The following is a 72,089-nucleotide window of genomic DNA, read 5'->3' as shown; positions in this document are numbered from 1 at the left end:
TATTTACAGGTTCACACCAATCTCTGAGAAAATAGACAAAAAAGGTAATTTTTCCTAAATTGAGCATTGCTGAGAAAAGACATTTTGTTGAAGCTTTTCATCTTGCATTCATCAGAACAGCTGCAGGAATACCTGATGAGTGCAAGACCAGAAGCTTTGACAAAATATCTTTTTTCAGCAGTACTCAAGTTCTGCCCCACCAAATGACATTTTATTCTAAATTCTTTATGCATTTTCATACCCCGGACATACTCTCTTCTACCTTCTTCCATTGTAAAAAAGGTACAAAATTCTAAAAACATGTATCAACAGATTCAGGAACAGCTTCTTCCGTGCTGTCATCAGACTTTTGAACGGTCTTGTCATATATTAAGCTGATCTCTCTCTCCCCCTACCTGTTCCTGCAACACTATATTCTGCACCCTCTCCTTTCCTTCTCCCCTATGTACTCTATGAATGGTTCGCAACAAACAATACTTTTCATTGTATCCCAATACATGTGCTTATAATAAATCAAATCAAATCAGTGTCCACAGTATTTTGTCTTTACCAAATTGTGTCTTGGCTTATACTTATGTTACTTTCTTAAAGGCAGAACTGATCAAACCTGTACATCTTCATGGAATAGAATTTAGAAAACTTTTATTTGCTGCCATTTACAGACAGACAGCACAATTATTTAAATGTTCTCAAAACCCAGCATTTGTATCCAACATTGTAATGAAAACCACAGAGCATTTTACTTCTACTCACTCCTCAGGCAATAAAAGGATTGGAAACCCTACTGCTAGAATACTTTTTTTTTAATATCTCAGTCTTAATAATGATAAAAAAGCACAGCTGTTACAACTCCTTCTAATACACATTTATTTGCAGAGAATGTTTATATCAACAGATTGTAAATTGAAGTACAGATATTCAGTTCTTTAAAAAATTTGCCACTTTCCATGCATGGTATAACTTGCATTAATATAAAATCAAACAGTTAAAGCAGGGGTTCCCAAACTGTGGGTCATGGTGGGTCACGGGACAAGGTTTTTGGGGTCATGAGGTGAGACTATAATGGTAGTCATGCAGCGGGTATTCTGCCCTGGGATAGGCCCCAAGAACCCATGATATTCACATCTGATTAACTGTTAAAATATTTCTGTCCTCTGTACTGCTGCAAAGGAGAACAAATTTCAGCAAGTGTTTGGTAAATTCCCACAACAATGATAAAACGTATTATCTAGTGTTTTCTGCATGTTATTTTCTTGATGCTCTACAATTTTAAAATAGAAGCAGACTCGTCAAACATTTCTTCAATGCTTTTTTAAATGACTTGCGCTTTGATTTATTATTGGCCCATATTTTGGGATATAGTGAAGCGTGTTGTTTCTTGCACGCTGTAGAAACAGAAGATACCATTCATAGAGCACATAGGGGAGATGGTAGGCAGAAGGTGCAGAATGTAGTGTTATAGTCATAGCTAGGGTGTAGTGAAATATCAGCTTAATATAAGATAGGTCCCTTCAAAAGTCTGATGGCAGCAGGGGAGAAGCTGCTTTTGAGTCGATTGGCGTGTGTTCTCAGATTTTTGTACCTTTTTCCTGACAGAAGAAGGTGGAAGGGAGTATGTCCAGGGAGTATGTTTTTGAGCTCCTTGATTATGCTGGCTTTTTTTCCAAGGCAGCAGGAAGTGTAGATGGAGTCAATGGGTGGGAGGTTGATTTGCATGATGGACTGAGCTTTGTTCACAACCCTTTCTTGTGGTCTTGGTCGGAGCAGGCGCCATACCAAACTGTGATACAACCAGAAAGAATGCTTCCTATCGTGCATCTGTAAAAATTGGTCAGAGTGATGGTGGACATGCTAAATTTCCATAGCCTCCTGAGAAAGTAGAGGCATTGGTGGACTTTCTTACGTTAAGCGTCAGTGTTTGTTAGCTTACTCTCAGTTATCCATTTTGTGCAGGTTCCTCAGCTTCAAGCTACATTTTTAAAAAAAGGAAACATGAAGATTTGGAAATCGGAGAAATGAACTGTGAATATTACAGCACATAGATTAGTTGATACCTGTCAATCAAATTAATTGGCTGCATTGCAAACCTGACAGTTCCTTTTGAAGATTGAAGTGGTAGAGAATAAAAAAAGAGTTAAAAAAATCTGAAGCCAGTGAACTGTTTAAATGGTAAAAAAAATTCCATTATAATTCAGTCTGTTTGTATTCAGCTGCATTTCTCTGTGCAACAGATCAGCACACTAATTCAATTCCCCCAAATCCCGGTTCGCAGCCTTGTTTGACAGAGGTGGCATCTGAATCGGTGCAGTAAACAATGCAATCCACCAGGGGTTTCAGCAGCGGCACTTGTGGGGAAGCATGTGAGGATCGTTCCCACTCCTGTATTGATTTGCCCTTCATCTGTTTGAACAATGTAAAGCCGTGTTGCCCTGTTACTCCTGATCTTCCCAATGCCTCTTGTGTGTGCACTGTCGATCCAGCTGTAGTGACTTCAGCCTCACCCCGGTTACTATGGTGATAACAACATAACTGAGGAAGCCACATTGTGTTTGGCCTCTGCATGGCAAATGTATTGTAATGACTCTGATTGGTCAAGACCAAATCCTGGCACTTAAGAAAACAAAATAAAGTCATGACTTGCTGCTTAGTAAACTAGTGCAGGTCCCTCGAGAATGGTAGACACTAAGGAGTTTAAGAGTTTATTTATTAGTGTCACAAGTACACTAACACTGCAATGAAGTTACTGTGAAAATCCTCCTAGTCGCCACACTCCAGCGACAGTGACCCAAGCCAGGAATTGAACCTGGTCCTTGGCACTGTGAGGCTGCACTGTGCCACCGTGCCACCCCATGGAATAGGGACCAAAGGAGTTTGTTGTAAAAACAATTAAGTTCACTGTAAGTCCAATTTTGATGGTTTATTTTGCTATTTTTCTGCAGCTCAGTTTAATTTATAATATTAATTTCAGATACCAGGTATTAAATTAGTTTGGAGGTAAGTTTGACTATGATTTATAGTGTAGAAGAGTGATATGGTATGATATAAATATGATCTATGGTGTAGATTGGCTTAGTTGTAGGAGAAAGAAGGTGATGACACAAGGCTGCTTTAGTGCCTGGAATGATGTAGAGATGCCAGCGTTGGACTGGGGTAAACGCAGTAAGAAGTTTCACAACACCAGGTTAAAGTACAACCAGTTTATTTGATCGTAATCCCACAAGCTTTCAGAAACGCTGTTCCTTCATCAGGTGTGTGGAAAGTCAGAAGGGTGCAGGGGAGGGTGCTGGAGTGCTCAGCCAGATTTGTCCAGGCGTCCGAATCAAATCATTAAGATGCCTATAGTCCGCTCCACCAACGATGGGATTGTACCATGAGCTTCGATGTACTTTCTGCAGGATTCTGTGACCACTACATGGGTTTCATCAGCTACTTCCTCTGCAGGTACAATTTGTCATTGAGAAGCCAGTCCTGTACCCTGTATAGTCCCTCAAAGATGTTTGGAATCTGCGGTCTACTCAAGATGTGTGAGTTGTAGTTATTTCCTGAGTATCTGACACCAATCTGCAGGATAGGTTCTCATGGTCACAGGCAAGCTGTATGCTGAGTGAGTATCCTTTCCTGTTAATGTGTTGGAATGCCTGTTGCCAGAGTGCTTGTATAACCATCTGAGTGCAGTCAATAGAACCCTGCACCTGTAGGAATACGGGAGTCTCAACAAAAGCCAATGTTCCAGCATGGATGCCTGAGAGATCTCACAGAGTTCCCCGTGGATCCTTGGAAGGAACCACTGGCACAGAGGTCCAGAGCAGTTTTTACTTTCTCAGCCACTGGTAAAGACTGCTCCCCTAGTCCCGATGGCAACAATTCCTGGGGAATGTGGCCAAATGTGAATCACCAGATCCCTGGATTTGTGAAGACATCAGTGACACTGTTTTTCGCTCCTCTGCAGATAAGACATGTGAAGTTTTTCCACCCTTGATCTAATGAGCCTCCTACTCACAATGTCACTGTGAGCCTCATCCTCCGTGTCTGGAGGGGGCCCTACTGCCTCTTGGTTTTGATCCTCTCTTTGGCGAGTCAGATGCCTTCATCGCAAACTTTCTCCTTCTTCTCTGTTGCCTTTATATGATTACACAGACAGTGATAAATCCTGCCTCCATCTTCCTAATGGTCTCCTGCCTGCAGTATCAGTGAGAACAGACAAGAATCAGCAAATGCCCCCTTTCTGTCAATGACTCATCAGTAATTGTGGCAACAGCTTTTGTCCCAGTGTTGGCAACAGCTTTTGTTCCAGTGTTGGCAACAGCTTTTGTTCCAGTGTTGTTTGCTCCTGAAAAACTGTCTAATATGGAGTGCATATCAGGGTGTTCTTCACAGTGCATGCACCTGCCCTCCACTCGACCATCAGAGCCCAAACCAGCAGAGCTTATCCTCATTTGAATATTGTACTACAATGGATGATGGAGGTGCTGAACTCTCACCGCCAGCCCAGCTTGGACCCTCCTGGTCTGAGTATGGAAGCCCCTCTCATTAATGTTCAGGTTTTCCTCCCTCACAGAACTGTATTCCTTGATTCTCATCGTGACTGGGACATAGCTGTTTTTAGCCCCTGAACATTTTTAGGTGGATGCCCCCATGGACCACACCCCTCCTCATCTAGAGACTATTTGCATAGTTCAATATATACCCTGTCCACACACACATGCACACGCACACGTAGACACACACAGAGACACAAATACGAGCACACACACATAGACAAACAAGCACATTGTACACACACACAGACACACATGCACACACAGACGCACACACATGTACTCACAGAGACCCACACACACACACACACACAGACATGCATATACATTATAAATGCAAGTTTTTTTTATCCTAATGGTCTTTCTGACACCTAGTTTGAACAATTACTTTTGCATTTGCCTACATTCCTGATGACATGTTAAAAATTGTTCATGGCTGTGATGAGATTTGAGATATCCTGAGGTAGCACGGGTGACACAGAGGTTAGCACTGCTGCCTCAGAGCGGTGGGACCAAAGTTAGACCTTCGGTCACTGCCTATGTGGAGTTTGCACATTCTCCTCGTGCCTGTGTGGATTTCATCCAGGTGCTTCAGTTTCCCCCACCCTCCAGATATGGGCAGGTTAGGTGGATTGGCCATGCTAAATTGCCCCTTACTGTCCCAAAAATGTGTTGGTTAATATATGGGGTTACAGGGATAGAGCAGAGGGGTGGGCCTGGCTGAGATGCTGTGTCAGAAAGTTGGTGCAGGCTCAATAGACTGCACAGTAAAGATTCTATGATTTGACGAATTATGTAAATGACATTCCTTTTTTTACTCCACATGGCAGTAAATGTTTTTCTCTGCCTCTACTCCATGAGCTAGAATTTGCTGATGCCCTCTGGAATGTTCTTTTACATGGCGACTGCTTTCCACCCCCTCTGTAATAAAAATCTGTTCAGTAGAACCTACTTGTGGCTTCGTCCTTTGTGGGTTATGAATCGAGATTGCTTACAAAATAAAATCTCTCATCACAACTGCCGACCATCTTTTATACTCTTCATACAGGGAGCAATAATTTCCTCAGTAATTTACGACTATGATTGTCTGTGGACCTTCTTCTTGGTTTCACAACCTCTGGGTGCAAAGGAAGGTTAACAGTTGTACTTCTTGACATTCCCCCCCTCTGAAATATCAGTTCAATCATCTGTAAACCAATTAGAAGATTCCTCAATGAGTGACCAATTGAAATGGTGTGGCATGGTGGTACAGTCGCACTGCTGCCTTACTGTGCCAGCGACCAGGTTTCGATTCCTGGCTCGGGTCACTGTCTGTATGGAGCTTGCACATTCTCCCCGTGGCTGCATGGGTTTCCTCTAGGTGCTCCAGTTGCCTCCCCACACTCCAAAAGATGTGTGGGATTAGGTGGATTGGCCATGCTAAATTGTCCCATAGTGTCAGGGGGACTAGCCAGGATAAATGCATGGGGTTATGGGGATACAGCCTGGGTGGAATTGTGGTCAGTGTAAACTTGATGGGCTGAATGGCCTCATGGATGTACCTGGATGAGTACTTGGCATGCCATAACATTAAAGGCTATGGGTCAAGTACTGACAAGTGGGATTAGGTGGGCGTGTTAGGATATTTCATGCATCGGTGCAGACTCAATGGGCCGAAGGGCCTCTTCTGCACTGTAGTATTCTGTGATTCTGCACTGTGAGATTCTATGACTCTATGAGGATTCTATGAAAACAAATGATTTTTGTGACGTTGTACCATGTGTAAGGTTAAGATTAATATTTGTTGAAACCTTGCACCAACTTTGCATGCAGCACACATTCTACAAATGTGGGGATGTTCCAGTTCAGTTAACAATATATAATTTCAGTGCATCTATGCCAGTGGTAAAGGATCTGATAAAATTTCCCCTTAAAGGAGTTGTCAGTAGTATGTCAGTACTGTCCCTTCGAGGGCACATCAGGCATTTATATTAAACTGACATTTAAAAAAACCCAACTGTACAATTGTAGATTTTATTCACCAGGTTACAGCTGGGGAAATCATTCTGAGCTTTAAGATGGATATTATCCTAATGGTGAGAGGGGAACTAAGTTGGATTTTACTCAGATAATTTGTCACCTTACTCTGATGTTACAATGGCACTTAAAACTCAACTTGTTAACAGAGAAAGACTGAAGTACCACCTTCAGCCAGCTCTCAGTGCATGGTGCGCAGTTCAGCATTAATATCCCCAGGAGCCAGCAAGCTAAATCCCTTCAAGGTCTCTCCTGCATCTCTCCGAAGACACCTTTATCCTGCGGACAGGGGCGTCGGGTCATCTCCTTCCTTTGAACTCCTTCCATTAACTGCAGCCTGACAGGTTGCAGCACTCTAATGATTTTGAGGAGCCTGTGTTCTTTTGAAGTGGGCCTTCTGCTGCCTGTTTTGGTGTTTCGTTCCCTGGGAGAATATCTTGGGCCTCAGCCTTCCATTATCATCGCCTTCTGTTCTCGCTAACCTGTACGTGTTGCAAGTGCAGTTCCAATTAAAAACAAAACGAACCAGAATAAAGCTCAAACCTCCTCACGTTGTTCAGCTTTACACAGGATGCAACATGATTGAAAGTAAATGTGTGATTTTGATTTAATCAGTTAACTAATGTTCATTCCGAAGAAAAACAAAAAAGTGTATGAAAGGGTTAATGCAGGTTAATCTCTGATAAGAAGCCACTCACCAATTGTACACTGTCTGTCTCTGTCTGCTGCTCATTAACCTGTTTTGTTTTACCTTAAGATCAAAGAATCCCAACAGTGCAGAAGGGGGCCATTCAGCCTGCTGAGTCTGCACTGACTCTCTGACAGAGCATCCCACTCAGGCCCTATTCTCGTAATCTCACATATTTACAGGCTAATTTCCCTCACCTACACATCTTGGGACACTAAGGGGCAATTTAGCATGGCCAGGCCACCTAATCTGCACATCTTTGGACAGTGGGAGAAAACCGGAGAACCTGAAGAAAATCCACGCAGACATGGGTAGAACGTGCAAACTCCACGCAGAGAGTATCCAAGGCTGGAATTGAACCCAGATTCCTGTGAGACAGCTGTATAACCACTATGCCGCCCTTGTATAATTTTGTTGCTTTACTTTTTGATATCACATTATCGTTCCACAATTACAATGGTTTATCCTTTTTAGATGGGATTATTCTGATTTAATTTGACATTAATACAGTGAAATGGTTTAGTGCATAATTAGCATTCTGATATAACCGAATGGCTTGCTAGGGCATTTAAGAGTCAACCACATTGCTGAGTGTCTGGAGTCACATGTAGGCCAGACCAGGTAAGCATGGCAGATTTCTTTCCCTAAAGGACCTTGGGGAACCAGATGGGTTTTTACACAAATCGATTCTGAGACTAGCTTTGAATTCCAGATTTATTAATTAACTTAAATTTGACCATTTGAACCTCAAAGCATTAATCTGGGCCTTTGGATTATTAGTCCAGTGATATTACCAATATGACACTGTCTTCCCTGCAAAAGGAAAGGGCAGAGTTACTTGTATGAACGATGGATGATGTCCTCCAAACATTGAAAACCTGAACACCATTCAATGGTTAAAAGAATTGTGCAATGAACAAATTTATCTGGAAATTGAATTTATTTGATAAATTTCCTTTAAGTGGAGACAAACATGTTCACTAAAAGCCAATAAGTGATTGAACTTTATCAGAAATGGTCCGTACAGCAGTTTGCTGTATTGGGCTGTTTTAAAGAGGCACTGCATGCCACATAGCAAGAAGCAAGCTACACACTATCAACCTTTCCTGTCATCATGCCAACGCGGAAATTACTGGGAAGGATTTTGACTGCGAGGGGAATTTGGGAGGTGGCTGGTCAAGCGTTCCCTTCATCCACCCAAAATCCCTGGCCAGCTGCCAGAGCCATTTTGAAGACCAGGATCTCATTCCCACAATCCCAGTAAGTATGGTGATATGGCAGCTTGCCCATTGGAAGGGACCAAGCTGGAAATATTCTCATCAACAGAGAGGGAAATACTGTTGTAGGGGAGGTGGATGGAGGAGACTTTTTTATTTTGTTTCTTGGGATTTTTATTTCAATTCATTCGTGGGACATGGGGACTTGTTGGCTGGCCAATATTTACTACCCATCACTAGCTGCACTTGGTCAGAGGACAGTTGAGAGTCAACCACATTGTGGCCATCTCTGGCAAGGCCAGCATTTATTGCCCATCCCTAACTGCCCTTGAACAGGTCAGGGTGAAACACCTTGAGCATCTACAGCTCAGCAGATCCACCCCCATTGCCATGGGTCTGCAGCCATAGATTTGATTTGATTTATTATTGCCACATGTATTAGTATACAGTGAAAACGATTGTTTCTTGTGCGCGATGCAGACACAGCATACCGTTCATAGAGTACATAGTGGAGAAAGAAAGGAGAGGGTGCAGAATGTAGAGTTACAGTCACAGCCAAAGTATAGAGAACTTAATATAAGATAGGTCCACTCAAAAGTCTGATCGCAGCAGGGAAGAAGCTGTTCTTGAGTCGGTTGGTACGTGTTCTCAGACTTTTTTCCTGACAGAAGAAGGTGGAAGAGACTAGGCCTGGTGGACATGGCGTCTTTAATTATGCTGGCTGCTTTTCCGATGCAGTGGAAAGTGTAGGTTGAGTCAATGGATGAGAGGTTTGTGTGATGGACTAGGCTACATTCAAAACACTTTGTAGTTTTTTGCAGTCTTGGTCAGAGCAGGAGCCATATCAAGCTGTGGTACATCTGGAAAGGACACTTTCTATGGTGCATCTGTAAAGATTCAGGAGATCGGTAAGATCAGCAGATTTCCTCCCCTGAACAAGACCAGGTGCATTTTTACATTAGTCGGATAGTTTCTTCATAACCATTAATAAGACTGGCTTTTAATTCCAGATTTATTAACTAATTGGATTAAAATTCTCCTGGCTTTCATGGTGGGATTTGAACTCATGTTTCCAGAGCATTAGTCCTGACCACTGGATTCCTCTTAGTTCAGTAAGATTACCACTGTGCTTTTCTTGTCCAACAATGGATTAGAAGACTTATATGGGAGTGGGAGGGACATTTATTGAGGTAGATTCTAATTGGAATAGCAGCTTTAAGGTTTATGATAGCAAACTGAACAAAAACTGAGCTAGAGAACATAGAAACTAGAAGCAGAAGTAGGCCATTTGACCCTCTGAACCTGCTCCACCATTCACTATGATCATGGCTGATCATCAAATTTGATATCCTGATTCCCCCCTTCCCCCACTATACCCCTTGATCAAATTAAGCCCCAAGAGCAGGTGAAAGAATATGAAACTTGCACTTCATATTGAGGGGTTGAAAAGCAAATCCCAAAATGGATGCATTTCAAGACTGAGATGTTGTCTGCTTTGGTTGCGCTCCTCACTCACCTTTGTTATTCTGAAAATTCCTGTTATTTATTCTATAACTATTTTGAATTCACCCTCCCAAAACCCAGCTCACCCCTCTGAAAGATATCTCCATTGTGTATCGAACTAAAAAAAAACATTTATTTAACCCTAATCATTGCTATTACACGAAGGTGACATTGTGAGAAGCATTTCAGAAAGGATTGCGGACTATTTTCCTACACTGTAATTGGTATTATCAACAGTGCCTTTTTTAATTTCTGCCTATCTACCAGCAAGCTAGGTAACCAGTAATCCCTACAATGACAATTCTGTTGCCATAAATGCCACTCTGTGAGTTTTCTCAGATGGTCGCTGTTTTCTTTTATATCTTATATTTTCACAGTGCACGCACTCTCTCTGCACTCACTTTCTCAATGTCTTTTGTGGATTTATCCTCTGAGAGTAGTGATGTTGAATTGTTACAGCGCCAGCATGATTGGCTGATCATATTGCTTATCGCCTGATGTCTGCCAAGTATTGGATTGGTCATGGCTCAGTCAATTATTGACGCTGAAATTGTTCATTAATATTTGGGCCAAATCATCATTTGACCACTAAAGCTTGATAATAATTGACTTTATTAATCATTGATTGTGCCAACAGTTTTCAGCCCTGCGTTATCTATACCAACCTACTCCAACAGATAAGTAATAACACTGTCATCAATTTAGCAACAACTGAGACCAATCTACTTCATCTCCAAGCGAGCTGAAATGAGCTTGTGGGATTACAGAAATGCAACTGATGACCGGTTTGATGAAGGATTTATTACCATCCCCAATGGCCCAAAGTTTGTCCAGTTTTAATGAAAATGAGTGAGATTTTCTGGTCTCCCAGCTAATGTTTCCTATTGGTGGGAGGTGGCACCTTGTTTGCGGGATTCCCTGGTCCTGCCACTGTCAATGGGAAATCCCACTGATGTCCCTTCATGCCAGTGCGGGGGGTGCACTGCTGGCAGGATGGAAGAATCCCACTGGCATGAATGGCCGGGGAATTCTTTGTCATCTCACAAGAACACAAAATTTAGCACTTCACTCCCACGGCAGTTTCAATCAAATCAAGCCGTATCGTTAAGCATTTCACTCTTGCCAACTAGAAAATCCTAGATTCTGCCATCTAACTGCTGTTTCCAGGCAGTTTGTTACATTTCTATCCAGTTACATTCACCATCACAAGGACATCATTAAGAGAGTGACAACTTCAACCATTATAGGCCCTTGCTAATGTTGAGCAGGCCATACACTTGATGTAGAATCCTATTGCCTTCCTACTTGAGCATGGAGTTGTCAACTTTTACATGACCGCTTCCATCTCTCATTGCAATCAAAGAGGTCCTCTGATCAGTTACTATAGAAAGTGCAGTTGTTGAAGTTAACAAATGCCCCACTCATCCACCTCAAAAAACATTTTGTTACTTACACACAGGAATGCATAAAACCTACTCTAACCATTCTAAGTTATAGGAGCAGAATTAGGCAGTTCAGCCCATTGGCTCTGCTCCGCCATTCGATCATGGCTGAAATGCTCCTTTTCCCAATTTGCTTGCCTTCTCCCCATAACTTTTCAATCCCATTACCAATCAAAAATCTGTCTAACTCCTTATATTTACTCATTGTCCCAACATTCACTGCACTTTGGGGTAGCAAATTCCACACATTCACAACCCGTTGGGAGAAGTTTCTCCTCAACCCTGTTTTAAATTTGCTACCCCTTATCCTAAGACTGTGACCTCTCATCCTAGAATGCCCCAGCAGTGGAAACAGCCACTCCATGTCTGCTTTATCCACACCTTGTATCACCTTGAATACCTCAATCTGATCATCAGCACTTCTGTTCTTACAAACTAAACGTTGCATTGTGCGTGAAGGATATTCCCAGTGTGTTTCAGCTTTCACTAAGACAATTGATCAATGGATTAATAAACAAGTATAATAGTTCATTAGCTATAAGCGGTGAAGGTTATAAATTCAGTGGTAGTGAATTTGCGCCAGTTTTGTACTCTTACTAATTTTCTTTGCTATTAATTTCAATTATTTTCCAATAACAATTGGAATGTTTCCAGTTGTAACTTTTATCCATCAGAGTACTGTACTTTATTAAACTCACTTCAAAATGAAATGTTCTCAGGATGCAAACATTTAAGTCCAGTATTTATCACTAGTTGCCCTTGAGAAGATGATGGTAAGCTTTCTTCTTGAGCCACTGCAGTGTACATGGTGAATGTACTCCCCCACCACTATCAGCTGGTGAGTTCCAAGATTCTTAACCTGATGAGGATGAAGAAATAGTGATACATTTCTGAATCTGGTTGACGTGTGAGTTGGAAAGGAGCCTGGAGGTGATGATAAAAGCAAATTACTGAGGCTACTGGAATCTGAAACAAAATCAGAATCATGGAATCATAAAATCTACAGTGCAGAAGGAGGCCATTCGGCCCATCGAGACTGCGCCGACAACAATCCCACCCAGGTCATGTAACCCCACATATTTACCCTCCTATCCCCCCTGACACTAAGGGGCAATTTATCTTGGCCAATCAAGCTTACCCACACATCTTTGGAGTGTGGAAGGAAACCGCAGAAAATGCTGGAAAATCTCAGCAGGTCTGACAGCATCTGTGGAGAGAGAACAGAACTAACGTTTTGAGTCTGGATGACCCTTCGTCAGAGCTAAAGAAAACTAGAAATAGGATGAGAGCTCTGGTGAAGTGTCATCCAGAGCAGAAACATTGGTTCTGTTCTCCGTCCACCGAAGTTGTCAGACCTACTGAGATTTCCCAGAATTTTCTTTTACCTGCTGGAGGTGATGGTATTTCTCTGATTTTGTCCTTCCAGATGCTGGAAGCCCTGGGGTTTGAAAGGCACTGCTGACAGTGGTTTTTCTTGTATATCTAGAGGTTAGGATCACATGAATTGTTCCACAGTTAAGAGGATAAGTGGACAAATAACGTGTTTGCAAACCTCCACTAAATTCTGCTCTTATGTGGGTATGAGGTAGCATCAGCAATGTTGGTTGCATGTATTTCTGGAGGTTTTACTACATAACATCCTGCCTCTATCCTCAGGTTTGTCACCCCTATCCTCAGATATTTTCACAATTATCTGTGGTGAGGAACTATTTCCGGGTTAAGGAACTGAAAGATAATACATCATCATTATTTAACATCCTGATGATTTAGCTCATGGGGTTAGAATCATAGAATCCCTATAGTATAGGAGAAAGCCATTTGGCCCATTGAGTCTGCACCAACTCTCCAATAGAGCATCTTACCCAGACCCTATCCCAGTGGCCCCACATATTTACCCTGAACCTATCCATGTTTGGACTGTAGGAGGAAACCAGAGCACCCGGAGGAAAACCACGGAGACATGGGAAGAATGTGCAAACTCCACTCAGGCAGTCACCCAAGGCTGGGATTGAACCTGGGTCCCCACACTGTGAGACAGCAGTGCTAATCACTGTGCCACCTGCAGCACACTCACAGTAGTATCCAGGAAATGAACCATTGGCTACAATTCTCCGACCTCGCCCAAGGCTGGGGATTCTTCAGTCCCACTGCCGCAAATGGAGATTTGGCCGAGCACCAAATTCTCCGTTCTAGCTGGCAGAGGTGGCACAGCATGCAAGACTGGACAATCCAGGCCCTCATTTCTTGGAGCATCTGGCATGGTGACCGACTGCCTAGGTTGGCTCACCCACCTATCCAGTTCTCCTTCCCCATGGTAAGGAACTGCCATCTCCTTGGCACCTCTGCCTGAGGCATTGCTAAAATGCAGGGGGGGATTTCTTAGGTAAGCTGACTTGCATATTGATACATTGACACACTGCTCTGTCGTGCCACCATGATATTACATCAATTCTATTAACAGTCTGTCTCAGGCTCATAAATTCACATTCACCCAACAGTGACCTCTGAGTGTACACAGCTCTGTTTTTAATTTAAGCAAGCATTTATTACTTAAATAACATTAAAACATGATCAAAGGGAAGTAATTAGCGGAATTCATTTAGGAAGGATCTGATGTTTAATTTTCTATTGAGGGAAAGGTATTCTGTCTGAGCAAATTAGAACTTTGTAAATTACTTCTGTGTGTTTACTAGGATCATGTCACTGAAACTGTGTTTCTGCCTGGTGTTAGCTTGTATGGACTACATTTAAAAGCCGTTAGCAATGTGCCTTATTGATGGTCCCTGCGGGCCTTGTAGGCAAAGGCTCTGCCTGGTGAATATACATAGATCAGAAGATCGCAGGTTCAAATCTGGAGTTGTACTCATTTAGCTTGTCTCAACCATGTAAGATATGAAAACTTACTTCAGTGACCAACATTTCCAGCACCTATTTATTATCCGGTGACCACTGGGTGGAAAATCGACGGGTTGGATTTTACGACCTCATTTGGGTGGAGCTTGTAAAATCTCACCCGGGGCCAGTGGAGAATTCTGTTCTGCGAGCTTTGTCCATCCTGATTCCAGGGATGGGGTGAGGCAGTGAAATTCCAGCCGATGTGTCTGGATTTTGGATGAGGAGAAAATTATCTTGTCTGTGGCACACTAACTTGCTGTCAATATTCATTGATGAAGATCATACTGAAATCAGAGTGGGAGACCAAGGGCTGTTGCTACCCCTGGAAATATTCCTCCAGTAATAGTTAACAGCTTCTCATGCAGGAGGGAAGAGAGAAAAGTTAGGAAGGGCAAAATATTCTATTGACGTGCACGGGACCGAATTTCCTCTTCTGTAGGTAACCTGGACAAGACAGGAAAATCTTCACCATGTCACCATGGAATGCTCTGCCAGAAAAACTTGGGTGTATAACGTATTCATCCAAATATAACAATGCCGTACAAGCAATTCAACATCTTCCCCATCATTTTCACACGAGAAATGCAAGTTGCCAGTGTTGAGCGGGCTGGGTGGGACAGAAGGATTGAAATTTTAAGCCACTGCCTTTACCAGATCGATTAACGGAACTGATTCACAGACTGGAGGAACGTGGACACTTGGGAGTTCAGATAAACAAATTCTTAAAAAGTGAAAGGACAAGGCAATGGAAAGCATCTGGATTCCTAGGTGTTATAAATAAGGGCAACAAGTGCTGTGCTGAATTAGTACAATTTGTTGATTATAGGCTGTAATTGAAACATGTCCAGTTTTGAGTATCTCAACTTAAAGTTTTTTTTAAGTTTATTTATTAGCGCCACAAGTAGGCTTACATTAACACTGCAATGAAGCTACTGTGAAAATCCCCCAGTCGCCACACTCCGGCACCTGTTTAGGTACACTGAGGGAGAATTTAGCATGGCCAATGCACCTAACCAGCATGTCTTTCGGACTGTGGGAGGAAACCGGAGCACCTAGCAGAAACGTGTGCAGACACAGGGAGAATATGGAGAACATGCAGATTCTGCACAGACAGTGGCCCAAACCGGGAATCGAACCCAGGTCCCTGGTACTGTGAGACAGCAGTACTAACCACTATGCCACCATTTGGAAACACCATCACTGTCATGGTTGGGGGACATAGGAGATATACAAGGGTGATATTCACATTGTCCTAGTTCTGAGGAAAGACTAGACAAACTGGAACTCTTTCTATTAGAACAGTGATGAAGTCACCCATAATTACAGATGTTCCTTTATCTCAGGCATCTCTAATTTCCTGTTTAATATCAACCCCAACACCACTACTGCAGATTAGGGGCCTATATGCAACCCCACTAATGTTTTTTGTGCCTTGGTGTTTCTCAGCTCTACGCATATAGATTTCACATTGAGCCAAAATTCTTCCTCACTATTTCTCTTTAACTAGCAAAGCAATCCATTGCCTTTCCCTTTTTGCCTGTCCTTCCCAAATATTGTACCCCTTCATATTCAATTCCCATCTCTGGTCACCCTGTTTCCAACATTTCAGGCTTGCCCTGACTACAAGTCACCAGTCTAATACATTAACCCTGCTTCTGTCTCTACAGACTTAGTGGAATATTTCCAATATTTTTGGTCTTCAGCTGAATGGTGGAGGCAGCCTTCATGTAACTTTTGATTTGATTTGATTTATTATTGTCACATATATTGGGATATAGTGAAAAGTATTGTTTCTTGAACGCTGTACAGACAGAGCATACCATTCATAGAGTACATAGGGTAGAAGGAAAGGACAGAGTGCAGAATATAGTGTTGTAGTTACAGATAGGGTGTAGAGAAGGATCATCTTAATATATGGTAGGTCCATTCAAAAAACTATGAAAGGTTGTGAACGTAGCCTAATCTATTACACAAACCAGCCTCCCATCCACTGATGGTACGTGATCTCAGATACTTGTATCTTTTTCCTGATGGAAGAAGGCAGAAGAGAGTGTGTCTGGGCTGTGTGCGGTCCTTGATTATTTATGCTGGCTGCTTTTCCGACGGCGGGAAGTGTAGACAGAGTCAATGGATGGGAGGCTCGTTTGCGTGATAGACTAGGTTATGTTCACAAGCCTTTGTAGTTTCTTGCAGTCTTGGTCGGAGCAGAACTTTTGAAATAGCAAATGATTCTTGGCATCGCTAACAAAGAAATTGTAATTTCCATCAATATTTTCAAATACTTATAATTAAACAGTAACTATTTATAATAAAACCAGCACTTGCAAGCAGTTATTGAAACTGATGTCACATTGAGACAGAATTATGATTGAAACTGGAATAATTAACATCAATGAACAGATGAATGCTTACCACATTTGTGTGACATTGCTTTGTCTGAAATTTTAATTTCTATAAAATAAACAGTGCTGGATTAGTGGACAGAGGAACAAGTGAACATGATGAATTTTCAAGAACCAACAATAGTTTCCAGGCTACGATCTTTGAAGTCATGTCAGTTAATGAATCTCATTCTGGTGTTAATTCAGTCCCCTCATATCCAGTCCCCACTGCTATTGAAAATAGAATAAAAATGCAAACGGACTTCAAACTGATTCAGTTACCAAGGTCAAATCACTTTGACAAAATCCAGCTGTACAATTCCAGTACACTGGCGCGCATTGCATGGAAGTCTAATCTGCTCTCTAATCCTGTGCCCCCTCAGTAAAATGTTAACTGTTTTATAATGTACAGTGGTATACAATATATGCAAATATCATCTTGTCTATAATTCCAGTTTTGCTGGTGTACATTATATTCATAGATTCATAGAATCCCTACTGTGCAGAAGGAGGCTATTCAGCCCATTGAGCCTGCATTGATTCTCTGACAGAGCATCCCACCCAATCCCTATCCCCATAATCCCTCATATTTACCCCTCTAATCCTCCAAACCTATACGTCATTGGAAACTAAAGAGCAATTTAGCATGGCCAATCCGCCTAATCTGCATGCAAATCTTCAGACTGTGAGAGGAACCCAGAGCACACAGAGGAAACCCACTCAGAAATAGGGAGAACGTCTAAATCATCATACAGAAAGTGACCTGAGACTGGAATCGAACCAGCGTCCCTGACGCTATGAGGCAGCAGTGCTAACTATTGTGCCACCATTCCACCCTTAGATTGGTATTTGTTGATTTCCATTAAAGTTGAAGTCAGGGAAACAAGGACATTTACGCCAACATTAAAGAAAGTTGTTAAAATGAATGTGTTGAAATTAAATTCTGTGGCAAAATGCCCACATTTGATCATTGGCTCTTTAGTTTTCCATTTTCTCTCAAGCCTCTTCATTTCCATTCATTTATTTACAGCTTGTGATAACACAAGGTTACTGATCCCTCACAACATGCCATACCTGTGCCTCTCCTTCAGTGGCTATGGCAGACCCATCTATGAAGCCATGCATTCAGGCCGGGGAGTAAGTTCTTTCTGGCAGCCAGGACTAACCTTACACCTGGGATGAACCAGCTGATCTGAGCTGGCAAACAGGCACATGTGCCACACTTGGGATTCAAACGTACAGAGCATTTCATTCATAGAATCTCCACAGTGCAGAGGATGCCTTTTGGCCCATAGAATCTGCATTGACCACCCAGGGCCTATCCCTCTAACCCCAATGTATTTACCCCACTAATCCCCCTGATACTAAGGGTCAACTTAGCATGGCCAAGCAACCTAATCTGCACATCTTTGGCATGTGGGAGAAAACTGGAGCACCTGGAGGAAACCCATGCAGACATGGGGGGAATATGCAAATTCCACACAGACAGTGACCCAAACCGGGAATCAAACTCAGGTCCCTGGCGCAGTGAGGCAAGAGTGCCAACCACTGTGCCACCGTGCCACCCAGCTTTTCATGCTTAGCGCTGACATACTGCTTATACATACAGAAGGACACTTTCCAGAATGAAAGAGACATCGCCTCTTTATCTCTACTGATGTGCTCCACTGCTGAAAATGCACTGTACAAAAAATAGATCAAGTTATTTGAATTTGGTTTCAAAGCATGTGGCTTGAAGGCAGATTCAGAGACTGAAATCAATTTCCTTTTTATGTCCTGTTCTTTAGTCGTAGCATCACAAAGTTCCTAAGCTCAATCTACGGTAGCACTTTCACAATTCCATACCATCAGGCTGCTTGTACTCAGGTCAGCGAACAGGATTGCTTTCTAAGGTTTGGACTGACATGCATCTCTTTAGCTGGCCAGCACATAACAAGTGCAATCTATCTGACAATGTGGAACATTGCCCATTTATGCCCTGTCCACAAAAAGCAGGACAAATCCACTCCGGACAATTACTGCCCCCCACACTACTCTCCATCAATAGGCACGGTGGCACAGTGGTTAGCACTGCTGCCTCACAGCACCAGGGACCCGGGTTCAATTCCCAGCTGAGGTCACTGTCTGCGTGGAGTCTGTACGCTCTTTCTGTGTCTGCGTGGGTTTCTTCCGGGTGCTCCTGTTTCCTCCCGCAGTCCGAAAGACGTGCTGGTTAGGTGCATTGGCCATGCTAAATTCTCCCTCAGTGTAACTGAACAGGTACCTGACTGTGGCGACGAGGGGATTTTCACAGTAACTTCATTGCAGTGTTAATATAAGCCCACTTGTGACACTAATAAATAAACTTTAAACAACGTGAAAGAAGTTGCTGTCAACACTGCCATCAAACAGCATTTACTTACTGTTTGAACTTTGAACTACAATCATTACTCAGTGTCTGATCTGACTTGCCATAGTCATGTGACCTCTGACATGAGAGAATGTTTGGGGCTGAGCTTTGGAAAGCTGAAGAGGCAGTTCAGACTCTCAAGGACAATTAGGGATGGGCAATGAATGCTGGCCAGCCAGCAACGCCCACATCCGGCGAATGGCTCACAAAACATGATGATCTTCACAGACATGTGAAGATCAACACAACAATCCAAATATGAAGCCCTCAAAAGGAAGGTTGAAGCCACACGTTGGCACAATACTCATACCAAGAGGATAAACTCAGCTGAGAGCCCATGCAATGGCAAGAATGAAGATTTGGAGTTCTAAATCACAGACGGTACACGGCAACCTCTCATCTCAGCAAGAGCAAGTCTAAAGCTCATACGGTGGCTAGATAGAGCTTGCCAGATGAACCTGAAGCTGAACAAGGACAATTTGCAACAGGAGATGCTTGAAGTTGAGTACACAGGTCATAGATTGACAGCAATGAGTCTTCACCTAGACCCTGACAAGGTGAAAACTGTAGCAGCCATGCAGCAACCAATAGATGTGAAAGCCGTGAAATGATTTGTTAGATTGTTGAACAATCTAGCAATTTTTTTGCCCAATTTGTCTTTGGAATGAGAGGATGCGCTGTGATGTTGGGGCAACATTCACTAAAATCAAACAACCAGAATCCTTACAGTGCAGAAGGAGGCCATTTGGCCCATTGAGTCTGCACTGACCACAATGTCACCCAAGCCTTCCCCGTGTAATTATCCTGCTAATCCCCTGACACCAACGGGCAATTTAGCATGGCCAATCAACCTAACTCACACATCTTTGGATTGTGGGAGGAAATCAGAGCACCCAGAGGAAACCCAGGCAGACACAGGGAGAACATGCAAACCCCACACAGACAGTGACTCAAGCTGGGAATCGAATCAGGGTTCCTGATGCTGTGAGGCAGCAGTGCCATAGACCAATGTCTGTGCTGAAATACTATGTCATCAGTGACAGAGTCATCTTGCAGTGTGATGCCAGCAAGACACCGGGTCTTGGAGCAACCCCAATGCAGCAAGGACAACCAGTCACTTTTGCATCCAGGCATTAACCCAAAGTGAAAAATGCTATGTTCCAATCGAGGAAGAGTGCCTGGTTATTGTCTTTGCTTCTGAACATTTTCAACAATACTTGCTTGAGAGAAATAAGAAATAATGGAGTCCGACCACAAGCCACTTTGAAGCATTTTTCTCAAACGCTAATATTTGCTCCAAAGCATCCACAAAAATGTTACTTCATTAAGAGATATCATCTGAACATGACATACATGTGATGGATACAGATGACATCGCTGAGATGCTGGTGACAGCAACACTCCCCATGAAGAAAGCTAGAAATGCTGCAATTGGATGTGAAATCTTTCAGATTCGCCATCCAGAGGAAGGTTAGCAACAGAAAGGACACCTGACTGGAAAACCTCCTGCTCTGTTAGAATGTAACCGGTGACAAATTTGTATTGGATGTAATGTAACCAATGGGAACAAGATGTAAGTGTCAGCTGACCCAGTAAATCATGGAACCAATTACAGAGTGATGTAATAGTCAGCTGAGCAGCTGATTCACTATAAATAAGGAACTATGTAGCATTGTGGGAAGCTTGGAGTGATCCAGGGCAAGGCTGCAAGTTTGGAGTAATGATGTTTCTTTAGTAAACTCAACTTTGATTTATAAGTCGGAGTAAGTTTTGTTGTATTTTCACTAGCTGCGTTTTGAAGAATTCTTACCTCAGTCCTGCAATGGCCTAGTGGCATTATCGCTAGACTATTAATCCAGAAACTCAGCTAATGTTCTGGGGACCTGGGTTTGAATCCTGCCACGGCAAATAGTAGAATTTGAATTTTGGGGCAGCATGGTGGCACAATAGTTAGCACTGCTGCTGCACAGTGCCAGGGACCTGGGTTCGATTCCCAGCTTGGGTCATTGTCTGTGTGGAGTCTGCATGTTCTCCCCTGTGTTTGTGTGGGTTTCCTCTGGGTGTTTTTTAAAAAAAAACATGCTGACCCCATACAACACAGGCAAAAGCTAAAAGAGGAATGTTATAAATATTCATACCCTATTTCCTTGATGATATATCATTAGATAAGACTATGGGTGGGATTTTCCCAGCCACCGGCCCCCCCACTTCCCCACCCCCTTCCCACGTTTTGGTGTGTTTTGCGGAGGTGGGTCATCATCGGCTGCCAATGGGATCTTCTGGTCTTGCCAATGTCAATGGCATTTTGTAGGGTTTGCCTAATCTGCTGCCAAAAACCCCACCACAGGGTCGGAAAATCCCTCCCTATGTATTCTATTGCTTTGCAGTGAGATACTTTCTATTATTGATATGCACAAATAATTTCTCCCCACACTTTTCAATTTGCTGCTCAGCTGCACTGTCCCTAGTCTTGGCCATCTGTACAATGATTGTTTACCACCTACCCTGTCTTGCTGAATGTGCTGAGGTCCCACAGGGAAAATAACCCCATGTAAGGAATGATGTTCATGGAGAGGTGTAGCATGGTTCAGCCTGGCTTCAACATCTGCCCCATGGTCTTAATCCCATGCTGCCTGTCACAAGTTGTGGCTGATTTCTCACTTTCACTCCTAATCAACAAAATAAGCGCCATTCGTGTGGCAAACTGAATGTGCCAAAGTCAAATACCAGTGCGATCAACTGATCTATCACAGAAGAAGAAGGTATTTAATGCTCTTATAGAATGAACGCACACACACACACCTGGTATGTGACTCCCACTTCCAGTAGTGCGTCTCTTCGCAGACTTATCTTAAAAATACACAATACTGTTTGCATTGACGCAGCTGCAGCTGGACCAGTGAAGTAAGCGTCAGACACTCCCAAGGCAGATCTCAAATGGGGTGGAGGAACAATCGAAATACAAAGTAGGAGCATGAGCTATTCGGCCCCTCGAGCCTCCTTCTCCCTCATTCAATATGATCGTGGCTGATTCTCTATCTCAGCGCCAGCACTCGTGTGCTGTCCCCATATCTTCTACCCATTTCCTTCTTAAATACATACAGTGAATTGGCTTCCAGAGCCTTCTGTGGTAGAGAACTGAATAGATTCACTACCCTCTGAGTGAAGAAATTTAGAATCCTAGAATCCTTACAGTGCAGAAGTAGACCAATCAGCCCATCAAGTCTGCACCAACCCTTGGAGCATCCCACTCAGACTCAAGCACTGTAACCCCACCAATCCCCTTAATCTAACCATTTTATTCTAGAACCCCTCTGCCCAAGCTGGTGGGAAAATTGATAGTAGAAAATATGGCTGGAATTTTACTGGCCCATTCGCCACGGGAATCGGAGTGGGCAAGAAGCGGACCATGGAAATGTCCGTCAACTTTGGACAGGATTTTACAGCCTTGTTCATCTTGTGATATCTCCCAACACTGAGCTGAGAAAACAGCAATAGATGGCTCTTTTTTTTTTAACCAAGATTGAGAGATTTCAGTCATGTGGAGTGATTAGGCTGGGTTTGCTCTCCTTCCTGCAGCGAAGGTTAAAGGAATAACTCTTCAAAACTATGTGGGTTTGGATGGAGTAAATAGGGAAAAATGGCTTCCACTGGCTAGGGGGTCAGAGATCACGGATTGAAGATAATTGGCAAAAGAATCAGGCAAGAAGTGAGGAAATGTATTTAGTGCAGTGAGTTGTTCTGATCTTGGGAATGCATTGCTTGAAGCATTTTCAATAGTAACTTTCAAAAGGGGATTGGATAAATACTTGATTGAGCAAGGGAATGGACATAATGGTTAGTTCTCTGAAGAAACTGACATGGTTCTTACAGGCCAATGGTCCCCTTCTGTGTTGTAATATTCAAGGATTCTATGATATTTAATAACTCTATTACTTGTGACTTATTAAATAATGATGATTTTTACATTATTAATTGTCCTGAAATGTAAGGTTGTGGGTGGAATTTTCCAGACATTCCTGCCTTTGGGAACAGTGTTGACATTTTCTTTATTCATTCATGGGACATGGGTGTCTCTGGCTGGCCAACATTTATTGCCCATCCCTAGTTGCCCTTGGGAGTCAACCACATTGCAGTGGCTCTGGAGTCACATATAGGCCAGACAAAGTAAAAATGGCAGGTTTCCTTCCCTAAAGGACATTCGTGAACCAGATGAATTTTTCCAACAATGGACAATGGTTTCATGGTCATCGGTAGAGTCTTAATTCCAGATTATTTTAAATTCCATTAATTCAAATTCTGCCATTTGCCGTGGCAGGATTTAAACCCAGGTCCCCAGGATATTAGCTGAGTTGCTAGATTAATAGTTTAATTTTAATAGCACTAGGCCATTGCAAGACTGAAATACCTTGGAGCGTTTGGAAGTATTCTTTCTACATGACCTTACTTTTCCCTTGCGCACGTATCATAGTTGAATGTGAGACAGCAGTTGTTGTCCCTTGTCTCCTGGCCTCCACTTAGTACACGATGGCAGATTCCGCTTCCTTTCCACCCCTGATGTATCTTCCTTGCCTGGTGTAACACGAAGGGGTTATCTATCCACTGCTATCTCAGGCCTTAAGATGGAAGGACAGTGCGAGATTGGGGGACACATTGAAAGAAAGAAGTGCACATTCAAAGAGATGGGATAGAAATGATGTGAGAACTATACAAGAGGGAGAGGCATATGAGAAATGTAGAGCAAAGTTGAATATAGTGAAATTTTAATAATGGGTTAGGATGAGGAATGTAGGGGAGGTGATGGCCTATTGGTATTATTGCTGGACTATCATCCAGAAACTTAGCTAATGTTCTGGGCACCCGGGTTCGAATCTTGTCATGGCAGCTAGTGGAATTTGAAAAGTTCTTCCAATTAAGAATCTAGCGGTGACTATGAAACCATTGTCGATTGTTTGAAAAATTCATCTGTTTCACTAATGTCCTTTAGGGAAGGAAATCTGCCATCCTTACCTGGTCTGGCCTACATGTGACTCCAGAGGTACTGCAATGGGATTGACTCTCAACTGTCTTGCAAGGGCAATATGGCTGGACAATAAATGCTGGCCAGCCACTGATGCCCAGTTTCACAAATGAATTTTAAAAAATTGAGTTTGTTTTTATCAGTTACATTCATAACTTAAACAGGGAATTGTTCCTAAGCAGACCTCTTTGAGATAAATATGTGGTTCATTTGAGGCTGTTATACTCCAGGAAGAAACCATAGATTAAATAAACTTGCTGTGATTACATTGCAACACTTCACTGTAGACACCAACAGTCCATGACACAGAGCATACTGGCTGCTGGGATTCCCTCCAGCTGCAATATAAAATAAGAATGAAGCTATTGTCTACATTCCACAATGAATACTGTGAGAGCAACAGATTTGTGGGACTGGTTTCAAGGCAGTAATCTGATTTTAGGGTTCAGATGTTGGTTATAAGCTTCTCCAGCTCCACATCACGGTCTGTGATGTCATCTGGACCTCTTGATTCAATTAGTGTCTGGTAATTGCTCCCATGTATCCATTACTCTCCACTTAATCCTTTTCCTGTCTCAGCCTTGACAGAAGGTGCAAGGTGAAACACATCCTTATTAAGTGAATCACTTGTTCACAAATAAAATACAAAGTTTTTATTAGGAGCTTCAAGGTAACAAGATTTAATGTTGTCATTTTTCCGATGTTTTTCTGTCACTGCAACCTCTCCTGTGCTCAGAATGGTTCAAATGTTCTGAGGGACTACAGAAGTGACATGTCTTGGGCACGTTTGCACCCAAATTATAATGGTACCATCAATCGACCCCCAGTAATTACTGAAAGGGAATGGAACTGACCATGCACAGAGTGGGCACACTGCTTTTTTTTATTTGTTCATAGATGGGAGCTTCACTGGCGAGGTCAACATTCATTGCCCACCCATAATTGCCCTTGAGAAGGTGGTGGTGAGCTGCCTTCTTGAACTGTTACAGTCCATGTGGTGTAGGTACACCTCCAGTGCTGTTAGTCAGGTAATTCCAGGATTTTGACCCAATGACAACGAAAAAAACAGTGATACATTTTCAAGTCATGATGGTGAGTGGCTTGGAGGGAACTTTTGGGTGGTGGTGTTCCCATGTATCCCCCTAGATTGTATCCTTCTAGATTGTAGGGGATGTGGGTTTGTCAAAAGAGCCTTTGGTGAAATCCTTCAGTGGATCTTGTAGATGGTACACACTGCTGCTATTGTCCTCCGTGATGGAGGGAGTGAATGTTTATGGCAGGCTTGCCAATCAAGTGGGTTGCTTTGTCTTGGATGCTGTCAAGCTTCTTGAGTATTGTTAGAACTGCACATCTAAGCAAGTGGAGAACATTCCATCACAGTCCTGACTTGTGCCTTGTAGATGGCGAACAGGCTTTGGGGAGTCAGGAGGTGAGTTACTTGACACAGGATTCTTGGTCCAATTGAGTTTGTAGTCAATAGTAACCCCCAGGATGTTGATAATGGGGGATTCGGCGATGGTATTGCAATGGAATGTTAAGGAGCAATAGTTAGATACTCTCTTGTTGGAGTTGGTCATTGCCTTACACTTGTGTAGAATGAATACTGCTTGGCACTTGTCAGCCCAAGTTTGGATATTTTCCAGTTCTTGTTGCACTTGGACATGGACTGCTTCTGAATGTCTTTGTTTAGACTTCTAGGGTTTAATGGGCTGTTGCGGATAATGTTACATACATTAGAGTAAAAATCTATGTATAGTATAATGATTACAAAAACTATTTGCACAAAAGATAGATCTCTATTTAAGAGTCTGTGTAGCATATAGATGGCTTACTAATCCTCCTGGATTGGGTAATAGTTTGACCTTCCTGAGACCTAGACTTGTCTCCTTGGGATTCATGACTTGTAGGTCAATGCGTGTCCTCTGTATTATCACGATGTTGACTGTTTTCATGGCGGTCTTCCACAATTTCATTTTCTGAGCACTCCTTTACATGTGTTTCAGAAGTGATTGGAGTGATGAATGTTACACAGTTGGACAATTCCCTTAGTTAGTTTCTGTTTCACTTCAGTGTAGTTCCCTGTGACCTCCTAAAATCTGGGCTCATTGCACACTTTGGATATTTCTGCAGGTGACCAGGTCATTTGGTAGTTATGACTGTGACAACATGTAAGTGGCTGAGAGTCTTAGGGTAAAAGTACCTGTTTTTCTTTGAAAATCTCTTGTATTATGTAGTTCATTTTTGTGTGTCAAGGGAGTCGTCAAGAGCGGGTGGTGGTGGGGGAGGATGTAGTTGGGTGTGGTTGCAGAGGGAGCCAGAAGTGGGTGAAGAATGGAGGGCTTCAATATCTATAATTGGGGTTCAGTCATGGAGTTAGCCATGGGTTAGACTAAGGTTTTTCTGTCTAACATTTCCTGGGTGACTCTAGGTCAGAGTCAGAGACATTTGTGGAGGGAATCAGGGAACAAAGGAATTGCCCTTCAGAAGTTCAAATTTCCCAAACAATTCCTCTGGAGATCAACCAGTTGGACCTCCATAGGATTCCAATGTACATCTTGGGTCAAGATGTCAAGGCTCAAGTGATCCAAAGACTGGAAGACCTGGACAATAGAGTCCATGTAACACTTAAAGGAGGTCAGGTTCATCATCTGTCAGGATGTAAGTAGCTATTTCTCAGTTGCCACATATGGTTTAATGTGGAATGTGAGGAATACCCTGAAACACATTTTGTTCCCTTTATTATTCAATAGTTAAATATTTTTAAAAGGTATTTTATGTATTTTCACATCTGAAGCCACAAAGGGGAAGAATAGAGAAAAACCAATGATTGCAGAAAAATGCTTATGAAATCCGGGCACGGATCTTCTGAATCCAAATGTTTCCTCACTAAATGTGGGAATCCATTTTATTCTTTCTGTAGTTTGATGTATTCTCTGCAACACAAGGCACTATCATCTAAACAGATACCTGGAGTAATGAGAGATTAATATTCAATTGGGGCTGGATTTTATGCTGTACCATTGGGTGTTGGAAGGGAAGAGGAGGTATGTAAAATCCAAGGGGCATATTTCCTTCCAGCCTGACTGTTCCCGACACATCTGAAATTGTACAGGCTGCAGGAGAAGCATCCAGTCGCTATCCACCTTTAGGCCTATTGAGGCCTTTCTGTCAACAATTAATGGCTACTTGCATCACAAGCTTCAGAGGCTCAGGCCATGCAGGCTGACAGGTTTATCACCTTGTCCCCAAAGGTCCCCTTTCAGCACTCTTCCTGGCCTCTTGAATCCAGTCCCTTAAACCATTCCCCCTTTCCCACTACTCTTACCACCCCCACCCAGCCCCCACTGAGACTCTTGACTCAGACTTGCCAGGGCTCTTTGGCATGGTGGCACTGCCCATCATGCTAGCGCCATGGTCACCACTCCTGGGACCACAGAGCTGCTCACCATCTGATTGGCCAGGTTGGACTGCCTGTCTCCCAGTAAAAGGGCGGGAGTTTTGCCTTCAAGAGAATAATGCTATTTCCAGGATTACAGGGTGTTTATCAGGGCTCCGCCTCCCCTGATTTTCCTGCAGGAGAGCCAGTTGGGGTGGAGGGGGGTGGAGTTGCAATGCCCTGTAACATCCAGAGTGGTGAACAAGCAAACGGGCTCATGATCCTACCTCGTGTTGTTTATCAGGAACCACCTTGAAGGTTTTGGACAAAAATAGTAACAACTGCCATTTTGTAAAAGCAGATTAGTTACAAATCTATTTTCCATTAGTACCCAGGAGTGAGCTTGTTCATGAAATATATCAACAAATGGGGTAATTTCTATTTTTAACCGAATCGTAACTGTGACCGTAACTTGCCTATTCCAGTTTGAGGAAATCATAAAAAATCTAAAATGTTCAGCCATTATATGTAAATCATAGAATCCCTGCGGTGCAGAAGGAGGCCATTTGGCCCATCAAGTCTGCCCCAATCACAATCCCAATACGCTCTATTCCCCTAAAATTTATCTTGCTAATACCCCTGACATCTGGCTTAATTTAGCATGGCCAATCAACCTAACCTGCACATCTTTGGACCATGGGAGGAAACTAGAGCACTCGAAGGAAACCCACGCAGCCACGGGGTCAAACTCCACACTGACAGTGACTCGAGGCCAGAATTGAGCCTGGGTCCCTGGCGCTGTGAAACAGCAGACAACAGTAACCACTGTGCCACCATGCTGCCCCATGCGGTTGGTTGAATGAATTTCACAATGCAACTGTGGTATCAAGGAACGGACAAGATAATGGAAGATTTATGAAAATTAAAATTAATTAACTCACCCAGAACAGAGCTTTCTTCACTGTTGACAACATATATAATTCTGCACGTTGTCTGCAAAATAATTCAGTTGCACAAGTTTTCTAAAATTATACTAAATGAAAGGGAAAGGGTAACAAATTGGTGGACTGAGAAAACCTGCTGTTAGAAACACAATGACAATAAATCGAGTTGGATCGAGCATCACACTAAAGAATGTTTTCTCCTCGTTGATCCTATAGATCCTCTGAGATTGAGTATGATTATCTCCAGTACTACATACTGGGAAGTCGGAAGAAAAGTGTTTGCATTTATATATCAACTGATTAGTTCTCTTGCCACTTATAGGATGGCACAGTGGCACTGTGGTTAGTACTGCTTCCCCACAGCGCCAGGGACCCAGGTTCAATTCCGGACTCAGGAGTTTGCATGTTCTCCCTGTATCTGCGTGGGTTTCCTCCCACACTCCAAAAATGTGCAGGTTGGGTTGATTGGCCATGCAAAATTGCCTCTTAGCATCAGGAGGTCTAGCAGAGTAAATACATGGAATTACAGAGATAGGGCCTAGGTGGGATTGTTGTTTGTGCAGGCTAGATGGGCTGAACAGCCTCCTTCTGCAATGTAGGGATTCTATGAGTCTATGATTCTCATGGAATGAAGAACTCTAATCCACTGTTACTGTTGTGACAGAGGCAAGCACACAACTGTGAGGTCCCACCTAACTGCACTCACTAAGATAGTTCCTTGCTTTTCAAGTGGTCTTACATGATCAAGAATACCCAGCTGAGATACCAGGGGAGGCAGATGAGATCAGAGTTTAATAGCTCTTCCAAGGGATGAGACAATTGGCAGCGTGGCATAGGAGTATCAGCCCGCACTGTTAGTTCAAATCCTAGAGTGGTGTTTAGAGCTTGAACCTCTCAATCAAAGGTGGGACTGCTGCCAAACGAGCTAAGCTGACACTGCTAAATAGTTCTGCTATCGACAAAAGGTTCGAGCTCCGTTTTGTACAAACTTACAAGCAATGGTAGCACTTCAACATTCGAAACAATGAGCATGGCAACTGTTTATTTGATGTACCCTGAGACAGCCAGCAATTATAATGGCTTCAGATTTATTACTTATGTTGTGCGAAATGTTCTAAAGAATATTTTAAAGCACAGTCTTTTGAGTATAGAAGCTCACTGTCATTTAACAAGGCCACTGTATAGAGAAAAGTCACAGGCAGACTGTGATTTTTTTTTTCTGTTTATCAATGTCAATAGATATCAGCTATACTGTAAAACCCTGGACCATTGCTGGGGTCTCACAAGTGTGGACTCTTTTAATCAGCATAACCAATAAAAATCTTGTTTCCGAATTGGTTAAGAGCTATGCTTTTACTTGTAATCACTCAGTATAAGTGAGAGCTCTTAGAGCCAAAAGAACAAATAAATAAATGAGAGATGCTGTGCAATGCGATTGGGCTGTGGGAATGTAGGGTCTTCTCCGACCCTAGTCATAAGGGAGGGGGGAAGAAAGGTATATAAGGTAAAACACAGAATGATTCTGGGAAATAGGGTGAAAGAAGAGGTTAAGGATAGAATTCTGCTGGAGACTTGCATGGGGTTCTGGCCATTATTCATAGAATCCATAGAATCTCTGCAATACAGAAGGAGGCCACTCAGCCCATCGAGTCTGCACTGACCACAATCCCACCTGGATCCTATTCCTATAACCTCACATAGTTACCCTACTAATCCCCCTGACACTAGGGTCAATTTAGCATTCAACCGAACCCGCACATCTCTGGATTGTGGGAGGAAACCAGAGCACTCAGAGAAAACCCATGTAGACACGGGATGAACATGCAAACTCCACACAGACAGACACCTGAGGCCAGAGTTGAACCTGGGTCCCTGGCACTGTGAGATAACAGTGCTAAACACTCTACCACTGTGCCACCCATTAGTGGCTGTGCATCATCTCTGCTCCAAGTGTATAATAAGTTTAATCTAAAATGAGTTGAAACTTGAGTTATCTTTGCAATGTCTTAAATTGCAGAGATTAAGCAACAGTGGAAAGAGAGTGAATTACTGCCCACTAAAACGTGCTTTTCTGATTTTGTCTCAGATTTGAGTTAAATCACAAAACTGGGCTTATTATTAAAACAGCAGTGTGTTCAATTGTAAAGACTGTTTGGGAAGTAAATTTACCCAGAAATTTATATTTTCATAGCATAGCTGATAACACATTTATTCCTTGACCGCAACAGCTACTATTATCAAATGAAACAAATAAAAAGGAAAGAAAAGGCATATGAAAAGGAAGGGGTGGATACCATCAACACAAAAGAATGTATTGGAAGGGAGTAGCACAGTCTCTAGAAGATGAAAGCCTGGAAAAAAACACCAGGACCCCTCTTAAAGGATACCTTTCACTTGTAGGAGAGAACAATAAAAGAACGTTATAAACACATGGAACTGGGATTGATCCCTGAATCTGATCCTAAGCAACAAACTCTCGAAGGATTCAAGGCACTGAAATGTATTTTTTATTAAGAAAGCTCTTTCAAATATTTCTTAAAGCAAGTGCTGATTGCTTTCATTTGTCAAATGTATGAAAAAGGAGAATAGAATCACTGCCCATAGATTTAAGAGAATCGGTTCAATTAAATCTAACCTCCAGACTTCAAAAATTCACAGTGGATATTCTTGTGTTTTCTTATCATTATATCGAAAGGTCAATTGAATAAAACTGTCAGTAATCTCTAAGACAGATCATATTTTTCTTGCCATCCCTATATCAGTCGCAGTTTTGTTTTTCTAGCCATACTGTCATAGAATCCCTACATTGCAGAAAGAGGCCATTCGGCCCATCGAGTGTGCACCGACCAACCAGAGTATAGTGATAATAGTAGCTGTTGTGGTCAAGGGATAAATGTGTTATCAGCTATGCTATGAAAATATAAATTGCTGGGTAAATTTACTTCCCAAACAGTCTTTGCAATCGAACACACTGTTGTTTTAATAATAATATCCCAGCCACAGTCTATCCCCATAACACCACACATATACCCTGCTAATCTCCCTGACACTAAGGGATAATTTAGCTTGGCCAATCCACCTAACTTGCACATCTTGGAGGAAACCAGAGCACCCAGAGGAAACGCATGCAGATCGGGGGAGAATGTGCAAACTCCACATAGACAGTCACCCAAAGCCGGAATTGAACCCGGGTCCCTGATGCTGTGAGGCAGCAGTGCTAACCACCATGCCATCCCAAAGGTCCGTTGATTTCAAGCAGGAATTTCCAGCCTTGGGGTGAGTGCTGCTAAAAAGATCCTGCCCCGGGGTCTCTCATTGAAATCAGAGATAAGAATTTCTGTCAGAGGGTCATGATCTCTTCTCCAGAGAATGTGGGAGGCAGGGTCATTCAATATTTTAAGCAAAAGTAGATAGGTTCTTGACTAACAATGGAGTCAAAGGTTACTGGGGGTTGGCAGGAGCGTGGAGTTGAGAACACAATCAGATCAGCCATGTTCTTATTGAATGGTATAGCAGGCTCAAGGGGCTGAATGGCCTACCACTGTTCTGATTCATATGTTTGGGGGAAAGGTTTTCACAAAACCTCAGTGGTTCCATGATCTGCTGATGTAATCTAATAACTCGCATATTTTGACTAACTTTAGCCATCAGAAACATTTAAAACAGCATGCTTGCAGTTTTTTTTTCATATTCATTCATGGGATGTGGGTGTCACTGGCCGGGCCAGCATTTATTGCCCATCCCTGAGGGCATTTAAGGGTCAGCCACATTGCTGTGGATCTGGAGTCATGTGTCAGCCAGACCGGGTAAGGAGGACAGATTTCCTTCCCTAAAGGACATTAGTGAACCAGATGGGTTTTTCTGACAATGGTTTCATGGTCATCACCAGATTTTTAATGAATTCAAATTTCACTATTATGTGGAGTTGCCAGCATTGGACTGGGGAGGGCACAGTAAATAGTTTCAGAACACCAGCTTAAAGTCCAACAGGTTTATTTAATAGCATGTGCTTTTGGAGCATTGTCCCTTCATCAGGTGAGTTTGCTGTGGTGGGATTTGAACCCAGGTCTCCGGATGAATACCCTGGATGTCTAGTTCAGCGACAATATACCTATGCCACTATCTCCCCGTTTCTGTTCAATTATCTCGGAAATGTTGGTTCACTTGTTGAGCGACTGAAGTTTCGGCAAGAAGTATCATGTTACTTGTCCCCATTTCATTCACAAATGATCCTAAATGTCAGGGCTTAAACCAAAATTAATAATTAGCAGCAGAAGCAGAAACAAGTTAACGCACTTTGCATTCATAACATTAATGTATGTGACTGAAAGGGTTAAATTTGAATGAACAGCGCTTGCTGGCAAGTAACCTCCCGTTCTGCTTGATTGAGCTCCTTTTGGTGATTGAGTTTGAATAGTGCCATTTAATATCATCTGGAATAGCATATTGGAAGATGATCAATTATCTGACATGCTTGATGGTTCCAGCAGTGGTTTATCTCTCTCATGAGCCACTGCTGGAAATACTCACTGATTCCGCTATAAAGTGTGGCGTGAAATGAATAAATGACTTGGGAGGAGTGGTTTATTGAAAACTAAACCACCTCATGAATATTTGAACTCCAAAACCCATTCACTTTTCAAACTAATGGTTGATGTGGTCTGGTGTCACGCCGTGGTTCACTTCTCAGTAACTCACTGCGCACTTATCCATCTGAATATTAAAGACACTAGCCCCGGGTTTTTGTGAATAAGCCATTCAACCTCCCCACGAGAGGAGGAAGGACCATTTGAATATTTTTAATTAATGTTTCCACCGATCGTTAAATAGGGACCGTTCCCTTTTACACAAATGCGTTGTTGCCTCTACATGACTAATTGTGATAGGGGTGGAGTTGATGTGTGTGAGCAGGAGGGTTTAGGAGAGAGAGAAAAAAAAGATGCAAGCTTTGACTTTTCAGGCACTTTGAGTGTCCATGAAATGGTCAGTAAAGCAGAAAGAGCTCACCAATAATGATTTGATCAATCAGGATAGAGTCAATCTGCCCATAGGACATAGCTGAAATAACAAATCACCCTCGCTCTGAAAGGATAGTACCGCACAGTTCACTGTTCTACACATCTTTCATCTTTATAGCAGTGACCTGCATCAAAGCAATCCATCACACAAAGCTTTTACAGTGAAAATGTCTATGTAGTGCTAAAATAGTTTCAATCAATTTGCATAAGATATAAAGAAACGTATTAAAAATTGTGCCCCCCCCCCACATATCTCAGGTACAAAGGTATTTTTAGCCAGGGAGAGAAAGCTGTTTTTGAAAATCCAAATGATAGATGACAGGAAGGTGGCTTAGGGTGTAGAACATTTTTAATCCACAAATCATTCTGTATGGATTGTTCTTAATGATGTGCAATGGAGGAGCGTCAAAGAGGAGATGCATTAGTATTTAACACTGTATTTTGGAGTAAGCATATGTAATGATGTAATGGGAAAGTTAGAGATTCTTTCGATGTGATTGGCTGAGCAGTTACCACGGCAACCGAGTCATCATTGGTCATTTGAGGTCTCAGTTCACTAATACGACCAATATGGAATAATTGAAGCATTTTCAGTTTAACGGGCTAGCCCTTGTGATTTATAGCTAGAATGACAATGTGTGGTGGCAAGATATATTAGACATCATTTTTCTGAAGGAGTATTACTCGATTGTACAGCAAAACACTCTTAGGATCACCTGATATAAACTTCGATGAACAAATAGTTCAAGAAAGCTCTGTTAAAGCTACCTGTGATTTGTTAATTTTACATTTTTTTTAACTTGATGATGCAGAGTGATCAATTAGTTTAGAACAATGTCATTTAATATTTAGCACTCAGTTTGCATCCAGTCATCACAGCTGGGATGAAGTTCTTGATTGGCAGCTGTTAACAACCCTTAAGTAAAATGACTTTGGGTGACACCAACTCAGTTCTCGGTAGACGTGTGTGGAGAGTTCAGAGAGAAAAATAACACTATGCTACAAACAATGCAAAATATAATTTCGGCAATTATGTGCAGTGAGGTGATATGGATAGGAAGTGTCATAATAACAAAAAAAGGGAACTAAACATTTGTGCAGGGTATATTTTCATGGCCTAGTTTCATGACAAGAGTACAGCTTTTAGAAATTAGCAAGGCGTCTGATCGGATTGCTTTTGCTAGGTCTGGTGTGACACACATTTGTCTTTTGGAATATTTCATTTACAATGTTAAATGTTACTTGCTGGAAAGTAACAATTCAAAGTTGAAAATCTTTGGGCATCATCCTCATGTAGCCAAACAAGGAGTATCAGTAAAACCCGCAGATAACCAGCCCTGACACTTGACCCTGGATGAGCAGATGTAAATTTATTAGTATTCAATTTATAAGCTGTTCTTAATGATAAACATATGGCTAACAAATCAGCATTTTCACAAATTAAAAGTATTAGATTGTTGTCAAAGAAAAATGTAGAAAATATGATTTTTAATCATATTTGCTTTGGTTATGGACATAAAGATAACTTCAAACTCATATCATTATGTCACATGGATGAGGCAGTGGTGTAGTGATATTGTCACTGGAATAGTAATCCAGAGACCCAGCATAATGCTCTGGGGACCTGGATTCAAATCCCACCAGGGGAGATCTGGAACTAGAAGTGTAATGATGACAATGAAACCATTATCGATTTTCACAAAATCCCATCTGGTTCACTAATGTCCTTTTAAGGAAGAAAATCTGTCATCCTTACCTGATCTGGCCCAAATGTGACTCCAGACTCACAGCAATGTGGCTGATGCTTAAATGCCCTCAGGGATGGGCAATAAAGGCTGGCGCAGCCAGCAATGCCCACAGTCCATGAATGAATTTTTAAAAAAAGCTTGGCTCATTTTATAGCAGTCTTTCTTCTGAATCAGAAGATTCAAGCCCCGCTCCAGAGCTGACAGTCTCGGCTGAAACAAAGTAAAATAAAGTTTAGCTGTTAGTCACAAGTAGGCTTACGTTAACACTACAAGTTACTAAGAAAATCCTCTAGTCACCACATTGTGGGGCCTGTTCGGATACACTAAGGGAGAATTTAGCATGGCCAATGCACTTAACCAGTACGTCTTTTGGACTGTGGGAGGAAACCAGAGCACCCAGAGACAGACACAGAGAAGACACAGACTCCACACAGACAATGACCCAAGCCAGGAATCAAGCCCAGGTTCCTGGTGTTATGAGGCAGCAGCTCTAACCACTTTGCCACTGTGCCATCCACACATCAGTGTAACGGTGAAGAGTATGGCTTGAATCTTGAGTTAGATTCTGATTAAGACCCATGTTTGATGGCATTGGTTAGAAGTAAAAGACTCCATGGTAATACTTGAAGAAGAGTGTCAGAAGTTACCCTGGATAATGTCCCATCAATAATAGATGGTTTGTATTATTATTGTCTGTGGAACACACGTTCTGTTCAAATTGTTTAGAACCATTGTGACTGCACTAGGTTGATTTAAAATGCTTTGGATGTTAAGACGCAGGATGGGATGCAATATTTGGGCTTTTCAACCATGCAAGCTACGTCTTTAATCAAGTATCTCTCAAGAACATAACAACTAGCAGGCTGCTTCAGAAACTATGAGGTCTATTTTATGATTTAGCCATTCCTGCAAATCTTAATACACGCATGTAGTTGTTACCCAAATGGTTCAGTTAACTTTGAATATCGTAGGTCTGTGCCAATGTCTAGTGAGAACTCTTTTGGAGAAGGTACATTGTTAGGAAGAAAGCTTTGAAATGTATCGTGATATAGGAATGATTGATGCTGTCATTGGGTGTAAAGTAGAACATGTCCCATTTTCCCTGGCGCTGTTCTTCCTTAATGAGAACAGCACCCCCTCCCCAATCAATAGAAAATCACTTTTAGAATGTGAATAGATAAATGTAACAGACTGGGTGATTCACACAGCTGTCAACTGTTTTGGTAGGGTGTCACGGTATGTATTCAACGTTTGTCCACCTTAAAGAGACAGAAAAGAAGCATGATGGAAACAATAGTGGACAGGTAGGTTTTATCTGCATTTCTGTCCATAGGGAAATTTTGACCTTCAAATAAATTTTGCAATGCGCGGACGTTTTTAGTAAATCTCTGAATATGTTGAGTACCTGTCAAAAATCTTTGGTTACAAAACCCAAATGATGTGTAAATAGTATGTCACCTTAGGAGAAGCTTCCGAATCTAATGCTACTGCTGCTGTTTTGTCACCAATTCTGAAATTCTGTCCAAGTGTGTTGCTAGTCTAGGTTTCCTGTCATTGGTACAGTTTGGATCCAAGAGTTTAGAAATAGATTTTAGCCAGTCCTAATCCACAGTTTGAACCCAATTTGTAAGAGATTGGCTCCTGAGCACTGCTTCAGGCTTGAGCGCATGGATAGGACACAGCAGTGCCAGGAGTGAAAAATTATTATATTAGGAAATGTAAAAGAATATGAGAAACTGTAAGAACTGGGAACAGAAATTTGAAAAACCTTTTGAAAGACTCAGGAAGAATCTCCATAGAAATTCTACAGTGCAGAAAGAAATCATTCATCCCATTGAGTTTGCACCAACCCTTTGAAAGAGCACTCCATCGAGGCTCACACCCCAGTCCCATCCCTGTAAATGTGTGCACTTACCATGGCCAATTCACCTAACCCACACATCTCTGGACTGTGGAGGGAAGCTGGGGTATCCAGAGAAAACCAACAAGTGAGCAGAGCACAAGTGTAGTTTGACCTGACTGGCACTCACCCATTGGGCTATATTTTCTTTCAAACACTGCATGTAGTGAAATCAATGCTGGAAAATCTCAGCAGGTCTGGCAGCATCTGTAAGGAGGAAAAGAGCTGACATTTTGAGTTCAGATGACCCTTTGTCAAAGCTTTAACAGCTTTGACAAACAGGTCATCTCAACTCAAAATGTCAGCTCACCAGATTTCCTTTATTTACAAACTTCTCTCCACTCCTAAAAGTGCTTCAGGTACAAAGAACAGAAGAGCTAGGAGCTGGAGTAGTCATCTGGCCCCTCGAGCCTGCTCCGCCACTCAATAAGATCTTGGCTGATCTTTTCGTGGACTCAGCTCCACTTATTCACCTGCTCACCATAACCCTTAATTCCTTTACTGCTCAAAAATTTATCTATACTTGTCTTAAAAACATTCAATGAGCTAGCTTCAAATGTTTCACTGGGCAAGGAATTCCACAGATTCACAGCCCTTTATGTGAAGAGGTTCCTCCTCAACTTAGTCCTATCTGCTCCTCCTTATTTTGAGGCCACCCCTCCCTTGTTCTAGTTTCACCTGTGGGTATGCCAGCGTTGGACTGGCGTAAACACAGTAAAAAGTCTGACAACACCAGGTTTTAGTCCAACCTATTTATTTGATAATATACTCACTAGCTTTCGGGTTAGTCCCTTCGTCAGGTGAACGTCACCTGACGAAGGGACTAACCCGAAAGCTAGTGAGTATATTATCAAATAAATAGGTTGGACTAAAACCTGGTGTTGTCAGACTTTTTACTAGTTTCACCTGCCAGTGGAAAAAATTTCTGTGCTTTTATCTTATCAATTCCCTTCATAATCTTATATGCTTCTATATGACCTCCCCTCATTCTACTGAATTCCAATGAGTACCGTCTCAGTCTACTCAGTCTCTCCTCATAAACCAACCTGCTCGAGTCCGGAATCGACCTAGTGAATCTCCTCTGCACCCCCTCTAGTGCTCTAGTTTCTCAAGTAAGGTGACCAAAACTGTACACAGTACTCCAGGTGTGGCCTTACCAGCACTTTAAACAGATGCAACATAACCTCGCTGCTTTTAAACACCATCCCTCTAGCAATGAAGGACAAAATTCCATTTGTCTTCTTAATTATCTGCTACACCTACAAATCAACTTTTTGTGATTCATGCACAAGTCTCTCTGCACAGCAGCACACTGCAATTTTTTACCGTTTAAATAATAGTCCATTTTGCTGTTGTTCCTACCAAAATGGATGATCTCATATTTATCAATATTGCACTCTATCTGCCAGACCCTTGCCCACTCATTTAGACTATCTATATTCCTTTGCAGACTTTCAGTGTTGACTGCACCCTTTGATCTGGTACACAGTGTCATTTGCAAATTTTAACACACTACACTTGGTCCCCAACTTCAAATCATTTATGTAAATCGTAAACAATTGGAGTCCCAACACCAATCCCTGAGGCACACCACTAGTCACTGATCACCAACCAGAAGAAACACTCATTTACCGCAACTCTTTGCTTTCTATTAGTTTAACAAATCCTCTATCCATGCTAATACATTACCCATAACACCGCGCACCTTTATCTTATACTGCAGCCTTTGGTGCAGCACCTTGTCAATAGCCTTTAGAAATCCAGATACACCACATCCACAGGTTCCCCATTGTCCACTGTGCATGTAATGTTCTCAAAGAAATCATCCAAACTAGTCAAATATGACCTGTCCTTCATGAACCCATGTTGCATATTTTCAATGGGACAATTTATATCCAGATGTCTTGCTACTTCTTCCTTGATGATAGATTCAAGTATTTCCCCTACTACAGAAGTTAAGCTATAGTTACCCGCCTTTTGTCTACCTCCTTTTTAAACAGTGGCGTCACATTTGGTATTTTCCAATCTGTGGGAACTTGTCCAGAGTTCAGCGAATTTTGGTAAATTACCACTGGTGCATTTGTTATTTCCCCCCCCATCTCTTTAAGTATCCTGGGATACATTCCATCAGGGCCAGGAGACTTGTCTACTATTAGCGCCCATTAGCTTGCCCAACCCTACCTCTTTAGCAATAATGATAGTTTCTAGGTCCTCACCTGCCAGAGCTTTCTTGTCATTGTCCACTGTGAAGATCGACACAAAATACCTGTTCAATGCCTCAGCCATTTCCTCATTTCCAGTTATTACATCCCCCTTCTCATCCTCTAAAGGACCAATATTTACTTTAGCCATTCTTTTTCATTTTATATATTTGTAGAAAAGTTTACTATCTTGTTTTATATTCTGAGTTAGTTTATTTTCATAATCCTTCTTACTTTCAGCACTCATCAACGTTGTAACCCAGACTAGAAACTCCAAGGTGTTTTACGAAGATAGCCTAGACCGTAAATTATTACATTCGATTTGGGCATGGGTGGGCATGAGATGTTTCACTCCAGGGCATTATTCAAGTGACCCACAAGGAAACTTTTATCAAAGTTTATTTGAGAACACAGTTAAAGTATAATAAAAGATTTAGCGTGACCTTTTATGTTAAATTGGTAATATTTACCATTTACAAGAATCAAATATGATACAGTGTAGACCTTAACACCTAGCTTTCTATAATGTTCCAAGTCAAATAACATCCCACAAACATACACTCCTTTTTAGACTTGGCATAAAAAGCAAGTATGCTCACGTGATGCTGCATTTTCAGCTTTTTAACACCTGCTGTCAATTGGTCCTTTGAGTGTTGGATTAAATCTCTGAAGCTTCCCAGTCCTAAGACTTTCAGCACACTTCTGGAGAGAAAGTGAAAAACAGAGACACTGCTTTCTGTCTCAAGTCTAAACAGCATCTGACAGCAACCCACACACAGCAGAATTCCCAACTTTAGAGAGAGGGGAAGAGCACGGTTGCTGCTTTCCACTCCAGGTTACTACTGAAAAGAAATTAAAAACTTGAACTTTTCTGTGGGAAAAAAAAACTGTCCCCAGACATCTCCTGACCTGTCAATCATGCGCCATCCAGCATTGCCAAAAGGGTCATAAAACCTCAGGATACTGCATTAGGCCAGATTAAAAATAGGCGTGATGTCCATTATATTGCTTCACTTACCTGACGAAGGACCAATGCTCTGAAAGGTTGTGATTCCAAATAAACCTGTTGGACTTTAACCTGGTGTTGTGAGACTTCTTACTGTGACCACCCCAGTCTAATACTGGCTTCTCTACATCATGCCTTCAGTAACAATTGGAGGACACTGGTTATAGACAAAACGGTGCCAATAAAATGCTAGGAGCTGCTTGAAAAAACCTGTGAAGAAACACGATTAAAATACATTTCTTAAAGGCACAGTACCATCACATTGCACAAACTGATAACTTATTCTCTGAGAATACATTCAGTCTGTACTGGATGATAACTCTAACTTGAATAGGAATGTGGAACTTTGACTTTATTAATAAAGGCACAGAAATTTTTCTGAAGTATGTTAAATTTCAAAGGTGCTCAGACAAATGCTGGGGAGGCAGGAAGAGTGTTCTCCAACCACCAGAGCTGATTGTAATGTATGGCTGTGCTGACACTGTCCGAGTCAGGCAAGGGATTGTAATGGATTGGAGTGGTGGGAATAAAAAACAGGAGAGCCCGAGAGATCACATGGAGGATTCAAATCCATATTCTCCTCCATAGGGGCGAAGGACCTAATTGGGATAGACTGTAAAATCAGCACAGCAAGTGTCCCAATGAAAAGAAATGAAAGTCAAAGATTTGGGGGAGATGTACCATAATAGGGATAATGAAAGACTTGGGGAGAGATTTATAATAGAGAGAATGAACAGTGCAGTATAAGGGGTTAATTCTAATTAATGAAACAGTATAAGGCAGTGTTGCTAAGTTTACAGATGATACAAAGATATGTAGAGGGACAGATGGTATTGAGGAAGCGGAGGGCTGCAGACAGACTTGGATAGGTTAGGAGAGTGGCAAAGAAGTGGCAGATGGAATACAATGTGGAAAAGTGTGAGGTTATGCACTTTGGAAGGAGGAATGGAAGCATTAACTATTTTCTAAATGCGAAAATGCTTAGGAAATCAGAAGCACAAAGGGAGTTGGGTGTCCTTGTTCAAGATTCTCTTAAGATTAATGTGCGGGTTCAGTCGGCAGTCAGGAAGGCAAATGTAATGTTTTCACTCATGTCGAGAGGGCTAGAATGCAAGAACAGGGATGCATTTCTGAAGGAGTATGAGGAATATTGTGAGCAATTTTGGGCCCTGTATCTAAGGAAGGATGTGCTGGCCTTGGAAAGGGTCCAGAGGAGATTCACAAGAATGACCCCTGGAATGGAGAGCTTGTTGTATGAGGAACAGTTGAGAATCCTGGGTCTGTACTCATTGAAATTTAGAAGGATGAGGGGGGATCTTATTGAAACTTATAGGATACTGCGAGGCCTGGATAGAGTGGACGTGGACAAGATGTTTCCACTAGTAGGAAAAACTATAACCAAAGGGCACAACTTCAGGTTAAAGGGACGATCCTTTAAAACAGAGATGAGGAGGAATTTCTTCAGCCCATGAGTGGTGAATCTGTGGAACTCTTTGCCGCAGAAGGCTGTGGAGGGCAGGTCATTGAGTGTCTTTAAGACAGAGATAGATCGATTCTTGATTAATAAGGAGATCAAGGGTTATGGGGAAAAGGCAAGAAAATGGGGATGAGAAAAGTATCAGTCATGATTAAATGGCAGAGCAGACATGATGAGCTAATTCTGCTCCTATGGCTTGTGGTTTTATAGGTGATCACAGGAAGTGATGTGATGTCTCATGACCTTGCTCTCTCTTATTAAACCTCATGCAGCCACAGTAAGCTGTTTCTTAGTAAAGTTATTGTGTTCCTCACCTTAGCAGGTTCCATAAATTTTCAGTGTTAGCACAACGAGACTACAAACATGAAGTTTTACTATTAAACCCACTAAACTCCTAATCTAATTGTAAAGGAGGAAGGCGTGAAAAACATCAATTTCAATGAAACTGAGTGAATTCCAGGGAGAAGATAGTGACACGACAAAGCAACAACCATATTCAGCATGTTTAACGTTGCAACAGATCCTCCACTGGTGGATTTGAAGAGGCTGAGGACGAGGGAGGGTCTGAGAAGATGACCAAAGTCATCATTGGAAGTAAGCAGTTTCTGAAGGCAGTGAAAGAAGCAGCATGTTGGAGAGATTATTCACTGGTGTGTAAGATAAAGAGCGAAATTCTCTGTTCTCGTCTCTGCCCGCTCTGCTGCAAGTGAGAACGAAGAATTTGACGTTCCAGCCAAAACTCCATTCACTTCAGCGGCACTGGAGAAGCCCAGCCCAGCCCAGCATAAGTCACTGGTATCATTGGATGAATTAAGGAGACATATGGCAGCAGACCAGAACCAGAAGAATGAAAGGCACAAGTTAGGATATAGAGCCAAGAGATCATATAAAGGCAGATGAAGTAATGCTAAGGAAAGATTTGCAAAGAGCAATGAGGGTGAGCGAATAATTCAATATACTTTCGATCCTATGGAATAGGAAGGGGCATATGGAGCAGTATGGTGATACAGTGGTTAACACTGCTGCCTCACAGTGCCAGGGACCCAGGTTCGATTTCCAGCTTGGGTCTCTGCAGAGTTTACACATTTTCCTAGTGTCTGTGTGCATTTCCTTTGGGTGCTCTGGTTTCCTCGCAGAGTCCGAAAGATGTGCTGTTAGGTGAATTGGCCATGCTAAATTCTCCCTCAGCATACCCTAACAGGCACCAAAGTGTGGCGACTAGGGGATTTTCATAGTAACTTCAGTGCAGTGTTAATAAGAACATAAGAACATAAAAAATAGGAGCAGGAGTAGGCCATCCAGCCCTTCGAGCCTGCCCCGCCATTCAATAAGATCATGGCTGATCTGTCGTGTCTCAGTTCCACATTCCCGCCCTCTCCCCATAACCCTTAATCCCCTCGCTTATCAAAAACCCATCAACCCGCGTCTTAAAAATATTTAGCGAGGCAGCCTCCACCACCTCAATGGGCAGAGAATTCCAGAGATTCACCACCCTTTGAGTGAAGAAGTTCCTCCTCAACTCCGTTCTAAACCACCCCCCCTTTATCTTGAGACTGTGCCCCCTAGTCCTACTGTCCTTTCTGAGCGGGAAGACCCTCTCCACCTCTATCCTATCCATCCCATTCATCATCTTATACGTAAGATGTAAGCCTACTTGTGACACTAATAAATAAACTTTGAAACTTTGTATCTATTAATCATCAAAGACTGTTCCTTAAGTAGAAAATAATCTTTAAATCATCAATTAGTAGTCACTTGGAACAGGTCTGTCTGCAAATATGTTAGATATGCTTTACAGTGATGGTAAGGACAGTAATATGAAATTTCACCAATACTTATCAGTAATAAATTCATTCCGATGGTTTCGATATTGAGCTGGTAGTGCAGCCCTCAGTAAACCATTTCTAACCCAAAGTCATCACCTCTTGTTCCAAACCTAGCCTTCCAAGAGTTGTTAATGTATCTCATGGAGCCACCAACAAAATATACCAGGGAAAACCTCAACAGAATCTGAAGCCAAATTTCAATGGAATTGACGTTAAGCCGTTTCTTTTGATGAAGAACAAACATGTTTTTCTGGCAATAATTTCAGATTGATTCTAAGCTTTTCCTTGCTTGCTGGAATTAACCATGTTCCGATGAAATGGGCTATCTGGTTTGAATTGCTCAATCCCACAAAAAATTGGCTTGGAAAAAAATGAGAGCAGAAATTAATGATGCAATCTTTTGCTGTTCTTCAGCTAATTTTAGTGGAGCATTAACCCGTCTAGTTGAAGCAGGTTAATTCCTCCATTATGTTGATGGCCAGAAGAATGTCACGGAATGGATGTATGCAATATCAGAAATAGTGATTTCACTGTTATTAGGAGTAAGACTTCAATAAACAAGTCATTCTGTCTGTGTGTGTGGCCAATATCTTATGACCTCGCTCGGGCAACGTTCGTAAAATCCCGCCTGAGGCCAACAGAGAATTCTATTCTGCAAGCCGCGCCTGCTCCGATTCTGGGACAGGTTTGGCGGTAACATTCCAGCTTCTGTATGTGTGTGTATGGGTATGTGTGTGTTTGTGTGTATTTCTGTGTATGTGTAAGAAAACACCAGGGCTTACATACATTCTGAAGCTGTCCCATTTTGATTTGAAGAGTATGTATCTGTAATCTGCCGGGATCAAAGTAATTATTTGTTCTAGACGTTAATTTCCATAGTCTTCTTCATGTAAGTGTAGCTATTCCTTAGACGCATGCATTTTTAAAAGGCTGCATTGTTGCCCTAATTCATTTCTGTGCAGACCTGACCTGCTGCGTGTATAAATAAGGGTAATTTTTAAGTGTATAATTCTGCAATCTGTATGTACAAGTCAGAGCAGCTTTCCGAAGTGGCCCAGTTATACAGTCATTACCTTAACAGATATGGCTTTGCTAGTGGCTCAGGTAAATCTAATTAATGTATATGTCATTTTGTGCAGCCTGTTTCTCTACCAAATGTAGAATAAAGCAACTTAGTTCAAGAGGAAATGTGTCATTGAAATATAAACAAAAATTATCCCTTAAAATCCTCTGTGCCACATCAAAGTACAATTATATGGCTTTTGTGTAAGTTCATAGCATTATATGAGGTAAAATGGACAAAGCCTATAATCATTTCAAAATAGATTTGCCCTCATCTTCACTTTTTGTCTCAGGTTCTTGAATAAAATAATGTCTCACCATATTCAACAAAAACATTATTTTTATTCAATTATCTGTCGTTTGAATAATTGAAACATTAACTGGTATTTCCATGTGAAATTATTGCATTTATTTCCTCGCCTTCCATTTCTTTCCTTCCTTCCCAGAGTTACTTAGCCTCTTTCGCGAGTAAGTGGTGCAATTTGCTTCTAAGACGTTTGCATAATTTAAGGAACCTGCGACAATGGGCCGAGACTGAAGTGACAGTATTTCCCCGGCAAGTGAACTGATAAAACTCACAACACGTATTGACTGGCAGGTTCAAGCGTCAGTCCCCACTGGCACATAAGCCTGTGACTGCACAGATGTGAAGCAGCGGTGAGTAAATGCTGCTCTAAACTATGGAGGCATGAAATTGCATATGGATCCCTTTGGAAGGTGGGCGGTACTCACTTTGGAGGGTACCTGACTCCTGAAAGCAAAATGACGTGCTCGTTTGCAGGGATCCAGCACGGCAGGTTCAACTAATTTTAACTCCCTGCTCACTGCTTGTGCCGAATACAATTTCTGATTTCATTCAATGTTGCAAATCGTTACAGGTTTCGAAAATTAATTTAAAAAACAGCTGTATATGTCACTGCCTCCTTTTTGTTGTCCTGATTTTCATTTTGATAAATAATCTTTATATCCAAACCAGAGGAAGGTCTCATAGTGGAAGTTGAAAGGGGGAAAAAGAATCATTTATTATGAAAAAAATCATGAGCCCTCCTTCACACCCCCCAACACTCCCCCACCAACCCCCCAAATCAAGAAAAATGTGTTGCATTCAACTGATGCTAATGTCATGAACATCTGAGCAGAAAGCAGTGTCAGACTGTGGTAAATCAGCAACGAAGCCGGAGGCCACCAACAGCTTCGGTACAATCTGCTGTGCTATGCAGAGCCTATTTTGAGAACCTTAAGGCTGACCTAAAAGCATTGATGGGTTGTATGGAGATCAATACAGTTATATTACTGAAAGATGGTTCTGTGCACCTGCAATGATTATAGGAGTGAAACGACTGTACTGTGGTTTGATTAATAATCAATTGCATTGAATAATATGCTGAAAATATGCATAGCTGATTACAGTAATTAATGGAATATTAGTTGGACTGACTTTCATCATTAAGAACTTTGTTGAATTTTGCTGATATCCTGTGTTCAAAGCAGCAATAAAAACCTCATTGATGTCGCAATTTTCCTGTAGCTGATACTTCCTGGCAATTTTGAAGGGTGCGATCTTGAAACAGTTAAGTGTCCATGTGTGTGTGTAAGTGTACGTGTGTGTGTGTACGTGTGTGTGTATGTATGTATGTGTGTGTGTTCATGTATTTGTGTGTGTACATGTACATGTGTCTGTGTATACATATGTGTGTACGTATATTTAGGTGTGTCTGTGTGTTACTTTCCCATGGCATTACCCACAAAATCATATAACGTCTACAGTGCAGAAGGAGGCCATTCAGCCCATTAAGTCTGCACTAACAACAAGCCCATCCAGACCCCATCCTTGTAATCCCACATATTTACCCTGCTAATCCCTCTAACCTATGCATCCCAGGACGATCAGAGACAATTTAGCATGGCCAATGCACCCAACCTGCACATCTTTGGAGGAAATTGGAGTATCCGGAGGAAACCCACGTAGACACAGTGAGAACATGCAAACTCCACACAGACAGTGACCCAAGCTGGGAATTGGGTCGTTGGAGCTATGAGACAGCAGTGTTAACCACTCTGCCACCGTACCGCCCCAAATGTCAGGATGAAATGAATTATCCTCAGAGAATCTGAATGATGTTGTAGGTATAGATATAGGGTCCAGGAGTTTCTGGAAGTAATGGTGAAGGGACTTCTGCCTCTGCAGGTTTATTACAGATGGGCAATAAATGTTGGCCTAGTCAGCGACACCCACATCCCTTGCACGAATAATTAAAAAATTCATTCTACATTACCAGTACTTTTAGGCAAAATTGTAAATGATCTTCGCTTAAGTTGGAGGAGAAATCTCTCAAAGGAAAAGCTCCCCATCTTAAACACTTTCTTCCCCCAAGTGGCTGTCTTGTGTATCATCTACAAGATGCACTGCAGGAACCCATCAAGGCTCCTAAACCCACGGCCTCCACCAAATGGTAGGAAAAGCGCAGCAGACGCAGAGGATGCCGCCACCTGCAAATTCTTCTCCTTGCCACACATCATTTTTACTTGGAACTGTATCACTGTTCCTGGGTCAAAATCCTGGAACTCCCTTCCTAACAGCGCTGTGGATGTACCTATGCCACATGGACTGCAGAGGTTCAGGAGGGCAGCTTACCACCACCTTCTCAAGGGTGACGAGAGATGGGCAACAAATGCTGACCTAGCCAGCTATGCCCACAGCCCAGGAAAGAATTCTAAAAAGTGAGGAGCATGGACAACTGTGATGATCCGTATTTCGGGAAATGGTGGTCTAGGAGAATATGGCTGACTGACTCTGACCATTACACTTGCACAAAGCTGTGAAATAAATGAGATCTAATTGGATTAAAATGTTGTTTTGAAAATAAACACGCTTCCATAAATGTCTTAAAGGTGGAGATGGATGTGGAGAGACTGTTTCAGGGCAAAACTTCAGAATTTGTTTTATCTGCTGTAGGCACAGTTGCCCCTGTGGAGGTGAGAGGGGGGGCAATGCACAGGAAGTTAGTCGGGAAAACAAGAGGTTTGTGCGGGAGCTGGAGGAGCCAGTTCTCCACCTCAAAAATTATTTCTTTCCCCACAGACCTGCTGAGTTCTCCAGCATTGTCTGTTTTTATTTCAGAGTTCCAGCATTCCACAGCATTTTGCTCCTGTGCTGGAGGAGACTAGTCTATCCAAAATTTGGAGCCGAATTTCTAGGCAAGCGAGGGGTTGCCAATTGACCTTGTGAAAAGGACTATTAATGTGGGACCTTGACTTCAGATCCCTGGAGACATCAGGGGACAATGCAGCTGACCAGAGGTGATGTACAGTGGACAGTAATCCAGACAGGCTTGGAAAGCCCTCCCCAATTGCGTGACTTCAGCTGCAGCCACAGGCCGCCTATTGCTTGGGTCATTTCCACCCCCACCACACCCCCCTTCCTCTCCCCCACCCCCCACTGCCCTACTCTCAACAATGGTGGTCTGGCTGCTGATGCCCATCAGCTTCAAGTACCTGCGTGCCATTCTTAATTGGATGCCGATGCCAACCACCCCTCACCCTCAACCCCACCCTCACGATGGCCACAGAGCCAGGTGACTGTTCGCCGCACAGTGCTGGGTTCTAACCCCCGTCTGATCACAATGGTGAGTTTCTGAAGTCTGTAAGGAAAATCCCATCCTTGATATTTCATTGGCGGTAGGTGGGGAGATCAAAAGAACCTGGGCTGAGAAAAGTCATCACCTCTTTGGATCCAATTCAAATGGGAAAGATTTGCATAACTTTGTGAGGTAAATATATCCTTTAAGTTGATGATAGGCATCAGTGTGTTTTCTTTTTGAAGATGGTAGTTTTGGCAAAAGAAATGGATGGTACCTGAGGCAAGCTGAGCTCAGAGAGGCCACAGTAGGAAAAGCTGATAAGATGTTCAGGGTTAGGCATGGGGAGTCCTTGAGGGAGTGGGAGAGCAGGGGAGCTTGAGGGGAAGGGGGGAAAGGGAAAGGAGAAAAGCAGCAAGCAACTGAATGGTCTCAACCCTCATGAAAAAGAACTTTGCAAGCTCCATCCAATTAGTTCTCAAGGTGAAACTGGAAGGTGAGGGCACAGAGATTTAAGCAAATGATAGTGTTAGCAAGAAGCCGATGAAATTAAAGCACTGAGGAAGCTAACGTGAATGGGAGCAAGTAATGGATTTAAGAGTTTGAAAAGTGGAGGCAGGCGTAAAGTTTGTGTAAATCCATTGCTGTCGATGGATAGTGCCAAATGGAAGATCAAAAACTTAGCAGTCGTGAATTTAATAGAGCAGCTGTTAAGAGTTCATTTTTGAAAAGGAACAGAAGGAAATAAAGGCAGCTCTGATGAAGGGTCAGCCAGACTCGAAATGTTGGCTCTATTCCCTCTCCACAGATAATGTCAGACTCGCTGAGGTTGTCCAGCATTTTCTGTTTTTGTTTCAGAGGGATTGGAAGAGGCTTGAATGTAGTAGACAATGTAAGGCCACCAGAAAATAGTTCTGAGATAGCTGCATCAGAGTTGAGCCCATCAGTAACACACACTCATGTCTATAGTGCATGGGCAATAAATGCTGGCCTAGCCAGCCATGCCCACATCCTGTAAATGAATAAAAAAACATCCACTATGAGATGGATCCCTTTATTTACAAGCCTAACAGCAGTATACAGAGTGCTGTTAGACTTGTAAAGGTAGTCAGCAGTCTACCTCCAGGAGTGTCAGAGGAACAGATACTCATACCTAAGTACAAAGTAAAATCTCCCTGACTGAATCCTTAATCAGGGAGTTCATACTCCAATAGATCAACCTCAATGGTCTAATTGAAGTCATTACACCACGCCTAAGGGTATTTAAGAGTCAACCACATTGCTGTGGGCCTGGAGTCACGTGTAGACCAAGCCAAGTAAGGACAATAGATTTCCTTCCCTAAAGGATGTTAGTGAACCAGATGGGTTTTTACAACAATTGACAATGGTCATCATTAGACTTTTAATTCCAGATTTTTATTAAATTCAAATTCCCACGACAGTTGTCATTGTGGGATTTGAACTTGCGTCCACTGGGCATTACCCAAAGTCTCTGGATTACTATGCTAATGATAATACCACTGCGCCACTGGCTGGCTTACCCAATGTTACCCAGTCAGAGGTCGTGTGATCCCAACAAAATGATTTAAAGCATGATTTTTTTGTCATTAGTTCATATCATTTAGTCAATGATGATTTTCCAGTCAGCACTGCTACTCGTTTCCAGACTGAGCATTGTTGTATATTGTGCAACAATTTCAAATCATTTCTATTTCCTATTGAAATTAACAATATCTGAGGTTTGTTAGTTCAATAAACCAGTGCCACAGGTACAGTCAGAATCATGGAATCATAGGATCCCTATAGTGTAGAAGGAAGCAATTCAACCAATTGAGTCTGCACCAACAATAATCCCACCCAGGCTCTATCCCTCTAACCCCACATATTTACCCTGCTAATCTCCTGACACTAGGGTCAATTTAGCGTGGCCAATCAACCTCACCTGCACATCTTTGGAGTTCAGGCATTTTCTTGAGGACAGAGTTGCACACTATATCACCTTGACAAGTTAATTCTATCTAAATCATATGCAAACAGCATATTTGGTACAGCATTGGGTCATCTTATTTAAAAGCTTGTGCTTTCTGTTTCTTGGACTCTAGTCTCTTTCAGATATGTGGTAATCTATAACTAATACTGAGGCTCTGCACATGTTTAAGAGTAATCATTTAAAAATAAATCTTATTTGGGCTTCTAGGAACAATCTGTTTTTGTCTCAGAACACACACACACTGAATTCTCACGTGCACTGAGTTAGACCTCCTGCATTTTCAAGGCAATAGTTGCTCAGTTGTCTCTACTCACCCAGCTTTAAGGAATTAAGTAATTTAACAACAATTGATTTTCCCAAATAGTGAGCAGTCGTCGTCTCCAGAATGAGAGCTGTTATTTTCCGTTTCTGAAGCACAGGGAGGCAAGCTGCTGAAAGGTTATTACAAAAGGGGAACCCATAATGGATGAAAGTCAGATATTGAGTGACAGATTCTGCACACTTTCTCTGATAAATGCACTCTCGTACATGAGAACCCAAGGTCAGTGTGTGCCTAAAGCAGCAGGCCTTTCCGCCACCATTGTCAGCTGCTTCACTCTTCTGACTTTTAAAGCACTTTAGAATGAGCCTTTAGGGTGCCTTGGCTACAGTCATTATGCTGATACACTTCATTGCATTTACAGTGATTGGATAATACAACCAACTCAATTATGTACCTGGCGTGGTAGCACAGTAGTTAGCATCTTCACCACTGCTGCAAAATTGACGTGGTGATGGGAAGACATCAGGTTCTCTTCTCAAAGCTTTCCCCCCTCTGGCACGATGGCACAGTGGTTAGCACTGCTCCCCTCAGCACCAGGGACTGGGGTTCAATCCCGGCCTTGGGAGTCTGTACTGTGTAGCACATTCTCCCCAAATCTGTGTGGGTTTCCTCCTGCTGCTCTGGTTTCCTTCCACAGTCCAAAGAAGTGCGGGTTAGGTTTAACCATGTTAAATTGACCCTTACCATCAGGAGAATTAGCTGGGTAAATACGTGAGGTTACAGGAATAGGGTCTGGGTGGATTGTTGTTGATGCAGGTTCAAAGGGCTGAATGGCCTCTTTCTGCTTTGGAGGGATTCTAAGAAGTAACTAGATCATGAAAATATATTTGTTTTACCTTTTATTAATTTGGTGGATGCATCCCTAAATTTAAAAAAATTCTATTCCTAATTTCCTTCCACTGAAGAGGTTTGATTGATTTGGTTTGATTTATTATTGTCACATGTATACAATTGTTTCTTGCGCACTATACAGACAAAACATACTGTACAAAGAGAAGGAAAGAGTGCAAAATGTAATGTTACAGTCATAGCTAGGGTGTACAGAAGGATCAATTTAATGCGAGGTATGTTTATTCAAAAGTCTGAAGGCAGCAGGAAAGAAGCTGTTCTTGAGTCAGCTGGCATGTCATCTCAGACTTTTGTACCTTTCTCCTGGCAGAAGAAAGTAGAAGAGAGAATGTCCGGGGTGCGTGGAGTCCTTAATTATGCTGGCTGCTTTTCCAAGGCAGTGGGAAGTGTAAACAGAGTCAATGGATGGGAGGCTGGTTTGAGTGATGGACTGGGCTTCATTCACAACCCTTTGTAGTTTCTTGTTTTCTTGGATAGGGCAGGAGCCATAGCAAGCTATGATACAAACAGAAAGAATGATTTCTATGGTGCATTGGAAAAGGTGGTGAAAGTCGTAGGGGACACATCAAATTTCCTTAGTCTTCTGAGAAAGTAGAGGTGTAGGTGGGTTGAGTTGGACAGACTGAAAGTTGTCAGCATTAGTAGTTGATGCTACTTCATAATTGACCAATCATTGCTCAATCTCCCATCCCATTATGGAGTAGAGTATTCTACTCAAAATGCATACATTTGAATGACGGCTGGATCACCACTTCACAATTGTGATGCTAGTATACATTTAAGAAATGTTTTTTTGATCATGTTCTCTTCAGTTTGTCAGCAGGCCTTTTGGTTTCACTGTGGCACCAGCTGCCTGCTTGAGTGTTGTTTTATTGCTGTTTCAACGGTTTAAATGGGGTTTTGTTTATTTTTAATCTGGGCATCATGCACTGTCTTGCTGGCTTGAAATTTACAACTGGTTGGCAGGTCATGTGTTTTGATCAGTTTTTTTCATTGTGAATTCAAGGCTTCACTTTCAGTTTTGGGCTGCTGGCTGCAGTTATAGTTGAGAGACTGTTTGGACATCAGACTGAAAAGCAATGTTTTTCTCTCTTTCTGCCTGGTCTTGTAAATTCTGCTGGCTAGCTGGAAGCAAGTCTTCTTGATTTCCTGGAGTGAAAACTCTGCTGTTGGTTGTTTGCTAGCCTGTAACAAAAGTTTTTCTCTCTCTCCCTTGCTTTGGGAAGCTGTTCTGACTTCAAGCTTGTCGGTGTGTATATTAAAAGAACTGCAACATCCAACCAAGGGACTAAGTTCCAGCATTAAGGGAACATTTTTTTAATGCTAAACCTGGTTCAGGAGAATTGTCTGGAAAATTTCATATATTTGTCAAGGGTTATACAACGTCATGGCTTTTTGTTCTTACTTTTAATTGGTAAACATTATTGCTAATTTTCTTTCTATACGTGTTAATTGTATTCTTAAAAAAACTTTGTTTGATAAAAGCTCCCAAGTGGGTCATTTGAGTCATATCTGAAGTGAAACATCTCATGCTTACCTTAGCCAAATGAAATTGCAAAACATGTGATCCAGGTGGACTTCATAAAACACCTTGAAGTTTCTGACCTGAATTATAACACAGTTTGATGCCCAGTGCTCCACACTTACCTGGTTTACTTGTAGCTTGGAACTTCGATTGATCAAATATTTACATGCCACAGTTATACCACTTCACAGTAGTCTGATTGATCCATAATCACATCTTGTGCCGTTGTAAAGCACAACCAACTTTTTCAGTGTGCACTTGCTAGAAGACACACATATTCATCCACAGAGACCTCTGCAAGCAAACAGAACATATTCAGGCATGGTGCCTCTTTTCAGATTAAACTGAAGAATCGAAGACAAACATTCACTGGTACATTCTCCACGGCAACATCTCAGCTAATCAGGGACAACTTGTCAACCAATCAGCATCATTTTCTCATGCAATATAAATTGTTACTGCCTTTGAACTTTTATATTCTTACATTTGTCCTGATGTGTGCAAGATGAAAAGCTTCAATAGTATATCTCCACATATTTCTTTCCCCAGCAATATTCAATTTCTGCACCAACAAATGACTAATTGTTGATATTGTCCGGGAAGATTCTCTGAGAAACTTTTATAGATTTCTATGAGATCCCCTCTCACTCTTCTAAACTCCAATGAATACAATCCTAACCAACTCAGTCTCTCCTCATATTATAGCTCTGCCATCCCAGGAATCAGCCTTGTAAACCTTCGCTGTATTCCCTCTATAGCAAGAACATCCTTCCTCAGACAAGAACACCAAAAGTGCACACAATACTCCAGGTGTGGTCTCGCTAATACCCTGTAAAATTGCAGTAAAAAATCTGTTCCTATACTCAAAGCCTCTTTCTATAAACGCCAACATACCGATTGTCTGAACCAGGGTTCTACTGATCAGGAAGGGTCCACGCCCACACTTTTGAAGAGTCAACCTTATCACAGCTATAGCCCATTAAATACTTATTCTGTCAATGAGCTCTGAAGAAGAGTCATACAGATTTGAAACATTAACTCTGTCCCTTTCTCCGCAGATGCTGTCAGATCTGCTGAGTTTTTCCAACAGAAACAATAAATACTGGCCACCCAGCAATGCCCATGTCCCACAGATAAATAAAATAAATGTAGTTCAATGTACAATAGTTGAAAATTTGCTGTCTTGGTGGGCTAATGGGACCTACAAATTCAGAAAAGAACAGAATTAATTTTACTCTGCAAACAATGACATTCAGTGATACACACAAGCCTGACAGCGTAATAGTTTCTAATTTCCTTACACCTGGGTACAGCTTTAAAGCTGTTTTAAATAATAAATCACAGAATTATAGAATCCCTACAGTGCAGAAGCAGGCCATTCAGCCCATTGAGTCTGCACCGATCATGATCCCACCCATGTCCCATTCCCATAACCCCACATATTTACCCTCCTAATCTGCCTGACACTAGCATCAATTTAGTACAGCCAATCAACCTAACCTGCACATTTTTGGACTGTGGGAGACATCCGGAGGAAACCCACACAGACACGGGGAGAATGTGCAAACACTATACAGACAGCGACCCGAGGCTAGAATTGAACCTGGGTCCCTGGCAGCAGCGCTAACCCAAATGATGTCCTATGAGCCCATTTTGATTATTTATAAACTTACCCCTATCATTGGGAATGGTGGCTTGTGCTTCTATTCATTCCAGGGGCAGCAATCACCAAAAGTGTTGATTTGCATCTTCAGTGGAGGTTTACAGATTTCTAAACATTTACTCGCACTAATAGAAAGTAACCTGACGTGAACCTTGCATCATGCACAGCTCCTCCATTTACTGTTACTCAGCTGGGCTCCTTCAAGCAGCCACTGGAAGTCTGGGCCAAATCACTGAATTGTAATTCTTTTGGGTTTGTGTAGAAATAGGCGTGAATCAAAAGGAAATTGAGGAATGGGTGTATAAAGGGTAGCTGATCCACTGCCGCTCATAGTACAACTGAACTGGTACTAAAGGATCCACCACAGGCTAAGTTGCAGTTCACTTGGGTATGTGTTTTGTGCATGTTTTGATGTGGAGATGCTAGCATTGGACTAGGGTGGGCACAGTAAGAAGTCTCACAAAATCAGGTTAAAGTCCAACAGGTTTATTTGGTATCACGAACTTTCGGAGCGCTGTTCCTTCATCAGGTGAGTCCAGGGTTTCCCAATCTTTTCCAGCTTTCTGACTTCCCAAGAGCCCTGACTGAATCTCTGACAAACATTCTTGTTATGTTCAAAGAGTTAACCACAAAATATTGATTGTTTTGTGCAATTGGTACAAATATACAAAAACACATTTTCTTCTTATATGCACGCATTTATTATCATTAACAAGTTCTCTTATTCAACAAAGCCATTCGTACCCACCTCTACAACCAAGTAGTAAAGGCGGGTACAATTTTGTCTTTCAAATAGTATTTAAACGGTTACATGGGTAAGGTGGATATAGAGGGGTATGGGTCAAATGCGGGCAATTGGAACTAGCTTAGGGGTTTAACAAAAAAGGGTGGCATGGACGTTGGGCTGAAGGGCCTGTTTCCATGCTGTAAACCTTTATGACTCTATGAAAGCAATAAGTTTTCAGGTTTGTAAAGTTCAAATCACGCGTATTTTCCCAGGAAAAGCAAAGATGGGAAAGTTAAGTCAGATACTGAGACCCTGATACTAATTGAAAGATGTGATGAGAGGGATTGGGGGAGAAGGCTGTCAAAATGTGGACTCACCCGAATGTGTGGTCAATGCCTTGATCAGTGGCTTTTTATCACAGACACTACAGTAGCATTTTACCACCAAGCTTTCCATCCAATCAGCAGCGGTGAACATGATCAGGACTTCCAAAAATGGAAGCGTTGGGATTGACAAGGACAAAAGAGAAAGTTTCTGAATCTATTTGAGATGCTCGGAGGCTGCCAGGGGGCATAAGGAGCCAAGGAATATTCCTTAGCAATGGGGGACAGGAACCAATGGTGGAAGCAAAGGAGGCAAACAGCTTCAAGAACCAAATGTCACACTCCTGAATGAAGCGCAGAAAGCTGTTTATTGACTTATCCCAGTTAGGAAAGGTGATTGCAGTTACACTCACCTACATCCTGTGATGCAGGTTGTCATCTCTGCTCATACCCACTTGCTTTGCAAGTACACCCACCCTTTTCAATATACGCATTTCCTCACATTCCCATCAACTACTACCACACATCACCATCCTAAAGCAATCCCATCAGACCATAAGATATAGGAGCAGAATTAGGCCATTTGGCCTGTCGAGTCTGCTCTGCCACTCAATCATGGCTGATGAGTTTCTCTTGCTTTTTCCCCGAAACCCTTGGCTTATTTACCAATCAAGAACATATCTATCTCTGTCCACTCAATGACCTGGCCTCCACAGCCGTCGGTGGAAATGAATTCCATAGATTCATCGCCCTTCAGCCCTTCCTCCTGATATTCCCCACCACAAATAACATTCATCACTGGCCATTACACTCACTCCTTCCCTCGTAGGAGAAGAAGAGAGCAGACAACACAAAGGAAGGGGAGGGAAGTGGAGTGTGTGCCCCAGCCATTTCACAACAGATAACAGCAGACAAGACACTGGAAAACAGTGGAGATCCAGTGCGTCCTGTGAGATGGGAACACAGGGTGCTTTTGTAGTTAATAATACAATCACATATCATATGGCACTCAATCATATTGACCATGTTGCAAAGGTGTGTGAACTAGAATCATTCTTATAATGATAACGTGCACCATTCGTACTTGCCAGAAATAATTAATGTCTTTTCTTTTCCATAAGGCCTTCACACATTTTGCTGAAATTACTGCACATCACAAATAATGATTCTTCAGAGAACTGAATCCTGTGCCAACTCCAGTTCAGGTGGAACAGTCTTTGGCAGGGGACACACAGGCTCATACATACCCTGTGCCAGCTCAGATACTACTACTCCACTGGAACCTTGTAATCATAAGTATGTGGGGTTTCACTTGATGTCTCACAGTCACAAGTGAGTGAGTCAATGGTGGTCAACACTGGAGAGACTGCATCAAAGTGGCGGGGTCGACACTGGAGAAACTGCATCAAAGTGTGCCTACTCAGTTTGACACATTGGTGGTGGTCCCTTTGGGAACATCATAGGTAAAGACTGTCAGCAGAAAATGTTCAGAGCACTGACAGACCTTCCAAACATATTCACCACAATTGCACAGAGAACGGAGAAATCCATCTTAAATATCAGCACGTTAATGTTGAAATCCTTCGAGATGATGCTTTTATCCCTGGATAGAGTAGCTCCATAGAGGGGGACATCAAACACTCTGATACAATTAGTCTATCCTATCCTGATCACAGCCGTGCAAACTTTGAATGTTGCCATGTCCACCACTGTTTAGGAGACAGACCTGTGCCTTCACTTTTCAACTCTCTACTGATGTGCACTAAAGTGCTCCCGAGGACAATGCTCATAGTGTAATGCATCTGGGCCATGAGAGGTATGATGGCAGAAGGAGACCCACAAACAGGGCTTCAACTCAAAGCTCTCACATTTTTTAAAAAAATCATTCATGGGACATGAGCGTCACTGGCTGGCCAGCATTATTTATTGCCTATCTCTAGTTGCCCCTTGGAGAGAAGTCGAGAGTCAACCACATTGCTGTGGCTCTGGAGTCACTAGGTCAGGTAGGGATGGCAGATTTCCTTCCCTAAAGGACATTAATGAACCAGATGGGTTTTTCCGACAATCAACAATGGTTTCATGGTCATCTGTAGATTCTTATTTCCAGGTATTTTTTATGGCATTCAAATTCTATCACTTGCCGTGGTGGGATTCGAACCCAGGTCCCCAGAGCATTAGTTTCTGGATTAACAACCTAACGATAATGCCACTAGACCATTACCTTCCCATTTACCCTTTGCCTCTCTCTGCCTCCCACCAGTCAGAAGCCAACATGCTGCCTTGTGTCCAAATGGCCAAGTCTAGCATTGCAAAGGTGTGGGAGAGGCAGTGTTTGGTTGGAGCCGTACAGCTTCCAAATTCCAGAGGATTGGAGCAAAAAGCCCTTCTGCCTGCTTTTACTCTACTTGAACCATGACATGCGTCATGGCCTTCTTCTGCACTGTAGAATTCTATGATTCTATGATGTAGGAATTTAGTCATAATCATAGGGTCATTACCGCCATTCGGCCCATGTCAGCACTAGTTCTCAAGCACCTATCCACTCTAATGCCATTTTCAACACTTGGTCTGTAGCTTTGGTGTTTCAAGTGCTCAAGAAAGAAGTGTAGCAAAAGAAACTGTGGCATTGTGAGGGTGTGCAAATAGGTGTACAAGAGACCACTGCGCTGAGTTTCTGTTCTCTAACCACATAAATAGTATATTTTCCTACCTCATCCATTCCTGGCTGCTGGATAACAAGCTGCTTTAAACTTGCTTGATGGTTAATAGTGAGATATGCATTGATGAGACTCGATGGAGGGAGAGTCGAGGGTGGTTGGCTGTTTGCAGGATCACTTTGTGTCTGGCCTCGGAGGGTGTAGGGTGGCTGAAGAATGGTATGTGATTGTGAGATTAAACCAATAGGGCAGCTGAAATGAATCTTCCATTAAGAGGGGAAGCCCAGGCTGGTAGTAACATTTTCACTGACAAGTTAGCGAAACGGACATTAAAGTCAAAAGTCTGTGTAACCATCACTCTAACTGAATGTTTAACACACAATTAATTGCCCACCCACCTCTCCTGAAGAGTTGCATGTACGTACCCTTAACACCGCTGGAGTGACATTCAGAGATTGGCAGGTTAGGAGGCAATTTCCTGTTAATTTTCCCAATCTTAACACCTCCCTCAGCCTTTCGACCAATACCAAACCCACCTCCTCCATGTTAAAATTCCCACTGGGGATCAGGCAGACAGCAAATTCAATCCACAATGACTGCACCTGAAGTGGAAACAAACCTTTCATTGTATTCAAAATGTGACACAAGAATCTTTTACCTTCCTAAATTATCTTCCTTAATAGTGAAAGTGCAAAGCTTGCCTTTCTCTGAATGCTACACATAAAGCCAAATGCGTACATGGTCTAACTGCAATGCTGAGTGTAATGATGATGAGTCTTTCACTTATTGTCAAAGCAAGAAGCAGCTACTTAGCACAGTGTCACTGCTTTGAATCGGTCAATAAATGAGAGCACTTGTCGGTAATTTGTCATGTGAAGTATGTAACAAACCAGAAAAAGCTGGAGACACACAGCAGGTCAGAAGGTATTTGTGTCGAAAACAGACAAGTCGATGTTTCAGGCTGGGCCCTTCTTAGAACTCAGTGAGTAGTCTTCAGCGTTAGATTGACAATATTGGTGTTGCTATTCTGGTGCAGTAACTGGGAGTCAGACTGGCAAAGTTACACAACTCTATTAAAAGGTGGGTTTTTCAACTTTAAACTTTCAAAGTGTTTTATTACTAAACTTATCACTTTTTAAAATGCTCGTTGTTTTGGATTAATAAGCAGTAAACAACCATAATATTTTATTTCAATTACCAATAATATTACCAATGGTCATGTCTATCTGAGTTTTCCAAGTGTCCTGGCTAACCTTTATCTTTCAACCCACGCTGCTAAAACAGTTTTCCTCCCACAGTCCAAAAGATGTGCTGGTCAGGTGCATTGGCCATGCTAAATCCTCCCTCAGCGTACACGAACGGACACCCGAGTGTGGCAATTAAGGGATTTTCACAGTAACTTCATTGCAGTGTTAATGTAAGTCTAATTGTGGCACAAATAAATAAACTATAAAACTCTCTCATTGCTATTCGCTGGACCTTATGACATACATTATTGGCTATCACATTTGCCTTGGTAATAACAGTAATCACATCTCAAAAGTAATATATTGGAGGTGAAGGGCTTCAGCATGTCTTGAAAAAAATAGGAATTTGTTGTGTAACTGTAAGTTCATTCTTCCTTCCATTCTCACATAATTTGCTTAAACCACTTGTGCAAAGAGATTCACAGAAGAACCTTGTGTTAAAGGATATACAAGAATCAGTTATTAAACTTAACACTCTGTGATGCACAAGAAAGTAGAGTAACACAGTAACCAGACAGCTCCAAGACTGTCAAAACTTTCCTTTATGTGGCACATTTCACATGACATTCCAAGGTACTTCATTCCAAGGTACTTTATACTCGGCAGGTTTCTTTTCATTCATGGGACATGGGCATCACTGGCTGGCCTGTGCTTTTTGCCCATCCCTAGTTTCCTGAGGACAGTTGAGAGTCACCACATTGCTGTGGTTCTGGAGTCTCGAGTAGGCTGGACTGGGTAAGGATGGCAGATTTCTTTTCCTAAAGGACATTAATGAACCAGCTGAGTTTTTCTCAACAATGGTTTCATAATCATCAGCAGTTTTTTTAATTCCAGGTCAATTCTATTAAATTCAAATTCCACCTTCAGTCACGGTGGGATTCGAGCCCAGGTCCCCACAACATTAGCTGAGTTCCTGGATTAATAGTCTAGCGACAATACCACTTGACCATTGCCTACCCTGTAGAATAGAAGTTAAACAAATGGAGAAGAAAACAGATTTTCATATTATCAATACTCAAATCATTACACTTGAAAATTAGAGTGTAAATGATTTAAATCACCATTGTCACCTTTAACCCATTCCTGTTTATTGATGACCAATTATTATTACTGCTACAGTATTTTCTTGAAGAAGAAATAGTGTACTTATCTGGCAGAGGTGAAACCATGATCACGCAGCGGCGTGGCTAGCCCATTGCACTTGAGATGCACTGACGCCTGCAATAGTGGTTTTCCCAGGCTAGGGTAGAATAAAGGATAATGGATAAGGATCAGGATAATAATAATGGCCAATGAAGTTAAACCAAGGCTTTACCTGATACAATTGTTTTCAAAGCCATCCTGGCTTTTTGGCTAAGATGAAGCATCAGATCAAGCTCGGGAGGGGGTGCAATGCCTGATCCTGTCAGCTTGGATCTTGTTTGATCAAGCCCAAGGTGGGGTGCAATGTCTCATCTTGTCAGCTTGGATCTTGTTTGTCCCTCAAATGTGGGCCATTCAATTTGAATTTTTTTTGAATGGAATAAAACTTTGGAAAAAAGAATAATATGTGAGGAATTTTGTAGTAGATATTTGTCCTGTATGGTGGCACAAAGCAAGTGATATCAGATTAGTTATGTGCAAGATCTGATATTTAATTACATTGGCTGTAGTGGAATTGACTATCAGGCACTGTGTACATAATGGTTGATTAATCCCATATCGCCCGTTTTTTTTACCAGCAACTGAGCCAAATAGCTACACATATCTGTCAGGATGTTGAATCAGATTAAGAGGAAGCTGCAAGTGTTTATTTCAAAAGGAAATCACTGTAACTAACTTTCTTTTCAGTAGTGAGAGTTGGGAACAGGCTTCTTCCCTCCATTCTGCTCCCTCCAAGTTTAACAAAAATCAATGATGGTCTTGGCACCTACTCCAGTAGATATATAGACCAATGATGCAAGCCAAGAAAGCTCAACATTCCCTAAAGGATGGACAGGAGGAGAAGACAAATGGGTAATAATAGAGAGGCAGCATTTATATGCTTCATTAATGAGATTATACAAATTATATATTCCTGCTATTTGAACAATATGTCCAAATAATGAAAGAACAATCAAGTCACATATAGAGCTTGTGTTTAAAGTTTATTTATTTAATAGTCACAAATAAGGCTTAATTAATACTGCAATAAAGTTACTGTGAAATTCCCTTAGTTGCCACACTTCGGTGCCTGTTCAGTTCAATATACCTAACCAGCACGCATTTCAGATTGTGGGAGGAAACTGGAGCACCCGGAGGAAACTCACGCAGATATGGGGAGAACATGCAAACCTCCACACAAACAGTGACCCAAGTTGGGAATCAAACTCGGATCCCTGGCACTGTGGGGTGTTTTTCCCACAGTGTATACTGTACATTGACCTACACTTCCATCCTATTAGCCTTATCACTGTGAATGTATCATATTAAACAAAGTGTAGTACAATTGATTGCCAAATACATGTAATGCTTGTACAAAATAAATGAAGTCACCATCATTTTCTTTCTTTAACAAGAGTGAAGCATTGTGTTGTTCAAGCCAAATCAATATTCAAAGATTGAAGGAAGCCACGTTTTGATTCCTTCCACAATGATTTTATGCATGTTTACTTCCACTAGCATGTTTCTTTGATTTTCTCTTAACTATGGTAGACTTCTCCTATCAGGATAAATTGATCTGCAGTTAGATACCCACTGTAAGCCTGCTAATGTTGAATCAAGGGATAGCTTCTTATTTCTGTATCCCATCTATTCTTTGAGGTTGATGATACAGCCCGTGTTGGAGTTGCTTAGTAGGTGCATGATGCACAAATGGGCACACATGTAAAATGTATTGGGAATGCATTCTTCCTTTTTTATTCCTGAAGGGTTCTTCCATGGTTTATCTTCCAAGCAAAGTCAGAGTTGCAATCTGCAATTCTTTAACTTGTCCTCCTTAGTATCTGATACATTTTTAATGTGGCTGCTACCTGACAAAGATCTTTGTTCTTTGAAGGAGTCACATGGAGGTATTTGATAAAGTGCCACATCAAGGTTATTGTGTAAAGTTAAAGCTCATTATCTCAGAGGGTAGGTAACATGTTGAAGTGGAAAAAAGATTGGCTGGCTAACAGGAAACAGAAAGTCTTTTTCTGGTTGGCAAGATGTAATGAGTGGTATGCCACAGCGATCAGTGCTGGGGCCTCAAATTTTTACAATTGATATAATTGACTTGGACTCAAAGCTTTGTTGCTAACTTTGCTGATGATAGGTAGGAAAATGAATTGTAAAAAAGAAGCTACAAAGGTCAAGGGAATGGGCAAAAACCTGGTATAATGTGGACAAATGTGAAATTGTCCATTTTGGCAGGAAGAATAATAAAGGAGCACATTATCTAAATGGTGAGGAATTGCAAGGCTCTTAGGTGCAGAGGGACCTGGGTGTCCTAGTGAATTCATCACAAAAGACAAGAATGCAGGCATAGCAAGTAATTAGGAAAGCTAACAGAATGTTATTGTTGATTGCAAGAGGAATTGAATATAACAGTCAGGAAGTTATGGTTCAGTTATACAGGACAGTTAGACCACGTACTGTGTACAGTATTGTCTCCTTATTTAAGGAAGGATATACATGCATTCGAAGTAGTTCAGAGAAGGTTTACCAGGCTAATGCCAGGAATGGACATGTTACCTTGGGAGAAAAGACTGGATTGACTGGGTTTGTATCCAGTGGAGTTTAGAAGTGTTAAGAGGTGACTTGATTGAAACATATAAGATCCTGAGGGATCTTGACAAGGTCAATAAAGAAAGGATGTTTCACCTTGCGGGAGAATCTAGAACTAGGGAGTCACTGTTTAAAAATAAAGGATCACACGTTTAAGACAGAAATGAGAAAAATTTATTTCTCTGAAGGTAGTGAGTTTTCAGAATTCCCTCCCTCAAAAAACAATGGAGGCAGAGTCTTTGAAAACAATCAAAAGGCAAAAGTAAATAGATTCTTGATTAACAAGGGGGCGAAAGGTTATTGGGGTAGGTGTGAGATTACAGCCAGGATCTTATTGAATGGTGGAGCAGGCTTGAAAGGCCAAGTGACCTACTCCTGCTCCTCATTCATATGTTTGTATGTTTATAGAATTATAGAACCCTTCAGTGAAGAAGAAGGTCATTCAGCCCATTGAGTCTGCATCAATGGAACCTATCCCTGTAATCCCACGTATTTAGCCTGTTAATCCCCCTGACATTAAGGGGCAACTTAACATGACTAATCCATCTAACCCACGCATCTTTGGAGTGTGGGAGGAAACTAGAGCACCCAGAGGAAGCCCACGCAGACACTGGGAGAATGTGCAAACCCCACGCAGACAGTGACTCAAGGCCGGAACTGAAGCCAGGTTCTTGGCACTGTGAGACAGCAGTGCTAGCCATTGTGCCACCTTACTCATGGTGGAATGTGTACCTAACTGGGAGTCCAATGGATGTGGCTGCAACCAGTCATAGTGTATGTACCTAAGAGAAAGAGACATTCCCTCTTGTTAATGTACGCCTAAGAACATAAGAAACAGGAGCCCGAGGAACCCAAACAGCCCCTCAAGCCTGTGCAGCCATTTAACACAATCGTGGCTGATATTCCGCTCCAGCTCACTTTCCTGCCCACTCTTCATGCCCTGTGGTTCCCTGAGAGATCAAAAATCTCTCTCGTCTAGTTAATAGCAGTCTAGTGGAAGGATAAGTATATTTGTGGAAGTTGCATATTAATCCAAGCCAATAGGACAATTTAATGATGAAGGTGCAAGATTATTTCAGTGTAGTGATAAATTCAAACTGTACATAGAAAAGGACGTGAAATAATAGCAGACAATGGGTCCACTTTTGATAATGGTGAATATGCAAAGGTTTTCGTATTTGAACCGGAATTAGATGTTTTAAGGGCGGCACAGTAGCACAGCAGTTAGCACCACTGCTTCACAGCTCCAGGGATCTGGGTTCGATTTCCAGCTTGGGTCTCTGTCGGTGTGGAGTTTGCACATTCTCCTTGTGTCTGCGTGGGTTTCCTCCGGGTGCTCTGGTTTCCTCCCATAGTCCAAAGATGTGTGGGTTAGGTTGATTGGCCATGCTAAAATTGCCCCTTAGTATCCTGAGATCTTAAACAGATTAGTGGGTAAATATGTAGGGATATGGGTTAGGGCCTGGGAGGGATTGTGGTCGGTGCAGACTCATTGGGCAAAATGGCCTCTTTCTGCACTGTAGGGTTTCTATGATTCTAAATTAAATTTATTCCACAGGAATAAAGCCTGTTAATGCCTATGAAGAAGGCATCATGGAAAATGAGAGCTATTGCAAAAGAACTGATATAAGACACTCTAAATTTAAACTGGGGTTTGAAAATGTTGATCTGAAATATGATTTGGTCTTGTAAGGCTGTGTTTATATCTTTTAAAAGCATATTGCATTGAATAGCCATTGTTACATGTGTTAAAAGTAAAACATAAAGAGGGGTTTGATTTTAACAGTGTCAATGTTAAATGGACTTCATTGTGATTAGAAACCTGGGCATTCTGAAAGATGTCAAAAAAATCCAAGATTCAAAACATTAAGGAGTGCAGTGTATGAGCCGAGGTTCTTGTTGGAGTCACAGAAGACGATCATTTTCTTGCTCTGGCGATCAGGGAGTATTTGGTTGAGAGGCATTCAGTTGGAGCAAGACAAGTAACTGCGAATGATATAAGCGCCAAATGTCGAAGATGTGCTGACATTTCTTGACAAATAAACAAGTCAATTGATCTTCCTCTACATCAGCAGCCTACATTGCTTCCAAGGAGCACAGATTCCAACTAGGATGTGAATGATCACTGGTGTCTATTGGAAAAGAATCCACACTTGATACTAGCCAGGCTTGTGAACTAGTTGCTGAAGCGCGTTTAGCAGTAGCTCAATGATTGACTGAATTATGAACTGTAGCAGCCATTAATCTTCCTCTACATTGCGCAGCAAAATATTTATTTGCGAAATTTTAACTTGGGGCGGCACTGTGGCACAGTGGTTAGCACTGTTGCCTCATGCCACCAGGGACCCAGGTTCAATTCTGCCTTGAGTCACTGTCTGTGTATTAGAACATAGAACATAGAACATAGAATACTACAGCACAAACAGGCCCTTCGGCCCACGAGTTGTGCCGATCACATTAACACCTACCAATCCATAGACCTATCTATAACCCCCAATCCCATTAAATCCCATATACTCATGCAGAAGTCTTTTAAAAGACCCCAGCGAGTTCATCTCCGCCACCACTGAGGGCAGCTGATTCCATTCACTCACCACCCTCTGAGTGAAAAACTTACCCCTAACATCACTTCTGTACTTGCCTCCCCGCACCTTAAACCTGTGTCCTCTCGTAGCGACCATTTCAACCCGGGGAAATAGCCTCTGAGAATCCACCCTATCTATTCCTCTCAACATTTTATGAACTTCTATCAGGTCGCCTCTCAACCTTTGTCTCTGCAGGGAAAAGAATCCCAGCTCCCTCAACCTAACTTCATAAGGCATGCCTCCCAGTCCAGGCAACATCCTTGTAAATCTCCTCTGTACCCTCTCAATAGCTTCTATGTCCTTCCTATAGTGAGGTGACCAGAACTGCGCACAGTACCCCAAGTGAGGCCTGACAAGGGTCTTATATTGTTTGCAAGCTCTCCTCGTGTCTGCATGACTTTCCTTCAGGTGCTCCGGTTTCCTCCCACAGTCCAAAGATGTGCACGTTAGCCAATTAGCAGAGTAAATATGTGAGGTAAATATAGGGATAGAGCCTGGGTGGGATTGTTGTGGGTGCAGGCTTGATGTGCAGAATGGCCTCCTTCTGCACTGTAGGGAATCTATGATTGTATGAACGTGAGAATTCCTGTGTTGGCCTGTGAACTGGGAAGAAGTGCAAAATTTGTTTCTCAAATCCAAAGCAATTTAAGCTTACCCAAGCATGGAATTTTGCAGTAAGGGAGGAGGGCATCTAGGCTCATGCTGGATGGGCTCTCATTGCATGAAAATGGCCGAAATGGGCATAAGTCCCACCCCTGAACTCAGCAATTCACGTTTTTGTTGGAGCGGGAATATGGGGAAGAGTTCTTTTTGCACATCCACAGTTTACAGAGGCATCCGTCCATTTAAATCATCAGCTGCCTCCACTCAGTGGGATTTTAGCTGGAATGTGAAACTCAAAGTGGTAAGAGCAGGACTGAATTTTGTGCCTTTGTTTAGATAGCCAAGGTACCTCTTTGGAGGGTGTTATAGTTCAGTCAGAAACTCCAAAGTGTTTTATGGAGTCTGCCTGGATCATCATTTTGCACCTTGAAGATGGCTAGGATAAGCATGATAGATTTCACCTCAGGTATGATCGAAATTTGATTAGATCTGATTTGATTTAATTTATTATTGTCACATGTATTAGTATACAGTGAAAAGTATTGTTTCTTGCGTGCTATACAGACAATGCATGTCATTCATAGAGAAGGAGAGAGTACAGAATGTAGCGTTACAGTCATTGCTGGGGTATAGAGAAAGATCAACTTCAGGCAAGGTGGGTCCATTCAAAAGTCTGATGGCAGCAGGGAAGAAACTTTTCTTGAGTCGGTTGGTATACAACCTCAGACTTTTGTATCTTTTGCCCGACGGGAGAAGGTCGAAGAGAATATGTCCAGGATGTGTGGGTTTCTTAATTATGCTGGCTGCTTTTCCGAAGCAGTAGGAAGTGTAGACAGAGCCAGTGGATGGGAAGCTGGTTTGCGAGATGGATTGGGCTACATTCACAACCTTTTGTAGTTTCTTGCAACCATAGGCAGAGCAGGAGCCATGCCCAAGCTGTGATACAACCAGAAGGAATGCTTTCTATGGTGCATCTGTAAAAGTTGGTGGGAGTTGTAGCCAAATGTCTTTAATTTCCTCTGAAAGTAGAGGCATTGGTGAGCCTTCTTAGCTATAGTGCTGGCAGGGCAATGACCCACTAGGGAGCTTTTATCAAACAAAGTTTATTCAAGAATATAGTTAACATATATAAGAATATTAGCAATAACTGTTATCAATTACAAACAAACAAAATAACCACAATAATATATAGTCCTTAACAAATATATCTAAGATGTTCCAATCAAATCAATCCCATAAACAAAACCCTCCCAGAGGTTTAACACAGCAAAGACTATTGCTCATCTGATTCTGGAACTGAGTTCTCATGATACACTGAGAACAGTTTGAGTCAGAACAGCTTTCCAGAACATGAGGGAGAGTCTCTGATCAAGCCATCAACGCAGATTTTCTACTGCAGGAAGGTAAGAAGCTTTGCTTTCAGCTAACCAGCAGAACTTCTAAAACCCAAGGGAGAGAGAGAGAGAGACTGATTTCAGTCTGATGTCCATGCCCTTCTAAACTAAAACACTAAACAGCAGCACAGGACCAAGCTCCTGTCACCAGTTTTCTCCTAATGATGCAGAGTCATAAAACAATCCAGAGAAAAAGTAAATGAACCCCATTTAAACCACTGTTGGAGCAAAAAAAAGGACTCCTACAGACAGCCCTGCACCAATGAGAGCTGAGGCTGTAAGAGTTGCAGAGAGCATGATTTAAAAATGGAACTCTTAAAAGTATACTAACATCACAAGGGGTAAAGCACCTCTTTATATCTGTTCCCTGGGCACCACTGGGAGAAGTAAGGTAGCCTTTGGAATTATTAAAAGTAGACATAAGTGTGCATAAGAAGCGCATAAACTCATTCTGCCAAGCTCATCAGAACTGTTAACAGACCTGCCAAAATCAACATCGAAACTGTCAGAAGCACCTGTCAAAGGGATGCCACAAAGCATCAAGATAATCTGTCAAATTGAACTGGAAAAGTGTCAAGTGGTACTGTCAAAAGCACCTACCTATCAAAGGGAGCTGTCAAGCTGTTACAGCATTTAAAACTCCTGCCATTTAAATTTTTGAAAAACTGCCTGGAATGTTAAAATAAAACCTGCTTGCTCTGATTGATTTCATGACCATCCATTATTGCAGTAAGGTTCCTGCCTTTTCAGTTTGATTTGCAGCTATGTGTGATTATAGACTTTCTAAATTCCAATGAATGTTGTTATGAGGGATTGTGCACTTGAATGGAATGTTTGTTGTTCTAAAGCTTTGAAGGAATGTAAGTATAGTAAATGTTTCTTTCTATGAATGAGAGTGTCTCTTTAGCATTGTGAAGTCTGCAATAGACACAGACGTTATTTTATCTCATCTCTGCGTGGGTCCTGAGGTCTGCTCATTCTGAATATTTGATGATTTGGTTTGATAGGTATAAGAGCAAAGGGTGGAGGTTCTTCCTTTTCCTTTCTTTTTTTTCCTCTTTTCTAATTTATTTTTCTGTATCCGATTTGATTTTAATCTACTTTTCTTTCTCAGTCCCTCTGCTATTTCATTCTCAATCATTAAGTGTCATTAGTTAATGAGACACATTGTCCAATCATAGTGCAGAAGGAGGCCATTCAGCCCCTTGAGGCTGCACCGACTCTCTGATAGAGTATCTTACTCAGGCCTTCTCCCCTACTGTATCACTTTAACAACAAAAATTTACCATGGTTAATCCATTTAATCTATACATCTTGGGACACTAAGGGGCAACTGAACATGGCCAATCCATCTAACCCACACATCCTTGGAGTGTGGGAGGAAACTGGATCACCTGGAGGAAACCCACGCAGACACGGGGAGAAAGTGCAAACTCCACACAGACAGTGACCCAACGCAGGAAATGAACCAGGATCACTGGTCAACTTATCAACTGGTCAACTAATGACTATATTGTACACGCATTAGCTACCAACACGATGATTATCTATATTAGATCCTTCCAAAGCTGAAGGAATCTTCTAGTCTATCTAGTTCCAGTCATTTTTGCCTTTCAGATGTTCTGATGAAATCCATCTGAAATTTGATGAAACAAAATTCTCAAACAATTGTTTTGTTCCTACCGTTATAAAGCAATGTTTGAAAAAACATTGAAGAACCTAAGAATCCAATGCACAAGTTCTGACATAGGACATTAGAATTGAAATCCTCCAGTGGGGGATAATCAGACATGATCAAAATGAGTGGCAGAGCAGGCACAAAGGGCCAAATGGCCTATTCCAGCCTCTAAATTCTATGTTTCAATGTTTAACTGTTTATGCCCCACTAACATTACCAGAGAGAGCAGAGAATTTGGCACTTGGTCACTTCCATGGGACTGGAGTATCCCAGCCATGGGCAAGGTCAGAGAATCCAGCCCAAGATTCCTCACTCATGAAATGCATCAATCAATATTGTCACTGCTATCAATCCTCAAATCCCAAGAAAAAAATCCTGGACTGGGTCGATCCTGCTGAAAGTCTATTTCAGGAAGATACAAACTATTCTACAGTTAATCCCAAAAATTAATTTAAGCTCAATGTCATGATAGTCACATGGATCCTCATAGTAAGTATCATTTTGTTTTTATTCTATTCTGTAGGCAAATAGCTCCTGATTTTTACTAAAACAATTCATAAACCATTGCTTGGTGTTGTAGGAATTTTTTTTATTTATTAGTGTCACAAGTAGGCTTACGTTAACACTGCAATGAAGTTACTGTGAAAATCCCTTAGTTGCCACACTCTGGACCTGTTCAGGTACACTGAGGGAGAACTTAGTATGGCCAATGCCCCTAACCAGCACATCTTTCAGCCTGTGGGAGGAAACCAGAGCACCCAGAGGAAATATATGCAGAGACAGGGAGAACGTGCCGGCTCTGCACAGACAGTGACCCGAGCCAGAAATCAAACCCGGGTGTCTTTTTTAATGTGTCTATTTTCCATTGTGTCTGTGAATCAATATTCTATCTATTACATTGTGGAGGTAAATGGACGGACTGGTCCATCCTTAAATCCTTGCAAATGCTGAGCTCATGTTTCCACTTGTTTCCTTTAGATCCAGTTGGAATTACCCGATGCAGCATGGGAATTTTAAATGTGAGTTACATCCAGACCCCACTGAAGATTGGATCTTTCTCTATCTCTAACCCTGGTTCAGGATTCACTGAACCTGAATCAGGCTCTGGCCACAGAGCTAGGATTGCAACTGGATCAAAATGGCACAATGTTGCCAATTGCATAGGTTTAGAAAGGCTTTACAAATTCACTCATGTTCAGAACTGGATGTTGAACAAGCTTTCTCAGATCCAAATATATTTAATTAAAAACTGACCAGCACATAAGGAACAATATCAAATGTTTCAGCATCATTTAAGCCATTTTCATTCCTTTCAAGTCAACAGTTTAAAATGCCCAATTTTGGCGATAAACCCACTTCCTACTGAGTTAGTAAAACTGCATCAAGTTGCTGCTTCTAAATGCATCAAGGAATATTTTTAAATTAAATAGAAATAGTTATTTCCTATTAAGCCTGACTGATGACAAATTTTACATTTGTGGTCATGCAAATGAATTTCAGAGGAAAATTGAAGTATAACCTAACAGCGCATTTACAAAACTATTTTGAACATAATTTCCCGATTGTACCCATCCGAAAGATGTGCCAGTTAGGTGCCTTGGCTGCGCTAAATTCTCCCTCAGTGTTACCCGAAGAGGGTCTGGAGTGTGGCAACCAGGGGAATTTCACAGTAACTTCATTGCAGCGTTAATGTAAGCCTACTTGTGACACTAATAGATAAAAAAAAACAATTTCCTGCTTGAACACCAGCAGCAAACAGTGGTATAAATAATCCCACTGTCACCTTGACTTCTGTGTATAAAATATCAAAACAAAGTCATGCCTTATGGAACGCATGAAAGAGTCAAGGCTTCACATTTGTCTTTCGAAGCAGTTGTCAGTCAGTGTAATTTGTCGGTTTGAGTGTGACAAGAGGCATCTTTATGTATTGCTTTTTCAAATGGTTGTTACCTTCTTCACAAGGAAGCCATCAATTAATGCAGTACAAATGGCACCTTACCTGTACAAAAGGAAATCAATGGAAGTCATTCAAACACTCGAAGGACAATGCAGCACACATCTCATTTTTCATTATGTTTTGAATGTAATCTTTACGGGAAATTTTAAAAGTTTTTTTTCGGAAACACAGGATGCTTTCTTCACAACGAGGGCTAGATAGCGATGTTAGAGTGTGAGTAGTTACAATTGAAATGTTCAATAGAATGTTTTCTCTTTGCTATTGAAGGAATAAAGGTCTGATTTGACTTTCCTAGATTCCCTGTTTTGGAGTTTACTAAAACAATAGTGGAGAATGTTCAGGCAGCGCCTACAGTCAAGTTCACATGCGACACCAGGCCTTTTCAGTGCCTCTTTGCACATATATATTTGAACCCTGTTTTAAATGCTGTATGGCACTCAGGCCATTTGGTCACTTCCACTCTCCATTCTCTCATACAGTACCACATACAGAGAATGCTGACCCTCCTCTCACTGTTGGAAGTGTCAATTTCTTGCTCATCCAAGAAGCCATTTTGTTAAGTGGCCATGCATCCACAGGAATTGTGCTAATGGCAAATATTTTCTCTGACTTTTAGGGAAG

This window comes from Carcharhinus amblyrhynchos, chromosome 26, assembly GCF_965287045.1.
Source record: "Carcharhinus amblyrhynchos chromosome 26, sCarAmb.v2.hapA, whole genome shotgun sequence".
NCBI classification, from domain to species: domain Eukaryota; kingdom Metazoa; phylum Chordata; class Chondrichthyes; order Carcharhiniformes; family Carcharhinidae; genus Carcharhinus; species Carcharhinus amblyrhynchos.
The sequence above is the reverse complement of the archived record's forward strand: the minus strand, read 5'-3'. Positions refer to the sequence as shown.